Source organism: Physella acuta, unplaced genomic scaffold (assembly GCF_028476545.2).
Source record: "Physella acuta isolate Inbredline_101_S28 unplaced genomic scaffold, ASM2847654v3 ptg001422l, whole genome shotgun sequence".
NCBI lineage: Eukaryota > Metazoa > Mollusca > Gastropoda > Physidae > Physella > Physella acuta.
Genome location: NW_026732937.1, coordinates 134434 through 206522, shown reverse-complemented (window position 1 = coordinate 206522; position 72089 = coordinate 134434). Strand labels below are relative to the sequence as shown.

At 34.2% G+C, this 72089-nt stretch overlaps 6 protein-coding genes across 6 annotated transcripts in view; all 6 read left to right on the top strand.

Annotated features, from left to right (window-relative positions):
* LOC131927602 (ankyrin repeat domain-containing protein 50-like) overlaps window positions 1-1286 on the top strand; it is a 2728-nt gene extending 1442 nt beyond the window's left edge. Inside the window, exon 2 of the mRNA XM_059283309.1 lies at window positions 688-1286. Coding sequence (XP_059139292.1) covers window positions 688-1286 — 599 coding nt within the window. The remainder of the gene's footprint in view (window positions 1-687) is intronic.
* A 3830-nt stretch (window positions 1287-5116) lies between these two features.
* Window positions 5117-9013, top strand: LOC131927601 (serine/threonine-protein phosphatase 6 regulatory ankyrin repeat subunit C-like). The gene has a single exon (XM_059283308.1). It carries the CDS (start codon window positions 5117-5119, stop codon window positions 9011-9013), a length of 3897 nt encoding a protein of 1298 aa, XP_059139291.1.
* Window positions 9014-15881: 6868 nt separating this feature from the next.
* LOC131927600 (serine/threonine-protein phosphatase 6 regulatory ankyrin repeat subunit C-like) lies at window positions 15882-26533 on the top strand. Its single transcript, XM_059283307.1, has 3 exons — window positions 15882-15935; window positions 20569-21726; window positions 22642-26533. Exons 1-3 carry the CDS (start codon window positions 15882-15884, stop codon window positions 26527-26529), a joined length of 5100 nt encoding a protein of 1699 aa, XP_059139290.1. The 3' UTR covers window positions 26530-26533.
* An 11610-nt stretch (window positions 26534-38143) lies between these two features.
* On the top strand, window positions 38144-44217 carry LOC131927599 (serine/threonine-protein phosphatase 6 regulatory ankyrin repeat subunit A-like). The gene is made up of 4 exons (XM_059283306.1): window positions 38144-39719; window positions 39869-40846; window positions 42444-42704; window positions 43691-44217. The coding sequence occupies exons 1-4, from the start codon at window positions 38144-38146 to the stop codon at window positions 44215-44217; spliced, it is 3342 nt and encodes a 1113-aa protein (XP_059139289.1).
* Window positions 44218-51557: 7340 nt separating this feature from the next.
* Window positions 51558-55106, top strand: LOC131927598 (serine/threonine-protein phosphatase 6 regulatory ankyrin repeat subunit C-like). The gene has a single exon (XM_059283305.1). It carries the CDS (start codon window positions 51558-51560, stop codon window positions 55104-55106), a length of 3549 nt encoding a protein of 1182 aa, XP_059139288.1.
* Window positions 55107-68321: 13215 nt separating this feature from the next.
* Window positions 68322-72089, top strand: part of LOC131927590 (serine/threonine-protein phosphatase 6 regulatory ankyrin repeat subunit A-like) — a 3899-nt gene continuing 131 nt past the window's right edge. The window contains exon 1 of the mRNA XM_059283297.1: window positions 68322-72089. This exon is cut by the window's right edge and continues 131 nt beyond it. Within this exon, the coding sequence (XP_059139280.1) occupies window positions 68463-71564 (3102 nt within the window). The 5' untranslated portion in view covers window positions 68322-68462 and the 3' untranslated portion in view covers window positions 71565-72089.

Here is a 72089-nt window from a genome sequence, read left to right as displayed (position 1 = left end):
GTGTGTGGGGGGATGGGGGGATAACCAACTCAGAGTAAACATAGCGTCAGTTTTTAGATGACTGTTCTAAACATACATATATATTACACATATATTACACAAATATATATTACAGAAATAGATTTAAATAAGTAGCAGTGGTATTATGACAATAATTTGTTTCTGTATTGTAATTTTTAAAAAATTAATCACAAGATTCAAACTGTATATATACAGTAATTATGTGTGAAGTTTTATTTATAACATTTTCTAATTCAATTATTCGTAAGCAAATACATTGTACAGGTGCCTTAAACTTAACACCCCTCTTGCCAAGTGGTAGGCCTACTACCCGTAGAGGTTTTTTAAACATTGCAATGCATCGTAATGGTTATTTTTAGAATGGCAAACTGATGCAGCTGTTAATACGTGTTGTAAACGTAGACATTACTACACTAGTACAATAATGCTTAATTGTTGCATGAAAAGAAATCTTGTGATTTACATAGATGTGCCGACCAAGAATATTTTTTTAACAAATATCATTGTTTAAAACTTTGAGTTTAAAAAGTTTCCAAAAAGGCGCCACTTTGCTGAAAATGGCCAGAGGGGGAGCGGCTGCTCCCCCTGCTCCCCCCCTGCGTACGCTACTGAGCAGCAACCATATAGTGAAGTTATTATTAGAAGCTGGAGTTTTTTTTAAATCAGTAGATGAATATGGCAGAACATCCTTGTACATCGCAGCTGCTTTGGGAAATTTGAAACGATTACGCCATTTTGGTGCAAAAGTAGATACAATAGACCATGTTGGAAATTCCACATTGTTTATTTTAGTATTTTACAAACACAAAGAGTTAACCAAATATTTGCTTGAATGTGAAGCCGATGTAAACTTGATATGTGATTCTCTATGCTCGCCTTTATTTGTTGCTGTTTTGTATAACGACACGGAGCTTGAAAAGTTGTTGATTCAACATGGCGCGGTTGTTGACAAATGCAAAGATTCAGAGCTGGTGGCTGCTCTTGGGTATGAAAATATTGAAATGGCTATAGCCGTACTAGAAATTAGAGCTAATCCTAATCTACGCGATAAGAACAATACACCGGCACTAATGATAGGTATGAAACTTGCAAGTCATATAAATGATTATATTGTTAGTGCACCTTCGAGAACCTTGTCTTATTATGATAAAATAAAAGTATGGGAAAACAAAATCAAGCATTTAACCCAGTCATTTTTGAGAAATGGAGCAAATGTTTCAGCTACTGATGATGAAGGTAACACTTGTTTAGTCTTAGCTGTTTAGATTTGCAAGCAGGGTTTTTTGTGGCTGTTTGTTGCCTACGAAGCTGATGTGAATGTCCAGAACGTAAAAGGTGAGACGCCGTTAATGATGGCGTGTCGTCGTGGTAATGTTGAGGCTGTCAGGTACCTTCTTTCTGTTGGAGCTGATGTTAATGCAAGTAACACACATGGCCAGACTGTCTGTATGATCGCCGTCCTCAACAATCGTTTTGAAATTTTACCTTCACTCAAAAGATCTAATGTTGATCTAAACAAACTAGATAAAGAAAACATCACACAGTCAAACACACGATCCATTACATCACACACCCAACAACATCACACACCTAATAACATGAACCACAAAATCATACACCCAACAACATGAACCACAACATCACACACCTAATAATATGAACCACAACATCACACACCCAACAATACTAGCCACGACATCAAACAGGACAAATGATCTGAGACACAATACCCCAGATAAAATATATACGGACAAATGGTCTCAGGTTGAATGATGTCATGAAAAAAAATATATGGACAAAAGAATACAATGGACACGTACACGTACACCTACACGTACACGAACACGAACACGTACACGTACACGTACACGTACACGCACACGCACACTACCACGCACACGTACACGTACACGTACACATACACTTACACTTACACTTACACAGACTTACACTCATATAAATATATATATATATATATATATATATATATATATATATATATATATATATATATATATATATATATTTATATATATATATATATTTATATATATATATATATAATTAAAGTATAATTCTTCTTAGCAAAAGTGTCTTTAAAATGTTTTTATAGGCCTTTATTTACACTTCCTTAATCAAGTGTGGGTTGTGCTGTGTGAAGTGTTGGTAGTTTAAATAGATTGCCATCGCCATGTTGGCACACTTGTTACGGGAATTCCAAGTTTTACTTTGTACTTCCTAGATTGGATCAGAGATGTTTGAGAGGTAAACTAAATGCCACGGTAAACTAATCGATCAAAAGCATAGCCAATTTACAAATGTGTATATAAATAAATAATGTAAGTATATGTTGAATTTTGTACATATTATTTATATTTTAAATAGAATGGCTGATCAATATGTTACTAGCTACATCAACGAAAGAAGTTCATCTGTGGACTTGTAATAATATACATTTTTACGGACGCCATCTTGCTAGCAGTAGTTGCTGTCAGTTCACGTTTTTAAACATTTATCTAAATGTTTATATATGTTACGGTCAAAGCCCGAAGTACGGCCAAACCCCGGATTGGCCGGCCAATGCGCACATTGGCCGGCTCTTTTGGCCAAAGCCCGAAGAACTTAGCACTAAGAGAGTATTTCGTACATTGGCCGGCCAATGCGCGCACTGGCCGGAACGTACTGGCCAAAGTCCGAAACGCTTAAACTTGACAGCGTTTTTTGTACATTGACCGGCCAATGCGCATTGGCCGGGATGTCCTGGCCAATGTTCTGTCTAGACTAAGTTGTGATCGCGTTTTCATTATTCTGGGTGCGGTTTCATTTTGAGTAACTTATTGTTTAGCTCTTGTTTGTATAGCATTCTATATACAAGACGACATGGATCAAAAGGGCCGTCAGACCATGAGACAGACATAGCAGATGGCTGTCAAAAGAAATTTTTTTTAAATCCATGTTAGTTTCCATATATGGGCTACAACTGTATGGGACAGCCTCCTCTATGATGACGAGGTGAGACAATCATCAAAGAACAAAATCAAAGACAGTCGGCGTCACCGACCACGTGCAACAAGACGAAACGTTCAAAAGACTTTGCGCGTTCCTTGTAAGTTGAATAATAGTGTCCAAGCGTGAGAAACCATATTTCCCCAACAAAAGGGAAATACCAAATGAAGCAGACCCATCTCCGCGCCTTGACTGGACTGCATAATAAATACCGACAGAATTGCATTCCAGATTTCTTTGCACTGCGGATTACTTGACTGTTTAACACTACGTTTGCTTGATTGTGAAGACATGTCTGCCAAAATCGGTAAGTTTTAGATGTTTGATTATTATAATACAGACAGTGATGTTTTTTTTTGTTACTTCAAATCTACCAAGAGAGGCTCTTGATAAAATAGTTACTGGGGAAGATCTTGAGAACATTGAACAAGAAATGGATGTTGCCATAAATGCAACGACATCTGCTGCCGTTCCAATAATGCGTGACAATAATGTGGCCAACAGATTATGTATAGTTTGTGAAAAACATTGTAGTGCAGCTCATTCTTGTGTATCCTGTGTCTATGATGTCCATGTTATTTGTGGAATACCCAATGAAGCAGACGAAGGGTACGGAGGGAACATTACCTGCAGATTGTGTCATACTAGCTTGCAAACTCAAGGTGCTAAGATGCTTAAAACATCAAATACAAAATTTAAAGATGCTGAAGTGGGTGACAATGTACGCATCCGTGTTCCAAATGTTGAAAGAGGTCGCGGTGATCCCCGAAGCGTGATTGCAGTTGTCATGAGCGTCGAGGGCGGTTTCTACAAATTAGGAACGGAACATGGTGTTCTAAAACAACTATATGCTAGAAGTGAGCTTTCAATTCTTCACGAAAAACTGCTCTTATTGTCGTCAGTTGGCACTGAGGAAAAATCACTACGAACCATCGCATCTTCACAATCATTGACTGGGGGGCCAAGGCTACACTCGCGCAATTGCAAAACCAAGTACGCAACAAATCGCTGCAAGTGTAAAAATAACAACCTACTATGTAATTCTAAATGCCATAAAAGTTCAACTTGTTGTAACAAATGATAATATTGATTGATTTAGACTATGACTAGTACAATAAAAAATTTGAATGCTTCTGTCATTTATTTTAATTAATAATCAATAAAGACTTAATTTTATGATCCTTACGGCATTAAAAAAAAATTTGCTGATGATCGACTAATTCGGACTTTGGCCGGTCGTCCCTAGCCAGATGATCTTCTAATTAAGACTTTGGCCGGTCCAACATGGCCAGTCCGCGGACTGGCCATGTTGGACCGGCCAAAGGCAAAAATCAAGAGCTATTTCAGACTTTGGCTGGTCCACGATGGCCAATCCGCGGATTGGCCGGCCAAAAGCCGAAATCAATCAAAGTTTCAGACTTTGACCGGTCAATGGGAGGCGATTTTGGCCAATGCGCGCATTGGCCGATTTCGGGCTTTGACCGTAACATATATATCGATATATATATATATATTTCTGTATATCATAGTTATATATATTTCTATATATCATATATATATATATATATATATATATATATATATATATATATATATATATATATATAGCTATAGCCCAGAAGTGTTTGGTGGGTTACAAACATCCACGATGGACAAATGCCTGAAAGATTGGTTGCACGTAGGTTCATCGGTTTATCACATGCACACGGGGGGGGGGGGGGGAAGACTTGTGGACGCGTGTGTACTGGGGGGGGGGGTAAGGGCGGGTTCGGTTCAATGTGGACGACCACATGTGGAATTAAACCACGAAATACTTAAGTTTGATAAAAAATATACTTAAAAATGAATAGAAAATTTGCAGTTTTCGTGGTAAATGTATCAGTAACGTAGTTGTTTACCACTCGCCTAGAAAAAAATGCGTTTTTTTTACAAGCGGGAAGGTATGGGGCAGTAACCACGGCAATTTTCGAAAATAATTCATGGTATTTCTATTGTCATTCGAATTGCTTTTTTTTTAATCAAGCTTAAATTAAATATTTTAAATATTTTTTTTATTACAGAGTTACTGCATGTATGCTTATATGCAAACATGTCTAACTGGACAAATGTAACCGCAGAAGACATTTTTATTGCTGCTAAAATGGGGAATATTGAAAGCTTGGACCCTGCTTCAATTAATTGCATAAATAGAAATGGCATGACTGCTCTTATGTTAGCTGCTAAAGACAACAATTTGCAGGCATTAAAATGGCTTCTAAAAGCGGGTGCTGACCCTAATGTACATGAGCCTATAAAATGTGTATGTTCCTGCGAAAGAGGACAAAAGAGGACAGCGCTAACCATAGCTATGTACAAACACAATAAAGAATGTGTAGAAGTACTGATCAGAGCTGGATGTTTCTTTGATTGTGATCGAGGATTGGATGCTATAAAGATGGCAAAAGATTATCAATTCATGGCTGCTATTGCCGAAGGAGAGAAAGTGATGAAACAATATCTTAATGACTCGAATCAATCGGGGACCGCATTTTATGTCGCTTTTATTAATAGACGTATTGATTTGCTCAAAGATTTAATAGACGTGGGGGTGTCTTTTAATTTCAAATCATTAACTCGTGAGGATGTAACGAATAAGGAAGCTCTGATTAACATGCTACCACTTTCAGCTCTAAATAATCCTAGGGGAAAAGTTGGAAATTTAGAGAAACTGCTTACACGGGCCGTACAATTGCAAAAGAAATCGATTGTAAAAATTATGATAAAAAAATACTCTGATCTTGATATTGTAGATTTCTCAAAAAATAAAGCTCTTCAAGTCGCTTGTAGTGGTGATAGAGTTGAGTTAATAAATGCACTGTTGGTTGGGGCTAAAATGGAAGCAGTTAGTTGCTCTCACATAGAAATCGTTCAACTGCTGGTATCATCCGGCTCGGATGTAAACTGTATTGATGAAGACGGCAGTACATTACTTATAAAAGCTTGTCAATCCAGCCAAATTAAGACTGTCACCTTTCTTTTACATAATAAAGTAAATATTGACCAAGCAGATGATTCTCAGAGTACAGCTCTTCTTTATGCCTGCAGGTCAAATAATCTGGAAATAGTAAAATTACTTGTGAATGCAGGTGCCAAAGTAGAGGACTCTAATAATAAAGGCTTGACACCTTTCTCCGAGGCATGCAATGTATCAAATATAGACATGATGAAGCTTCTTATCAATGCAGGCTCGGATATAAATTGTGTAAATACTTATCAACGAACGCCTCTCATAAACTCTATTATTGGTGAAGGATATTGCTACGAATTTCACAGAAATTCTATTGTAGAACGTAACCTTGCCACCACACAATTTTTGCTAGAACACGGAGCTGATATTTCAAAGGTGGACATAGACGGTATGACAGCCTTGATGTGGGCAGCTAAAACAAATAACGAAAAAGTCTTTGATCTTTTGCTTGACCTTAAGCCTGAGATCAACTGTGTTGATCTAACACAGAAGACAGCATTAGTTTATGCGGTGATGAACAGTAACGTACAGATGGTAGCCAAGTTGATACAAGCTGGAGCTGATGTTAACATCAATTTCAGTCATCAAGTAAACTGTTATAAAATATGTAAAAAACCAAATACGTTTTTAGAGAAAATGCAAGATATTTTAAGAAGATATTCAAATGAAAAAACTACACCACTACATTTAGCTGGAATGAACAGCAGTAATGAATTAGTGACCTTACTGTTAACTTGTGGAGCTAATATTCATGCAGTTGATGAACACGGCAGAACACCTTTACATATTGTAACCATTGCAGGTAGTTTGGTGATCATGCAATCATTATGTCAGTTTGGTGCGAATATAAATGCTTTGGACAATTACGGAAATTCCCCATTTTTTACTGCTTTGCTATTCGAAAACAAAGAAGTATCTAAATATTTGCTAGAGTGTGGAGCTGTTGTAAACGTGATATGCGAGTCTCTATGGACCCCAACAATCGTTGCTGTTTTAAGTATTGACTCAGAGCTTTTACATTTGTTGATTCAACATGGTGCGATTTTCGACATGGGCAAGTATTCCGAGCTAATGATTGCTCTTGAACATAGAAATGTTGAGATGTCGATAGCTTTATTAAAACACGGAGCTGACGCCAATGTGCGAGACACTAAAAAGACACCAGCACTCAAGATAGCCATAAAACAGGCTATTGGTGGTTATATATTCGATACGCCCGTAGAAAGATCAATATCCAATGATGGAATACAAAATTGGAGAGATAAAATAAAGCTTGTATCTGAATCATTTTTAAACAATGGCGCCAATGTTTCAGTCACTGATAATGAAGGTAACACTTGTCTACACATAGCGGCTGAGTTAGGCGACGTGAATGTCTTGGAGTTATTTGTTGCCCAAAAAGCTGACGTCAATGTTCAGAACGTAAAAGGTGAGACGCCGTTAATGATAGCGTGTAGTCGTGGTAATATTAAGGCTATCAGGTACTTTCTCACTGTTGGAGCTGATGTAACGATGGTGGATGTAAACAAGGATACAGCCTTGCACCACACGACTCTTAAAGCAAAAGAAATGTGGCGCTATCAGAATGTGATTTTAGAAATGCTACCATGCACTATAACAAATTTAATAGCAAACAATGCAAACATCCACGCCCGTAATGGACAAGGAAACACAGCCTTACATTTGGCTGTAAAGTTCGATCTCGAATATTCCATAAAGGTTTTGATAGAACATGGGGCAAATATAAACGATCAAAACAACGAAGGAAACACACCAGTTTTCCTTATGACCAACGATAAATTAATTCATTTCTTGGTTGATGCTAGAACTGACATAAACTTACAAAATAAATTAGGTGAAACAGTTTTACATCACGCCTTTAATGTGAATGCTGGTCGTGTCTTATTAGAAATGGGAGCAGATATGGAGATTTGCGCACACAATGGACGGACAGCACTCATGTATGCCACAGCTGCAGGTAAATTTTCATTGGCTCAATTTTTAGTAGAACACGGTGGTAATGTAAACGTGAAAGATAATGAACGAAAAACTGCTTTGATGCTTGCCATTGAGAATTATACTCCTAACATAATGAGATATGGATTGTATGACTCTAATATTTTAAAGAATCTTTTAGAACATGGAGCAGATGTAAATGCAATCGATGCCACAGGTCAGACCGCTTGTATGATAGCCGTAAACGAACAATCCACCGACTATGTTTTGGAAGTTTTACCCAAACTTGTAGCATATGGGGCTGATTTGAATAAGGTGGACAATAAAAACAAAACTGTTTTAATCCATATTTTATTAAAGTTTAATACGAACCAGTTGAAATGTATTTCAAAAATACTAAAACTAGGCGCAGATTTAGCTGTTGATAATGAGTACCGATATTTAGTCAAAGAAATGAGTAAAGAAATTAAAACATCCCAAAAATACGGGAGAACGACCAGTGACTTGTCACAACGATTGTTTCAGTTTTGTCTTGTAAATGGATGCATTTTATTGAAGGCATTTAACCTGTGGGGAATAGATAAAGCACTACAACTTCCTCACTTCATATCTTTTAACAGTTTAGTATTTGTCAAATACCTTTTCGCCACTGGAATGATATTCAAGTCTGACTTACAAATGTTAAAAAAATTTGAAGAAAACGTCTTGGTCAACGCCACAACGCTAAATATTCCACCTGAATTACAATCAGCAATGCACCAACCCTGGCCACTGGTCAAACTAGCTTTTATTGAAGTCTCCACCTTACTTGGGACTGGACCTATGAGAGAAGAAAAACTAAAACAGACCAAACTCCCACCAAGATTACAGCGAACGTTGATGTTTCAAGAACCAATATCAAGATTACCTGTAGAAGACTGGTCTAAAATACCTCTTTGTTTCGACCCAGTACAGTACGAGACTTTACCCTGTCCTAGGCCTTTACTCTACTACTGGCCTGTTGGTCATAGGCTCGTTATTTAAGTAGCTACATCTTTGAAAATAGACGACAAAGCTACTTCTAAAACACATAAAAATGCAATATCGATTTGTATTGGACATATCGTATTATTTTGAAATGCTTTTATTGTCACTGGAAGTGCATATACGCGGTTTTCTATCACGGTAACAACGAATATCTTCAACATTTCACGTTTATGCCTAGAACACACGGGTAAGACGTAGAAGAGTTCATCGGTTTCATAGCCCTCATCAACTACGTTATATGTATTCATAATTGTAATTATATTTACTTATATATATTCAGAAAAACTAACATTCAAGCGACAAAATATACCAGTAGTATCATGAACATGTTATATTAGTTACTATTATTTTGATTTTGATTTTAAAAATTAATTTTCGATCATCGCCATATTTTCGCTTTAGTGCCTTAGATAAACCTCTTAAAAATGCTTTACTGCAGTGCATCTCCACATTTCCCTTGGCATTCAATGTTTCTTTTTCTTCGGACACGTGTATCGTTAACCATGACACTGTAAGATATTCCAAATGTTGCTCCTGCCTTGGCTATCAAACGCCAATTTAAAATCAAATATAATGTATAAAGTTGACTGTTCTATTCATAATCTTGCTCTACAAATTGTAACATAAACAAATTTCTAACATATATAAAGATGATGCCATTGTTATTATGTTTTTATTGATATTATTATTATCTAATTAACTTATGTGTATGTATCTTTATAATTAATAATTGGTCTACTAAATGTTGTACTGTCATCATAGTTAAAAAAAAAGTAAAGTTTCCATTTCAATCCTGACGGTTTATGGGGCAAGTGAAGTAGAGTTTACTTGTTTCTGTGACCTCGGCATATGAAGAGATAGTGTGGTCAGCACTATGCCCAGCCGCCTTTTCTTTCCCTAACGTAAGGGACGGTCTACTGACTTGAACCCGGATTCGAACTCGAGACTAACGGGTTAGCAGTCCAACTCTACCGCTAGACCACTGCGTCCCATACTGTCATCATAAAAATACTTTATTTTTTAATACATTTTTAAAAATAATTTTTTTAAAATTAATATTGCCTTAATTCAATATATTTATTTTGCTGTATTAAAACCCAGGTGCACCTTGTTGACATTACTGTTAAAAGCTGTTGACAGTCAAGAAATATGAATTATAACAATTAAACTACTACAGGGTTTAATGTTCGTTTCTCGGGTGTGTTTCAATAAGAAACAAATAAACGCGGAAGTAAATTTCGGAAAATTCGGAATATTTTATTGAATATAAATAATATGCGCAGCACCAAACTAATTAAAGCCTTACAGACAGACACAGAGACACTTTGATAAATAAACACACTGACACAGGCATAAACACACATTAAAATTCATCCCCTATTTTACCCACTCTAAAAGAAGATAAAAAAAGATAAAACTTTGTGTGCATTAAAATCTAAGATAAAGGTTTATATGATACTCTATTTCTTTAGCAATTATAATTTTATTTTTAACAGTGAAGATAGTACGCTCCTACTTTTGAATTGATTATTCAACAAAAACTTGGGATCGACTTTATGCACTGTAACACAACACCTTGCAACTATGATAAGAACGCGAATTAAACATAGCGACATTAGACGATAATTTTTGTTTGCCCGACGGCTAACTCCGAGACTGGAAAACGGACTTTCAAGGTAACCGCATCATAAACCTCTTTATAAACTTCCCGGTTCTAGGCAGTTTACTTGGCCGTCACCAAAAAAAATCCTCTTTTAAAGAAAATTGTTTTTCTGCTGAACGCCTGCACATTCTCATTTGCCTTCCCTGTTTCTTTTATTTTTCTGCACGCGTACTCTTAACTATGACACTGTAAGATATTCCAGAGGTTGCTCCTGCCTAGGCTATCAAACGCCAATTTAAAATCAAATATATTGCATAAAGTTGGATGCTCTATTGATAATGTTGCTCCACAATTTGTACCATGAAAAAACAGTTCTAACATGTATATAGATAATGTCATTCTTATTATTCTTAATTCATTTTTAATTGAGATTATTATCATCTAATTAACATATGTGTATGTATCTTTATAATTAATATTTGGCATACTAAATGTAATACTGTCATCATAATCAAACTTTATTTTAATGGGCTTATTATTAAAAATAAAAAAAATATAATTAATATTGCCTTCATTTAATAGTTATTGATTTTATTTTTGATGTATCAAAAACCTGGTGTACCTTATTGATATTATTGTTATTAGCTGTCAACAGTCATGTAATAATAATTATAACAATTAAACTACTAGCACTATGCTGTCCAGGGTTAAATGTTCGTTTCACGGGTGCGTTTCAATAAGAAGCAAATGAACACGGAAGTAAATTTAAATTTCTAAAACAAAAATCGGAAAAAAAAATTAAAGACTTTTAGACTGACACAGGGACACATTGAAAAATAAACACACTGACATAGATACAAGCACACATAAAAATTCATCCCCTATTTTACTCACTCTAATAGAAGGTAAAAAAAGATTAAACTTTGTGTGCATTCAAATCTTAGATAAAGGTTTTCGTGATTTGCTCTATTACTTTAGCAATTATAATATTATTTTTAACAGCGAAACAGTTCGCTCCTACTTTTGAACTGATTATACAACAAAAACTTGGGAATGACTTTATGCATTGTAACACAACACCTTGCAAACCTGACAGGAACGCGAACTAAACATATTCTCTTCAAATCGGAATGATTTTTTTGTTAGAAGTAGCCCTTATAAATAACTATTCTAGCATCTTTTTAAAAAGATGATTAATTTAAAATTTCTGACTACTACTATTCCGCACTATTATACGTGTATTGTTGTGTTCATTTGATACTCACTAGTTTTTAGTCATGCAACCCTATTGTATTACGTGTTTTAAAGTGTTGAAGAAATTGCATAAAACGTTTTAATAACAAGCTTTTATGTAATAATGCACTAAAAAGAATTATTGCCTGTCTTACGCCAGGCTTAAATATGGCATGTTTTCTGGCCTGACTAGATTAAGGTGTCTTAAAAACATTTTTCTTTAGCCTCGGAGCTTATTTGCTTTTTGGTTGTGTTGCCCACTATGTCTCCAGTTTATGCAGTAAAACAATACTTTAGATTTGTCTCAAAAAAGAGTTATGTCTTCAGATCGTAATGTAGAGAAAACTTCAAATTTCAAAAAACTTCAAACTTCAAAAAACATAAATTCCGAGTTCAGTGATTCTGGAAAATGCATTTAAACGCTGCATCGTAGCTGAAGATTTGAAATGTTGTCTGGCCACAGTACATTTAAGATATGTTTTAAAGAATTTTTCTGAAACGCTGAGATTTTGTTTGGGTTGCATGTTATATCTCCAGATTATACAGAAAACACTTTGTGCCAAAGACTCTGTGATTATTTAGCTGTTAGTGACTCTAGCAGTAAAATTATAATTTAATGTACTTTTATTTAGCGGCTGAATTTAAATAATTACTAAATACAATAAACGATAAAACAAATATGAATATTTCATTGAAAATATTGTCAATTAAAAGGCGGAAAAATAAAATAAAAGCAGTGATTTTTGTTTTATTTAGAGTTAATTCGGATCGTCATAAGCAGTGATAAAATTGGATATAAACACTAATTTGTACAATTTAAAAAAAAAATTTAAGCAGAAATTTCATAAAAGTAACATTTCTGAGCACATTTCAAAAATTACGTACACGTACACGTACACGTACACGTACACGTACACGTACACGTACACGTACACGTACACGTACACGTACACGTACACGTACACGTACACGTACACGTACACGTACACGTACACGTACACGTACACGTACACGTACACGTACACGTACACGTACACGTACACGTACACGTACACGTACACGTACACGTACACGTACACGTACACGTACACGTACACGTACACGTACACGTACACGTACACGTACACGTACACGTACACGTACACGTACACGTACACGTACACGTACACGTACACGTACACGTACACGTACACGTACACGTACACGTACACGTACACGTAAATTATCTGTTTAAATATATATATATATATATATATATATATATATATATATATATATATATATATATATATATATATATGTTTATATATATAAATTAATATGTAGGCCTATACATATATATATTTATATGTAGGCCTATATATATATATATATATATATATATATATATATATATATATATATATATATATATATATATATATAAAGTTTTGTATAATAACAGACGTTTTCTTCTTAGCAAGAGGGTCTTCAAGATGTTTAATAGGCCTTCATGTGCACTTCCTTAAACAAGCCTTGTTTTTTCGAACATGGATTTTATTCGCCATGTTTTCATACTTGTTTTCGGACATTCCAAATTTTACTTTATACTTCCTAGAATGGATCTGTGAAGTTTGAGAGCCAGTCGAAACACCAGAGGTAAACTAATCGATCAAGAGCATAACCAATTGACAAAAGTTTTATTTAAAGAAAAAAATGTGAGTATGTTTAAATTTTGTACATATTTAAATTTTTTTATTAGTAGTGCTTATCACTATATTACTTGCTACATGAGCGAAAGCAGGTCATCTGTGTACTTTCAAAAATCTACTATGTTACGGACGCCATCTTACTAGCATTACTTCCTTGTTCACCTTGTTAAACCTGTTTCTAAATGTTCATATATATATATATATATATATATATATATATATATATATATATATATATATATATATATATATATATATATATACAAGCACTTAAATAAGCTGTGTTTGTGCTAAAGTGGATAGAATTCGCTCAGTTGGCATACCTGTTCTGGGAATTCCAGAAATGACTTAAAACTTCCTTGTATGCATTTACGATGTTGGAAAGGCAACCTAAACGCCCATCGTAAACCAAAAGTTCTAAGACTAAACAATTTCCAAATACTGTATTAAAGTAAGTATTGGGTGAATTTTAACGTAATTTATTTTAAATAGTAGGGCTATTCAATATGTTTCTAGATACTCGAAAAAAAAGCATATCATTTGTTTACGTGGCAAAATCAATAATGCGACGGACGCCATCTTGGTAGCAGCTCCTACCATCATTCTTATCAGTTGACCCATTTAACAAATATCTGTATATCTTCCTCCATTATATATATATATATATATATATATATATATATATATATATATAGCGCAGAGGTGTTTAGTGGGTTAGAAACACTCACAATAGACAAATGTCTGACGTATTGCTTGCACTTAACACTCTGAATTCAGGATGTAGTTTCTATGTTTCTATGTTATACCACGCCAAAAAAAGGCACTATTAAAATATTAAATACTTTAATTTTTTATTAGGTAAGCTTTATCGTGGCTAGATCAAGGAGTTGTGAATCCCCGCCCCCCCCCCCTCCCTATCGACCACCAAAAATGAGTAAAATAAACAAATACATTCTTTATAAAAAACAAGATTTGTAAATGCACTTGAAATAAGACAAACTTGCTTTCTTTAATAAAATAAACCGGGAGTGATCTCCCCTAAACTTTTTCGAATATTTTAGTATAACACTACGTGGGATGGTAACTCGGAATATAGACATGATTTTTGTTTACTTACACTTTGAAAAATAGAATAAAATCTAGTAGAAAAAACAATTGCGCACCCAGCGAACACCAAAACAAAATGTGCACAATAGTGCGCAATATTATTAGTTCTTTACAAATTTACATGGCATGCGCTTTTTGAGAAATCGGAAATAGGCTAAATTAGTACTTCCGGTCAACGGAAATGACTCAAAATTTTATAGAAGGTAGAGAATTAGATTTTTTACTTACATGTGAAAAGTCTTTTTTCTATCTGAAATAGTACTCAAGTTATAGGCTTTTGAAAAATTCAAAATAAAAAAAAAAGTACCACTTCCGTTTATTGGAAATCGCTCAAAAGTTGATACTGATCTACGATTTTGATATAATACTTATATATGAAATTTCATCAACCTAGCTGTAACGGTACTCAAGTTATCGTGTTTACACACTGACACACACAAAGACACACAGACATACGGACAAAATTGCAAAATTATGTTTTTCCGTATCAGTGAGGTGTAAAACGTCGAGATTTGTAAAAATCGCGATTTTTTTTTGCACCATTAAAATACTATCTCTATACTTCGTATATACGAGAAGGTAAAAAGGTAGCTTATTTAAACTATAAATTATTTTAATGTCAAAACGATTGATTAAAGAGAGCATGTTTTTTTGTTAAATTTTGTTAATTTTTACATTTGAAGGCTTTTTATTATAAAATAGTTTATATTTATTTTATTTTATTTTCCACTTGAAATAAAAAAAAGAAAACAAACGCAATTCTTTGAATATTTAAGAACGAATAAGTATTTAAAATACTTTAACATATTTAATACGATAGATTTGCATGACTTAAAACAATTATGCACTAAACACAAAAAAAATTAAACAAGAAATAATCTAATAACAAGCTTTTATGTAACAGTGCAAGAAAAACGAGAAAATGAATAAATTAAGTCAAATTTGACGTGCCAACTTTAAAATAAATCTGTCAGTTAGAAGTGCCCAAAATTCCGTTAGAGCGTTTTAACAGACAGAGCAAACAAGTTAAATGAAAGAATTGTGATATGCATATAATAGAGCTATAAATTGTAAGCCTAAAATTTATAGGAAAATTACTTATATAATACTTAACTAATTAAGTGTCTAAACAAATTTGATTTCAGATTGCATAATCTTGACCTTACGTTCCAAGTTTCAAATAAATTGATCTGTTAGAAGTGGTAGAAATTTCACTTGGCATTTTCAAACCATGACGAATCATGAAAGAAAAAGAAAGCATCAAGAAATGTATGACGAGTATGAGGTAAAAGCAATTTTAACTTTAATTGCCACGATTTAATTAGACTAACGTGCAAATGTTTTCTTTAAGACACTCTTAAATCTAGACCTAAACTTTTTTTGTATGTAGCTGAATTATAGTTAATGTGAAACAGCAAAATATTTTAATCTTTTTTTTAAAAAGAAAACAAAACTTATTCCATTATATATTTTTGCTTGAACATGCAATAACAAGTGATGTTCTTCCAATTTATGTATTACACTAGCTCGATATGTAGTTTTATAATTATTATTGTAGTGAACAAGAGTTTAAAATACAAGGAGGGCTGGATGGACATGGTTAGTTGTGATTAAATGAAAGTAAATAATAATATTAATAATAATAACCTAGTTTTAAAAACTCCTAAGAAAGAAAATAAAAACAAAGATGACAACACAGGTTACATTTTAAAATCTATCTATATATACAAAAAGAAATGAATGTGTGTGTGTGTCTGTGTCTGTGTGGCTTCTATGCATTACTATACCTCTTATCATATCGCCGAGAAACTTTAGGAAGTTGTTGAGAATATTCTTGGGGAGGTTTCTGCGAAAAAAAAATTTCAATTTCGCAGGGGTGGCGCCCCGGCAGGGCGCGATTTGTTTTTTCTCTATATGTGGTATATAAAAATAAAAGTCTATTTTGGTTTGACAGCGTTCACCCGATAGCCATGAGACGTTAGGGAGTTGATTAGAACACTCTAAGGAAGTGTTGTGTAAAAAAATCATTTTTAATTTCGCAAGGGTGGCGCAACGTGAGGGTGCGATTTTTCTCTATGTACGGTATATAAAAATAAAAGTCGATTTTGGTTTGACATCGTTCGTCTAATAGGCATGAAACTTTAAAGAGTTCATTAGAAGGGTTCTGTAAAAAATCAGTTTTAATTTCGCAAAGGCGGCGCCACGAGAGGGTGCGAATTTTCTTTTTATACAGTATATAAAATAATAAAAGTAAATTACAGTGACACCGTTCACACGATCGCCAATAAACTTTGAGAAGATGTTGAAGATGCTCCTGGGGACGTTTCTGCGCAAAAAAACATTTTCAAATTTCCAGGGGTGGCGTCACGGGAGGGTTTGATTTTTCTCTATATACGGTATATAAAAAATAAAAGTCAGATGCGGTTCGACACCTTTCATCAGTGTGTCATGAAACTTTGGGGAGTTGATAAGAATACTCACAAGAAGAATTCTGTGAACAAAATAATGAAAATATGATATGATTGGCGCCTACAAGGGTGTGATTTTCGTCAATAAACAATTTGGCGCCAGAGTTCCAGAGATAGCACGTGTCATCCGCTAATTGTGCGCCCTGCATAGCGGGTAAGGAGTAATACTATACTCAGCGTAAAAACGTCAAGAGGCGCAACCTGCAGACTGCACGACCCGAAGCGCCCCGGACTCCCCTGCGAACACTATGGCGCCTACGTTTATTAAAAAAGGCTATACAATAAAGAAACGATGGGCAACAATAATCATTGACTATATCGAACCAGGCGCGTCACTCGGCGCCCCTGCAGGGCTCAATTTGGCGCCCTGTGCTTTTCCGTGAGCGCAATGGCACCTACGTTTGTTCTAAACAGTGCGATAGATAATGGATAAGATGGGCCGTTACAGTCGCTCACTAAATTGAATAAGGCTTGTCAGCCGGCGTCCTGGTAGGGTGCGATCTGGCTGCAAACAAAAATTTCAGTTTCGGACCGCAGATGCTCACGCGGGCTGCTGAGGGCCCTGTAATTCTTTTTAATAATCAGGAAAATTAACCAAGGTTAGATTATTAACACTGGGTTGTTTCCTATTGTCCGTAAAATATCCAAAGAATTCCAAAACCTACAGTTCTCAAAATAATGTAAATATTTAAGTAAAAAATTAAGTTTGGAAGGGAAAATCATATAAAATAAAAAGTCACACTTCTAAAAATAACTTTGTAACGCGAGTAAATCCGCTGTACAGTTTCGTCACTTTGCGAATGATGCAATTAGCATCTATTTTTAGACGATCCAATCAGAAATTGAGATCGAGCTTTTAATAATATACCATTAGTAAGCTAAAAAATTGCATCAGTCACATTGATGTTTATAACACTTCAAAAAAAAATATACATGTTAAAAAACCCTTTTGATTTGTGTAACTTTAGCGAATGACGCAATCTGCATCATTGTTTCTGGAGACTATGTGGCGCTCTGGGTTATCCTGTTAGCACACTGGCACTTTGTTATTTTTAAAGAGTCATTTTAAAGAGTCAACAGCCTTACGCTGCGCCTCTGCGGAAGTGTTATTGAGGGCTTCCCAAAATAGAAAGTTCACACATTTTCACGTTTGTATTAGTTGAAATAAGGATACAAGAAATATAAAAATATACATTTTGAAAATGAACAACGCGGTTTTAAAAGTTTGTAATGAGTTGAAAAATAAACGTATACACTCGTTTAATAATTATGATTGGTACATTGATTATAAAAAATGCGTGTTATCAAATTAATCAATATTGGCATTTGCAAATAATATTACTGACCATTAACTGTCTGCTCATCGTCTGAATATCAATTGTCTTATCGTCATCTGCCTGACCATCATCTGACCATTAACTGTCTGACCATTAACTGTATGACCATTAACTGTCTGACCATTAACTGTCTGACCATTAACTGTATGACCATTAACTTTCTTACCACTAATTGTCTGTCCTTCATCTAACCATTAACTTTCTTACCACTAACTGTCTGACCTTCATCTAACCATTAACTTTCTTACTATCAGCTGTCTACCATCAGCAGTCCAACCGACGCCCACCAACTTATCATCACAAACTGACGCACCACCTCCAACTAGTATACTATTATAAACTGTCTGTGTATTAACTATACAGACACAATTCGTTTGTAGTGGGCATAATCCTTCTTCTTCGTTCTTAATTGTAATGTTGAACGGGACTAATTTTCCTTCCTAAGTAAGCTTGTAAGTAATAATTGTTAATTTATCCAGAGGCGTAGCGACCCTTCCAGGCGCCCGGGGACAAACTTTCATTTTAGCGCCCCCTCTGGAGCAAATGTTCAATTTACACCCCCCTTAAACTTTCGATTTGCACCCTCCCCCCATCTCAAACTATTTATAATGCAAAAATGCAGCTAAAATGACATTTAAATTTGTTTTTACAACCCATTTTGGGCCCCCCTAAGGTCGGCGCCCGGGGACATATGTACTCCAGTGCCCCCCCCCCCCATCGCTACGCCTCTGAATTAACAGACCAACAAAATCGAAATAACTATATACTGGTTTACGCATAAATGCAATAATTTGTGTTAAAAAATTAAAGAATCCTTTTTAGATCTAACAATCCATTGGGCAGATTAAGCGAAGTTCATATTGTTTCTTTACTTCTGCATATAAATGGATAGTGTGTTCAGCACTATGCCCAGCCGCCTTTACTGTTCCTAACGTGAGTAATGTACCCATCAATGTTGGGTGGACTCAGGGACGTTCCACTAACTTGAACCCGGATTCGAACTCAAAACTAATAGCACAATAGTGTGAAGACAATGGTCAGTGCTATAAAGCATAGCATTAGGACCCTGGTGCGAAGAATATAGTGAATCTTACATGATCTTTATTAAGACATTCATGAGTTTTCTAATATCGGAACAGAAGAAGAGATTAATTTCCTGGTTGACGAACGGCTCTAGCTGCTAGAAAGTTAATAATATTGTGGCTATTATAAAAAAATTGTTCTATCTTATTCTAGAAGATTCTGTCGATCTTATTTAGTCTTGTTCTTAAGTGTGATTACGTCATAAGTGCTAGCCAGCTCACTCGTCTTTTATGAGTCTTTTTGTTTGTGTGTATAACGCATGCGCGTGGCCTAGTGGTAGAGATCACAACTGCTGTCCCAAATGTCTTGAGTTCGAATTCGTGTTCAAGTCATTAGAATTTCCCTCAGTCCACCAAGCTATGATGGGTACCTAACTATTGTTAGGTAAAACAAAAGCGGCTGTACATAGTGCTGACCACACAATTCATTCTTATGCCGGTGTCTCTAAAACAAATTAACTCTACTTAATCTGTCGCATGTGTCTTAGAACGGGAAAGATGATAATGATAACACACAAACTCGGATAAATACCTGATTTTTGTACGTTCTTATAACAGGTCAACTCACTATTTTGCTCATTAGATGAACCAAAAACTTTTCCGCAGTAGGTTCTCGAGTAGCAACCACCTAGCCATGACGAGTTGTTCTCGATGCAGAAGGGCATTTTTAAAAAAATAATCCACACTTTATGTGAGAGTTTTTTCAAATGCAAAAAGGAAAACCTAGCAGAAATAGCAACAATTTTTGTGGTAGCTTGGTCCTCCAAATAATCTGAGTTACACGTTTGTCCAGGATGCAATAATATGTATTGCTGTATAATTCAAAGAATCTACAGTGCATTGTTGCTATTTTATTGTATACGTTTTCACGAAAAAAAAAAACAATAAATTTTGCAAAATATATACTATTCTAACATCTTGAGACTTGTTTAGAATCAGGAAAACAATACGTGGTTTACTGTTATCAAAACTGATTTTTTTTTTCTGTCAAACTTTAACTAATTATTTAAAATATTTTTATTTTATTTTAGCTGTACAGCACTGAAGAAGAGTTTCGTAGCTTTCCACGTTTAGACTTAACTGCAAACATGTCTAACGGCAAGAATGTAACTCCATCAAACATTTTTACTGCTGCTAAATTGGGCAATATTGAAGGCTTGGACACTGCCTCAATTAATTGCAAAACTAGTAGTGGCTTGACTGCGCTTATGGTAGCTGCTGAAGACAAGAATTTGCTGGCATATTCCTTTTATAGAAAACCTGATCTTCGTGTCACAGCACTAACCATTGCTGTGGAAATTCGCGACATAGAATGTGTAGAAGAGCTGATCAGGGCTGGATGTTTCTTTAATTGTGATCGACGATTGGAGGCTTTAGAGATGGCAAAGAATGAACGCTTTAGGGCAGCTGTTGCCGAAGGCGAGAAAGCTATGCAGAAATATCTTAAAGATGACTCGGACCAAAGTGGGACCGCATTTTATGTGGCTTTTATTAATGAACGTATTGATTTGCTATATGAATTAATAGACGCGGGGGTTTCCATCAATTTAAAATCATTAACGGGTGAAAATTTATCGGAAAAGTTAGCTCTGATTAACAATCTTCTTATTTCACCACAAGGGAAGCGTAGTGGAATGGTAAGACATTTAGAGTCACTACTTACACAAGCCGTACAAGTGAAAGATATATCGATTATCAGAATTCTAATTGAAAAATACTCTGATTTTAATATTGTGCATTTCTCCAAAAATAAAGCTCTTCAAATCGCTTGTAGTGGTGATAGAGTTGAGCTAATAAATGTGTTGTTGGTTGGAGCTAAAATGGAAGCAGTTAGTTGCTGTCACATAGAAATCGTTAAACTGCTTGTATCATCCGGCGCGGATGTTAACTTGGTTGACGAAGACGGCAGTAGTTTACTTATAAAAGCTGTTCTGTCAAAACAAATGAAGATTGTCAACTTTCTTATAGAAAAGAAAGTAAATATCGACCAAGCAGATGATTCTCGGAGTACAGCTCTTCATTATGCCTGCAGGTCAAATAATCTGGAAATAGTAAAATTAATTGTGAACGCTGGAGCTAAAGTTGAGGGCTATAATAATGAAAGTTATACACCTTTCTCTGAGGCATGTAAGATATCGCAAATTGACATGATGGAGCTTCTTATCAAGGCAGGCTCGGATATAAATTGTGTAGATAAATATCAAAGAACGCCTCTCATAAACTCTATTAAAGATCACAGCATAATTCTCATTTAGTCTTGTTCTTAAGTGTGATTACGTCATAAGTGCTAGCCAGCTCACTCGTCTTTTATGAGTCTTTTTGTTTGTGTGTATAACGCATGCGCGTGGCCTAGTGGTAGAGATCTCGACTGCTGTCCCAAATGTCTCGAGTTCGAATTCGTGTTCAAGTCATTAGAATTTCCCTCAGTCCACCAAGCCATGATGGGTACCTAACTATTGTTAGGGAAAACAAAAGCGGCTGTACATAGTGCTGACCACACAATTCATTCTTATGCCGGTGTCTCTAAAACAAATTAACTCTACTTAATCTGTCGCATGTGTCTTAGAACGGGAAAGATGATAATGATAACACACAAACTCGGATAAATACCTGATTTTTGTACGTTCTTATAACAGGTCAACTCACTATTTTGCTCATTAGATGAACCAAAAACTTTTCCGCAGTAGGTTCTCGAGTAGCAACCACCTAGCCATGACGAGTTGTTCTCGATGCAGAAGGGCATTTTTAAAAAAATAATCCACACTTTATGTGAGAGTTTTTTCAAATGCAAAATGGAGAACCTAGCAGAAATAGCAACAATTTTTGGGGTGGTTTGGTACTCCAAATAGTGCGAGTTACACGTTTGTGTAGGATGCAATAATATGTATTGCTGTATTGTTCAAAGAATGTTCAGTGCATTGTTGCTATTTTATTGGATACGTTTTCACGAAAAAATACAATAAAATTTGCAAAATATATACTAATCTAACATCGTGAGACTTTTTTAAAATCAGGAAAACTTTACGTGGTTTACTGTTATCAAAACTGATTTATTTTTCTGTCAAACTTTAACTAATTATTTAAAATATTTTTTTTTATTTTAGCTGTACAGCACTGAAGAAGAGTTTCGTAGCTTTCCACATTTAGACTTGACTGCAAACACGTCTAACGGCAAGAATGTAACTCCATCAAACATTTTTACTGCTTCTAAATTGGGGAATATTGAAGGCTGGGACACTGCCTCAATTAATTGCACAAATAGTAGTCGCCTTACTGCGGTTGCTGGCCCTAATTTACATAGATCTCGAGGACGCATACATTCCTTTTATAGAAAACCTGATCTTCGTGTCACAGCACTAACCATTGCAATGGAATTTCGCGACATAGAAAGTGTAAAAAAGCTGATCAGGGCTGGATGTTTCTTTAATTGTGATCGAGGATTGGAGGCTTTAGAGATGGCAAAGAATGAACGCTTTATGGCTGCTGTTGCCGAAGGCGAGAAAGCTATGCAGAAATATCTTAAAGATGCCCGGAGCCAATGGGGAACCGCATTTTATGTGGCTTTTATCAATAAACGCATTGATTTGCTATATGAATTAATAGACGCGGGGGTTTCCATCAATTTAAAATCATTAACGGGTGAAAATTTATCGGAAAAGTTAGCTCTGATTCACAATCTTCTTATTTCACCACAAGGGAAGCGTAGTGGAATGGTAAGACATTTAGAGTCACTACTTACACAAGCCGTACAAGTGAAAGATATATCGATTATTAGAATTCTAATTGAAAAATACTGTGATTTTAATATTGTACATTTCTCCAAAAATAAAGCTCTTCAAGTTGCTTGTAGTGGTGATAGAGTTGAGCTAATAAATGTGTTGTTGGTTGGGGCTAAAATGGAAGCAGTTAGTTGCTCTTACGTAGAAATCGTTGAACTGCTTGTATCATCCGGCGCGGATGTTAACTTGGTTGACGAAGACGGCAGTAGTTTACTTATAAAAGCTGTTCAGTCAAAACAAATGGAAATTGTCAACTTTCTTATAGAAAAGAAAGTAAATATCGACCAAGCAGATGATTCGCAGAGTACAGCTCTTCATTATGCCTGCAGGTCAAATAATCTGGAAATAGTAAAATTACTTGTGAATGCAGGAGCTAAAGTTGAGGGCTATAATAATGAAAGTTCGACTCCTTTCTCTGAGGCATGTAAGATATCCAATATAGACATGATGAAGCTTCTTATCAATGCAGGCTCGGATATAAATTGTGTAGATAAATATCAAAGAACGCCTCTCATAAACTCTATTAAAGATCACAGCATAATTCTCATGCACTCTATTATAGAACGTAATCTTGCCTTCACACAATTTTTGTTAGAACATGGAGCTGATATTTCAAATGTTGACAAAGACGGAATGACAGCCTTGATGTGGGCAGCTAAAACAAACAACGAACAAGTCTTTGATCTTTTGATTGACCTTAAGCCTGAAGTCAATTGTGTTGACCTAAAACAGATGACAGCATTAGCTCATGCGGTGATGAGCCGTAACGTACAGATGGTAGCCAAGTTGATACAAGCTGGAGCTGATGTTAATATCGCCTCTAACTGTCGAGTAGATTTTCTTAAACAATATGAAATAGGTAACAATAAGAATTTAAGCAAATTGCGAAAAATAGTGAAAAGCTGTTCAAGTAGTAAAAACACACCACTTCATTTAGTTGGGGCTATCAAATACGATGGCTTTGATATAATGAAGTTACTGTTAAAATCAGGGGCTAATATTCATGCAGTTGATGAACATGGTAGAACACCTCTACATATTGTAGCTGTTGCGGGGCATTATTATATCGCGGAAGATTTGTATCGACTAGGTGCGAAAATCAATGCTTTGGATAATTACGGAATGTCCCCGTTGTTTATGTCTTTGGTATATGGAAACGAAGAAGTATTTAGTTATTTGCTAAGTTATGGAGCTGATGTAAACTTGATATCTGAGCCTTTAGGCTCGCCTTTATTTGCTGCTGTTTTGAGTAATGACAAACAGCTTATACAACGGTTGATTCATTACGGAGCGATTTTAGATGTGAACATAGATTCAGAGATAATGATTGCTCAGATCCCTCAGAGGACAATAATTTTATTAGAAAATGGAGCAGAAACTAAAAAGGTACCAGCACTAACGACAGGCATAAAACTTGCTCATCGTGAAGAGGGTTATGAATACGCCACACCCATGGGAACCAAAATGAGCTACAGTTTAGAAATTATTTTGAAAAATAATTTAAAGCGTGTAGCTGAATCATTTTTAAACGATGGCGCCAATGTTTCGGCCGCGGACGATGAAGGCAACACTTATCTACACTTAGCGTCTGCGTTTTGTAGCGCGAGTATCTTGGAGCTGTTTGTAGACCACAAACCTGACGTCAATGTCCAGAACGCAAAAGGTGAGACGCCGTTAATGATGGCGTGTCGTCGTGGTAATATTAATGTTGTCAGGTACCTTATTTCACTTGGAGCCGATGTGACGTTGGTGGATGTAAACAAGGATACAGCCTTGCACCACACGACTCTTAAAGCAAAAGAAATGTGTCGTTATAATAACGTGATTTTAGAAATGCTGTCATGTACTATTACACATTTAATAGAAAACAATGCAAATATCCACGCCCGTAATGGACAAGGTAACACAGCCCTACATTTGGCTGCGAAATTCGATCTCGAACATTTGATTAGTGTTTTGATAAAACATGGAGCAAATGTAAATGATCAAAACAACGAAGGAAACACACCACTTTTCCTTATGACCAACGATAAATTAATTCATTTCTTGGTTGATGATAGAACTGACATAAACTTACAAAATAAATTAGGAGAAACAGCTTTACACAACGCCTTTAATGTGGATGTAGCACGAGCATTATTAGAAATAGGAGCAGATATGAACATTCGTACACACAATGGACGGACAGCGCTATTGTGTGCCACATTTACGGGTAAATTCCCACTGGCTCAATTTTTAGTAGAACACGGTGTTAATGTAAACGTACAAGATAATGAAGGAAAAAATGCTTTGATACTTGCCATTGAGTATGATGTCCACAACAGAAAGAGTTATGGATTGTATAGCACTGATTTTTTAAATATACTTTTAGAACATGGAGCAGATGTGAATGCAAGGGATGCCACAGGCCAGACCGCTTGTATGATAGCCGTAAAGAAAAATAGCACGGGCGTTTTTTTGCAAGTTTTACCCAAACTTGTAGCATATGGGGCTGATTTGAATAAGGTGGACAGTAAAAACAGAACTGTTTTAATTCATATTTTATTAAAGTTTAATACAAACAAACTGTACTATATTTCACAAATACTAAAACTAGGCGCAGATATGGCAGTTGATAATGAGTACCAATATTTAGTCAAAGAAATGAGTAAAGAAATTGAAACACACAAAGAATACGGGAGAACAACCAGTGACTTGTCACAACGAATGTTTCAGTTTTATCTTGTAAATGGATGCATTTTATTGAAGGCATTTAACCTCTGGGGAATAGATAAAGCCCTACGACTTCCTCACTTTATGTCTTTTAACAGTTTAGTATTTGTCAAATATCTTTTTGCCAACGGAATGATATTCAAGTCTGATCTACAAATGATGCGAAAATTTGAAGAAAACGTCTCGGTCAACGCCACAAAGCAAAATATTCCACCCGAATTCCAATCAGCAATCCAACAACCCTGGCCACTGGTCAAACTAGCTTTTATTGAAGTCTCCACCTTACTTGGGACTGGGCCTATGAGAGAAGAAAAACTAAAACAGACCAAACTCCCACCAAGATTACAGCGAACGTTGATGTTTCAAGAACCAATATCAAGATTACCTGTAGAAGACTGGTCTAAAATACCTCTTTGTTTTGACACAGTTCAGTACGAGACTTTACCCTGTCCTAGACCTTTACTCTACTACTGGCCTGTTGGGCATAGGCTGGTTATTTAAGTAGCTACATCTTTGAAAATAAACGACAAAGCTACTTCTAAAACACATAAAATGCAATATCGATTTGTATTGGACATATCGTATTATTTCGAAATGCTTTTATTGGCACTGGAAGTGCATATACGCGGTTTTCTATCACGGTAACAACGAATATCTTCAACATTTCCCGTTCATGCCTAGAACACACGGGTAAGACGTAGAAGAGTTCATCGGTTTCATAGCCCTCAGCAACTACGAATATATGTCTTCATAATTGTCATTATATTTACTTATATATATTCAGACAACTAACATTCAAGCGACAAAATATACCAGTAGTATCATGAACATGTTATGTTAGTTACTATTATTTTGATTTTGATTTTAAAAATTAATTTTCGATCATCGCCATATTTTCGCTTTAGTGCCTTAGATAAACCTCTTAAAAATGCTTTACTGCAGTGCATCTCCACATTTCCCTTGGCCTTCACTGTTTCCTTTTCTTCCGAGAAGTGTATCGTTAACCATGACACTGTAAGATACTCCAAATGTTGCTCCTGCCTTGGCTATCAAACGCCAATTTAAAATCAAATATAATGTATAAAGTTGACTGTTCTATTCATAATCTTGCTCTACAAATTGTATCATAAACAAATTTCTAAAATATACAAAGATGATGCCATTGTTATTATGTTTAATTCCTTTTTATTGATATTATTATTATCTAATTAACATATGTGTATGTATCTTTATAATTAATAATTGGTCTACTAAATGTTGTACTGTTATCATAGTAAAAAAAAGTAAAGTTTCCCTTTCAAACCTGACGGTTTATGGGGCAAGTGAAGTAGAGTTTACTTGTTTCTGTGACCTCGGCATATGAAGAGATAGTGTGGTCAGCACTACGCCCAGCCGCCTTTTCTTTCCCTAACGTGAGTTAGGTACCCATCAGAGTTGGGTGGACGCAGGGACGGTCTACTGAGTTGAACCCGGATTCAAACTAGAGACTAACGGGTTAGCAGTCCAGCTCTACCGCTAGACCACTCCGTCCCATACTGTCATCATAACAATACTTTATTTTTTAATACATTTTTAAAAATAAAAAAATGTAATTAATATTGCCTTAATTCAATATATTTATTTTGCTGTATTAAAAAGCCTGGTGTACCTTGTTGACATTATTGTTATAAGCTGTTGACAGTCAAGTAATATTAATTGTAACAGTTAAGCTATTAGCACAGTGCTGTCCATGGTTTAATGTTCGTTTCTCGGGTGTATTTCAATAAGAAACAAATGAACACGGAAGTAAATTTAAATTTCAAAAAAAAATAATTTCGGAATATTTTATTGAATATAATCAATATGCGAAGCACCAAACTAATTAAAGCCTTACAGACAGACACAGAGACACTTTGATAAATAAAGACACTGAAATAGACACAAACACACATTAAAATTCATCCCCTATTTTACCCACTCTAAAAGAAGGTAAAAAAAAAAAAGATTAAACTTTGTGTGCATTAAAATCTTAGATAAAGGTTTATATGATTGCTCTATTACTTAAGCAATTATAATTTTATTTTTAACAGTGAGATAGTTCGCACCTACTTTTAAATTGATTTTACAACAAAGACTTGTGATTGACTTCATGCACTGTAACACTACACCTTGCAACTATGTCAAGAACGCGAACTAAACGTAGCGACGTTAAACGATAATCATTATTTACTCGACGGTTGAACCCAAGACTGGAAAATGGACTTTCGGGGTAACCGCTTCATAAAGCTCTTTATAAACTTCCCGGTTCTAGGCAGTTTACTTGGCAATCTCCAAAAAAAAAAATCCTCTTTTAAAGAAAATGGGTTTTCTGCTGAACGCCTCCACAGAGGCGTAGCGACCCTTCCCGGCGCCCGGGGACAAACATTCAATTTGGCGCCTTCAAATTTTCAAGTTGCACCCGCCCCCCCCCCCCTCAACTTTTTGATTTGCACTCCCCTCAACATTTCGATTTACACCCCCCCCCCCCGCCTCAAACTTTCGATTTGCACCCCCTCCAAACTGCAAAAATGCAGCTAAATTGACATTTTAATTTGTTTTTACAACCCATTTTGGCGCCCCATAAGGTCGGCTCCCGGGGACACATGTCCCCCCTGCCCACCCCATCGCTACGCCTCTGCGCCTCCACATTCTCATTTGCCTTCCCTGTTTATTTTATTTTTCTACAGGCGTACTGTTAACTATGACACTGTAAGATATTCCAGAGGTTGCTCCTGCCTAGGCTATCAAATGCCAATTTATAATCAAATATAACGCATAAAGTGGGTTGTTCTTTTGATAATGATGCTCCACAATTTGTACCATGAAAAAACAATTCTAGCATGTATATAGATAATGTCATTCTTATTATTCTTAATTCATTTTTAATTGAGATTATTATCATCTAATTAACATATGTGTATGTATCTTTATAATTAATATTTGGTCAACTAAATGTTATACTGTCATCATAATCAAACTTTATTTTAATGGGCTTATTATTAAAAAAAAAAATATAATTAATATTGCTTTCATTTAATAGTTATTGATTTTATTTTTGATGTTTCAAAAACCTGGTGTACCTTATTGATATTATTGTTATTAACTGTTGATGGTCAAGTAATATTAATTATACCAATTAAACTACTAGCTGTATGCTGTCCAGGGTTTCTCGAGTGCCTTTCAATAAGAAACAAATGAAGACAAAAGTAAATTTAAATTTCTCAAAAAAAAAATTGGAAAAAAAAATTAAAGACTTACAGACAGTTTCAGGGACACATTGATAAATAAATACACTGACATAGACACAAACACACATTAAAACTCATCCCCTATTTTACCCACTCTAAAAGAGGGTAAAAAAAGATTAAGCTTTGTGTGCATTAAAATCTTAGATAAAGGTTTTTGTGATTGCTTTATTATTATTTCAACGTAACTACGAGTATAATCGTTTCCTGTTCATGCCTAAGACCCATGGGGCAGACGAAGTAGAGTTCATCTGCTTCATAGACCTTTGCATATGATTGGATAATGTAGTTAGCACTATGCCAGGCAACTACGAATATATGTATTCATACTTTTCACTGCATTTACTTATATAAACAAACATAACCAACATTAAAGTGACAAAATATACTTGTATTATAATGAAAACTATTTTACTATTATTTTTATTTTTATTTTAAAAATTATTTCTCGATCATCGTCATATTTTCCCTTTTATGCCTTAGACAAAGAGATCGCTTCATAAACCTCTTTATAAACTTACCGGTTCTAGGCACTTTAGTTAGCAGTCCACCAAGATAATCCACATTTCCCTTGGCCTTCCCTGTTTCCTTTTCTTCCTGCAGTTCTACGGTCAACAACGACACTGTAAGATATTCCAAATGTTGCTCCTGCCTTAACTATCAAACGCCAATTTAAAATCAAATATCATGCATAAAGTTGACTGTTCTATTCATTATGTTGCTCTACCATTTGTACCGTGAAAAAATAATTTCCAACATGTATATAGATAATGCCATTATTATTCTTTTTTCATTTTTATATATATTATTATTATTATTATTGAATTAACATAATGTGTACGTATCTTTATAATTAATATTTGTTATAATAAATGTTATACAGTAATAATAATTAAACTTTATTTTAATGGGCTGATTATTATAAATAAAAATAAAAAAATATTTTTAATATTGCCTCAATGAGAATTTATTATTGATTTTATTTTTACTGTATCAGAAACCTAGTTTTCCTTGCAGAGGCGTAGCAACCACTCCCGGCGACCGTGGACAAACTTTCCATTGCCCCCCTCCCTCTGATTTTTATATGTATAATTCAAAACTGCAGCTAAAATGAGCTTTAATTTTTTTTCAAAATTATTTTGGCGCCTTTATGGTACCTTGTTGATATTATTGTTATTATCTGTTGTCATTCAAATTATAATAATTATAACATTTAAGCTACAAGCACAGTAATATCCAGGGTTTGATGTTCGTTTTACAGGTTGTTAGTATAAGAAACAAATTAACACGGAAGTAAATTTAAATTTCTAAAAAAAATTCTGAATATCGTATTGAAAATAATAAATGTGCGCATCACCAAAGTAATTAAAGCCTTACAGACGGACACAGAGACACATTGATAGGTAAAACACACTGAAATAGACACAAACACACATAAAAATCCATCCCCTATTTTACCCTCTCTATGAGAAGGTAAACAAAAATTAAACTTTGTGTGCTTAAAATCTCGGATAAAAGTTTTTATCATATGCACTGTTACTTTAGCAATTATAAATATTATTTTTAACAGGAAAACAATTCGCTCCTACTTTTAAATTTATTCTACAACAAAGACTTGGGATAGACTTTATACACTGTAACACAACACCTTGCAACTATGACAAAGCGCGAATTAAACATAGCGACGTTAGACGATAATCGTTGTTTGCCCGACGGCTGACTCCGAGACTGGAAACGGACTTTCAGGGTAACCACCTCTAATGTATAACAGTATGAATGTTTAGGAAGAGATAAACCAATCCATAAACAAACAAAATACAACAAAGTGTAGATAACACCCCCACACTACCTAGCTTCACACCTTAGCGCACACCACCTCACACAGCACATCGTGAACGACTCCCGGCCGTAAACCCCATAAAGTCTACACGTCTAACCATGCTGCAAATGCCACTAAAAAAAACTGAACCACAAAAGCACACGCCCCACGTCGCAGAAAAAAAAAAAGTAATAAACGACACATTAAAATCTACAGCAAAACCCACACCTCACACAGCACAACTCACACGACACACACACTATTCACACGTACAACACTCAATCACTTATCCCACACGCTTCCCAACACACCATAGTCTGCTCACAACACACGGAATAGACAAAACCCCAACCCACCCGCCCCAAACCCCAAAATACACCGCTCTACACCCAACCTTCACAACACATAAAAAGCACTCTGCGCTAAATCCAACACCATGGTCACAAACTGGTTAACTGAGCTTTACAGAGGTAATTATTTATTCTTTTAAAAAAGATGCCAGAATAGTTATTTATCAGGGCTACTTCTAACATACAAACCGTGAGCGATCTCCCCTAAACTTTCTCGAATATTCTTACATAACAAAACAGGGGATGGGAACTCCCTGAAGCTGCAGATTAAGCTTATCTTGATGTTCGATCACATAAGCTAAGTAGGTCTATGATACTCTCTCTAACCACTCTATGTCGTTTTAAGTATACCAAAAAGTCTTGTTTCCTTTACACTTCCAAGAACAATTTGATTTTAGATTTCAATTCAAAAACACAATTAACAACATTTCGTTTGACAGCCAGCGTACTGTAATGTAGAAGAGCAGAACCTCGTGATCTATATTAATGTTTTTGCTCATTTCTTTGAAGGCTCCAGATATATATGTACGTACACGTACACGTACACGTACACGTACACGTACACGTACACGTACACGTACACGTACACGTACACGTACACGTACACGTACACGTACACGTACACGTACACGTACACGTACACGTACACGTACACGTACACGTACACGTACACGTACACGTACACGTACACGTACACGTACACGTACACGTACACGTACACGTACACGTACACGTACACGTACACGTACACGTACACGTACACGTACACGTACACGTACACGTACACGTACACGTACACGTACACGTACACGTACACGTACACGTACACGTACACGTACACGTACACGTACACGTACACGTACACGTACACGTAAATAATTATTTAAATATATGTAAATAATTATTTATTTATATATATATATATATATATATATATATATATATATATATATATATATATATATATATATATATATATATATATATATACACATGCACGTTTACATGTACACGTACATAAATGTAAAAAATATATAGATGTATTATATATATATACCTATATATACCGATATATAAATTATATATATATATCTATATTTCGTCCCCTCAGTATTATCTTGTTCTAACTACAAATTTTGATTTTTTCGAAAAACTCGACCCTATGATGTAGAAAATCACTATGTTCAATCTCCACTTATCTACGTGACTCTAAGTCATCTACTTCTACCAAACTTTTCAATTTGACATTGTTCTAACTACAAGTTGATTCATTTGGCCAGTATAATCTTGTTCTATGTCAATTTTATAATATGATTTTGTTCTAACAGTATATAATTATTGTATAAATTTTCCTTGGAGACGCTAGAATTATAATGTTCTATGTCCGATTCTGCCAATGAAATTAGCTGTTTAAGTCATGTGACTTGTGCGTCGTTGATCAAAATGGCGGCGTGTGGACATCTGTTAGTCGATTTTGGTTGTCATGCAAATAAACTGACTGAAATACCAGATCCTGAAACGTAAGTATATTTATCTTTTATATGTTGTCTTAACTGTGTTATTTTACACATATTTAGTTCAAAGTTTGTTTGTTAAAATATTTTAATTAATAATAGGTCTAATATTGTTAATGTATGCCGTAGTATACACCTATATTAATTGTATTGTTTTGCAGTATAGTATCTGTAGGGTTTATTTGTATTTATATTATCAAAATCATAATGAGAAAGTGTTCCAATATATGGATGATGAAAACAATGTCTTTGTTACAGATCAAAATGTGAAGTAATTAATTTGTTAGTCTTAATACTATGAATATGTTTATTCTTGGTTTTCAGTTTGGTATAAGTGTAGCAGAGGGGGGGGGGGAATAAGTCCTTCTGTTTTTGCACTTTGTACTGATGTAGTCTATCTTTATTTCTATCCGCAGAGAAGTGCGAAAGAGAACAATGAAAACAACAAAGACCTGGTAATGATATGGGTATTGGCGCTGCCTGTATTCAAGTTGCGCAGCATCGTTATGAGAAAAGAAACAGTGTTTATGTATATTCTCAATATTCAATTACAAGATTGGTTGTTTTTGCATTAGGAACTGTGTATATTGTGTAAAATTAATACATTATTTTTAAAGCTAATTTCTGAGTTTTGCATTTATTGTATTAATAATTTAATTCCAGTTGTATCACAATGCTCGGGGCTTGGTGTGATCCGCACGTGACGCCATTTAGAGGGCGACACCAATGTGAAAAACACTAAAATTTGCAGTCAATATAATTCTTTATCCAGTTAATCTTAAAATAAAATTATAGGGTAGAGGGGTGACGCAAAACCAAAAATGTAAAATTGTAAGAAGGTGGAGGGTTGACACCCTCAGTTACCACACCGAGTGTCACCCTAACTAGACTCGCCACTGACTAAATCAAATTATGTTAATGTATGCATATAACCCAAAGTTACAGAATAAACTTTACATTTTAATGCACAAACACACTTATAAAGAACTGTAAAAACATTACATGTCATGTAATGTACTCTAATATATACATTTTGCCATGGAAGTGATAAAAAGTGAAAATTAATGACCAAGGACAGTCAGATTTACAAAAAGAAGATATTACTCTTTCAAAAGTTTATTATTACTCATAAAAAAGTGCATTACACTATTGAAACTGGCTGTAAAAAACGAAATTTTACTTAGAACATTATACAATTTTCTTACCCTGATCTAGTTGATAGTATTTTGTTCTATCTCAAAAGTGAAAAATAATTATTTTGGGCTTCTATTGCTACATAAAGTCATAAAAATAGCATCAATGCTCATTGTTTAATGCCCTTTAACATTTTATCAAAAAATAAATGAGTTTAAAATATATGTAATAGGGAAATCAGACCCCATGAAACTTCAAATGCGTTTTTCTCAAAACTACATTTTGGGAGATAGAACAAGATAATACTAGGGGGACGATATATATATATATATATATATATATATATATATATATATATATATATATATATATATATATATATATTTACATATATATATATATATATATGTATAATAATATTCGTTTTATTCTTAGCAAGAGTATCTTTAAGATGTTTTAAGAGGCCTACATGTGCACTTCCTTAAAAAGCCTTGTTGTTACGAACTCGGACTGAATTCGCCATGTTTGCATGCTTGTTACGGAAATTCCAAATTTTACTTTATACTTCCTAGAATGGATCTGTGAAGTTTGAGAGGCAGTCTAAACGCCATAGCTAAACTAAACGATCAAGTGCATAACCAATTGACAAACGTTTATTTCAAGAAAAAAATGTAAGTATTTTTAAATTTTGTTCATATTTTTTTTTAAATTAAATAGAAGAGCTTATCACTATGTTACTTGCTACATGAGCGAAAGCAGTTCATCTGTGTACTTTGAAAAATATATAATGTGACGGACGCCAACTTGCTAGCATTACTTGCTGTCAGTTCACCTTGTTAAACATGTATTTAAATGTTCATAAATGTTCATATATATAATATATTTATTTTTAATAGCAGTATCTCTTTGATATTTAAATTGGCATACACGTGTGCTTGAACAAAATAATGCACACACTTACTTAAATAGGCATTGTTTGTCTGAAAATGGAATGCGTTTGCCATGTTGGCATAATTGTTATGGAAATTCCAAATTCCAAGTTTTACTTTATACTTCCTAGAATGGGACTATGATGTTAAACATGTAGCCTAAATGTCTGTGGTAAACCAATCGACCAAGAGCCATAACCAACTTACAAAAGTGTATTAAAAGACATAAGGTAAGTTTATGTTGAATTGTGTGTGTATTTTTAAAATTTTAAATAGTAGAGCTTATCAATATGTTACTTGCTACTTGAACGGAAGCAGTTCATCTGTGTACTTCTAAAAATATATAATGTGACGGACGCCATCTTGCTAGCAGTACTTGCTGTCAGGTCATCTTGTTAAAGATGTGTCTGAATGCTTACTTGTATATATATATATATATATATATATATATATATATATATATATATATAGCTATAGCTCAGATGTGTTTAGTGGGTTAGAAACACCCACAATAGAAATTGACAAAATGTCTGACGCATTGCTTGCACTGATCACTCTGAATTGAAGATGTAAGAAAGCACTATTAAATTATTAAATAGGCTAATTTAATTTTTTTATTACGTTAGCTTTGACGTGGCTAGGGTAAGGGGTTATGAATCCCCCCCCCCTCCCCCTCCACATGGACCCTTAAAAAGGAGTAAAATAAACAAAAAACAAGATATTTAAATGCACTTGAAATAAGACAAACTTGCTTTCTTTAATAGTAAAAAATTGAAGCGTATTTAATCTATAAATTATTTTGAAGTCAAAACGTTTAATTAAAGAAAGCATGTTTTTTTGTTAAATTTAGTTAATTTGTAACATTTGAATGCTTCTTATTATAAAATAGTTTATAATTATTTTATTTTCCACTTGCAATAAAAAGAATAAAATAAATGCAATTCTTTAATTATTTAAGAATGAATAAGTATTTAAAGTACTTTAACATATTTAATACTATAGATTTGCATGACTTAAAATAATTATGCACTAAAGTCAAAAAGAAATTACCTAAGAAATCATCTAATAACAAGCTTTGATATAACAGTGCAACAAAAAGGAGAAAATTAATAAATTAAGTCAAATTTGACGTGCCAACTTTAAAATCAATCTGTCAGTTAGAAGTGCTCGAAATTACGCTAGAGCGTTTCAACAGAGCAAGCAAGTTAAATAAAATCTTGTGATATGCATATAATAGAGCTATAAATTGTAGGCCTAAAATTTATACGAACATATTACTTACATCATATTTAACTAATTAAGCGTCTAAACATATTTGATTTCAGATTGCATGCTGCATAATCTTGACCTACGTTCCAAGTTTCAAATAAATTGATCGGTTAGAAGTGGTTGAAATTTCACTTGGCATTTTTGAACAATGACGAATCATGAAAGAAACAGTAAGCTTCAAGAAACGTATGACGAGTATGAGGTAAAAGCAATTTTAACTTTAATTGCCACGATTTAATTAGACTAACGTGCAAATGTTTTCTCTACGACACTCTTAAATCTAGACCTAAACTATTTTTGGATGTAGCCCAATTATAGTTATTATGAAATAGCTAAATAATTTAATCTATCTTTAAAACAAAACAAGACTTATTACAATGTATATTTTTGCTTGTACATGCAATAACAAGTAATGTTCTTCCAATTTATGTATTACACTAGCTCGATATGTAATTTTATTATTATTATTGTAATGAACAAGAGTTTAAAATACAAGGAAAGCAAGACTGACAAGGTTAGTTATGATTAAATGAAAGTAAAATATAATAAAAGTAATAACCTACTTTTAAAAACTCATAGGAATAAAAAAAAAGTAAAAAAAAATGACAAGTCAAGTCAAATTCTAAAATTATATATAAAATTCAACGTCACGCTGTTAAAAAATAGAAAGTTCACACATTTTTATGTTTGTATTAATAAAAAATTGGGATATAGGAAATATAAAAAATTACATTTTGAAAATGAACGATGTGGTTTGAAACGTTTGTAATGAGTTGAAAAATAAAGGTATACACTTTTTTAATAATTATGATTGGTAACTGAATTATAATTAATGCGTGTTATCAAACTAATTATAATAAATATTGACATCAACAAGAATATTTCTGACCATTAACTGTCTGACTATCATCTAACCATTAACTATCTCTGTATCAACTGTCTGGCCATGAGCTGTCGGACCATCACCTTACCATTAGCTGTCTTACAATTAACTATCTGACCATCGGTTCCCAGAAAGAAGCGCAACGGAAAAAAAGCGCAAACAGAAATTTGCGCACACAGAAAAATGCAAAATGTTAGGGGAAAAAACGGCGGTGCGTAATGCCAGCAACACCATTATTATGCCGAGGTATCTGAAACATGAAACTATTTCATCTGTCCCATGTGTTTTGGCCACGAACGGGAAAAGATGATGATGATAACACACAAACTCGGATAAGTGCGTGGTTGTTGTACGTTCATCGAACAGGTTAACTCGCTCTTTGGCACATTAGATGAACCAGGGAGCTATTCGGCTGCAGGTTCTTGAATAGCAATCACCTATGATGGGTTGTTCTCGGTGCGGAGGGCTATTTTGTTTTCAAAAATATTCCAGACTTTGTGTGCATCTTTATTAAAAATACAAAGAAAAGAACCTAGCGCAGAAAAGCAAGTCCATATCATGTAATAATGTAATATATATATATATATATATATATATATATATATATATATATATATATATATATATATAGATATAGATATATATTTCAAAGACTCTTTAAGAAAGTGTTGCTGTACTATTGGATTAATGTATAAGGTAACATACAATACATTTCCAAAATATATTCAATAAAAACAATCCTACCATAGTCATGTCCGTGTTTACCACATAAAAAACTTGAGATAAGAGTAGTATAAAATCAGGAAAAAATTACGTGGTGAAATGTTATCAAAACTGATGATTTTTTTTCTGTAAAACTTTAACGAAACTATTTAATTGTTTCTTTTTGCATTTCAGGGTTACATCACAGAAAATAAGTTTTTTATTTTTTCAAATTTTCACAAACATACAAACATGTCTTACGGGACAACTGTAACTGCAGAAGACATTTTTACAGCTGCTAAATTGGGAAATATTGAAAACTTGGACACTGCTTCAATTAATTGCACAAATTGGATTGGCCAGACAGCGCTAATGTTAGCTGCTGAAGCCGAGAATTTGTTAGCATTAACAAGGCTACTAAAAGCGGGTGCTGACCCTAATGTACATAAACGTTTACGTTTTGACTGTCCCTGGACAGGAGTTCCTATCATCCGTGTCACAGCACTAACATTAGCTATGAAAAATTTCGACATAGAATGTGTAAAAGAACTGATAAGGGCTGGAAGTTTCTTTGATTGTTATCGAGGATTGGATGCTTTAGAGATGGCAAAGGATTATCAATTCATGGCTGCTATTGCTGAAGGAGAGAAAGTAATGAAACAATATCTTAAAGATGACTCTGACCAACCAGGGACCGCCTTTTATGTGGCTTTTATTAATAGACGTATTGATTTGCTCCAAGATTTAATAGACGGGGGAGTTCCTTTCAATTTAAAATCATTAGCTTGTGTAGCTGCAACGCAAAAGGAAGCTCTGATTAACATGCTACCTCTTTCACCTCAAAACAATCCTAGGGGAATAGTTGAAAATTTAGAGGCACTTCTTACACAAGCAGTACAATTGCAGGAGATATCGATTGTAAAAATTCTAATTAAAAAATACTCTGATCTTGATATTGTGAATTTCTTAAAAAATAAAGCTCTTCAGGTCGCTTGTAGTAACGATAGCGTTGAGTTAATAAACGCACTGTTGGTTGGGGCTAAAATGCAAGAGTTTAGTTGTTCTTACATAGAAATAGTTCAACTGCTTGTATCATCCGGTGCGGAAGTAAACTTGGTTGATAAAGACGGCAGTACATTACTTATAAAAGCTGTTCAATCAAAACAAATGGAGATCGTCAACTTTCTTTTAGAAAAGAAAGTAAATATCGACCAAGTAGACGATTCTCAGAGTACAGCTCTTCATTATGCCTGCATGTCAAATAGTCTAGAAATAGTAAAATTACTTGTGAACGCTGTAGCTAAAGTTGAGGTCTATAATAAGGAAAGTTTGACACCTTTCTCCATAGCATGTAAGATATCCAATATAGACATGATGAAGCTTCTTATCAATGCAGGCTCGGATATAAATTGTGTAGATACTTATGAACGAACGCCTCTCATAAACTCTATTAGGGAAGAAAATCAACAAGATTCTTTGAATAACTTAATAGGGTGTTTTCATTACAGTGCACCTACAGTGCCTACTACGGAAAGTCACTTCGATCTCACACAATTTTTGCAAGAACATGAAGCTTATTATTCAAATGTGGACAAAGACGAAATGACAGCCTTGACGTGGGCAGCTAAAACATATAACGAACAAGTCTTTGATCTTTTGATTGAGCTTAAACCTGAAGTTAATTGTGTTGACCTACAACAGATGACAGCATTAGCTTATGCGGTGATGAGCCGTAACGTTCAGATGGTAGCCAAGTTGATACAAGCTGGAGCTGATGTTAACATCGCCACTAATTGTCAAGTAGATATTCATAAAGATTCTTTTATAGGTAAATATAATCTTTTTAAATCGAGCAAAATGCGAAAATTAGAAAAAAAAAGTTCAAGTAGTAAAAACACACCACTGCATTTAGCTGGGAGATCGAGTAACAGCAGCAATGAAATAGTGAATTTGCTGTTAAACTCTGGAGCTAATGTTCATGCAGTAATGAACACGGCAGAACACCTTTACATATCGCAGCTGCTAAGAGTTATTTGGAGATTTTGCAATCTTTGTGCCGATTTGGTGCAAATATAAATGCTGTGGACAATTGCGGAAGTTCACCGTTGTTTCGTGCCTTGATGTTTAAAAACAAAGATGCATCTAAATATTTGCTAGAGTGTGGAGCTGACGTAAACTTGACATGTGATTCTCTATGCTCGCCTTTATTTGTTGCTGTTTTATATAACGACACGGAGCTTGTAAAGTTGTTGATACAACATGGCGCGATTTTAGATATGGACGAGTATTCCAAGCTAATGGTTGCACTTGAACATAGAAACGTTGATGTGACAATTGCTTTATTAGAAAATGGAGCAGATGCTAATACTAGAGACATTAAAAAGACACCTGCACTAACGATAGCCATAAAACAGTATATTGGTCGTTACAAATTTGCTACACCCGTTCTGAAAGCAACATATGAGTATCAACCTTTAGGGACAACAAAAACCGATGATCAACCCGTAGGAACAACAACAACCGATGACAAAAAAAATTTGTGGAGAAATGAAATAAAGCTTGTAGCTGAATCATTTTTAAACAATGGCGCCAATATTTCAGCCACTGACGATGAAGGTAACACTTGTCTACACATAGCGGCTGAGGTTTGTTGCGTAGATGTCTTGGAGCTGTTTGTAGCCCACAAAGCTGACGTCAATGTACAGAACGCAAAAGGTGAGACGCCGTTAATGATGGCGTGTCGTCATTGTGGTGATGTTGAGGCGGTCAGTTATCTTCTCTCTGTTGGAGCTAATGTAATGTTGTCGGATGAAAACAATGATACAGCCTTGCACCACACGATCTTCAAAGGATATGCAATGCGGGGCTTAAGGAACGTGATTTCAGACACGCTTCCATGTATTATTACACTTTTAATTGAAAACAATGCAAACATCCACGCCCGTAATGGACAAGGTAATACAGCCTTACATTTGGCTGTAAAGTTCGATTTCGATTATGCTTTTAATGCTTTAATAAAACATGGCGCTAACGTTAACGATCAAAACAACGAAGGAAAAACACCTCTTTTCTTTATGAAAAGCAATAAATTAATTGATAGCAAAGGCAGGAGCAACATTTATTTTTCTACAGGTGTACTGTTATGACACTGTAAGATATTCCAGAGGTTGCTCCTGCCTAGGCTATCAAACGCCAATTTAAAATCAAATATAACGCATAAAGTGGGTTGTTCTATTGATAATGTTGCTCCACATTTTGTACCATGAAAAAACAATTCTAACATGTATATAGATAATGTCATTCTTATTATTCTTAATTCATTTTTAATTGATTTTATTATCATCTAATTAACATGTGTATGTATCTTTATAATTAATATTTGGTATACTAAATGTTATAGTGTCATCATAATCAAACTTTATTTTAATGGGCTTATTATTAAAAATAAAAAAATATAATTAATATTGCCTTCATTTAATAGTTATTGATTTTATTTTTGATGTATCAAAAACCTGATGTACCTTATTGATATTATTGTTATTAGCTGTTAACGGTCAAATGATATTAATTATAACAATTAAACTACTTACACAGTGCTGTCCAGGGTTAAATGTTCGTTTCTCGAGTGCGTTTCAATAAGAAACGAATGAAGACGGTAGTAAATTTAAAATTGCTCTATTATAATTCAAAGTAACTACGAATATAATCATTTCCTGTTCATGCCTAAGACCCATGGTGCAGACGAAGTAGAGTTTATCTGCTTCATAGACCTTGGAATATGAATGGATAGTGTAGTTAACACTATGACAAGCAACTACAAATATATGTATTCATACTTTTCACTGCATTTACTTATATAAACAAACATAACCAACATTGAAGTGACAAAATATACTTGTATTATAATGAAAACTTTATTACTATTATTTTCATTTTTATTTTAAAAATGATTTCTCGATCATCGCCATATTTTCCCTTTTGTGCATTAGACAAAGAGACCGCCTCATAAAGCTCTTTATAAACTTACCGGTTCTAGGCAGTTTGCTTGGCAGTTCCCCAAAATAATCCACTTTTAAAGAAAATTGTTTTTCTTCAGTGCTCCTCCACATTTACCTTGGACATTCCTGTTTCATTTTCTTCCTGCAGGCGTACTGTTAACCGTGACATTGTAAGATATTCCAGAGGTTCCTCCTGCCTAGGCTATCAAACGCCAATTTAAAATCAAATATAATGCATAAAGTTTACTGTTTATATTCATAATGTTGCTCTACAAATTTTACCATAAAAAAAATTCTCACATGTATATAAATTATGCTATTTTTATTATTCTTAATTAATTTTTTATTGATATTATTATCAATTTAACATATGTGTATGTATCTTTATAATAATTATTTAGTAAGCTAAATGTTGTACTGTCTTCAGAATTACACTTTATAGAAATTATTTGAAGATGCAGGCTCAGATATAAATTGTGTAGATACCCATTACCGAACACCGTTTATAAATTCTATTAGGGAAGTAAACTTTGAAACAACACAATTTTTGTTAGAACATGGAGCTGATATTTCAAAGGTGAACAAAGACGGAATGACAGCCTTGATGTGGGCAGCTAAAACAAATAACGGGAATGTCCTTAAGCTTCTACTTGACCTTAAGCCTGAGGTCAACTGTGTTGACCTCCAACAGACAACAGCCTTTGCTCATGCAGTGATGAGCCGTAACGTACAGATGTTAGCCAATTTGATACAAGCTGGAGCTGATGTTAACATCGCATCTAACTGCCAAGTAGAATGCAATGCAATTTGTATCTGTAAAGTTTTTAAACGTTTAAAAGAAATACTAGAAAATTTAAAAAATAAAACTTCTAAAAGTAAAAGTACACCAATATATTTAGCTACATCAACATGTCGAAGAAATAGCAGCAACCATATAGTGAAGTTATTATTAGAAGCTGGAGTTTTTACTTTCTCGTATATACGTAGTATAGAGAAAGTATTGTAATCGTGCAAAAAAAAAAATCGAGATTTTTACAAATCTCGACGTTTTACACCTCACTGATACGGAAAAACATAATTTTGCAATCTTGTCCGTATGTCTGTGTGTGTGTGTGTCTGTGTGTGTGTCTGTCCGTGTGTAAACACGATAACTTGAGTACCGTTACAGCTAGGTTGATGAAATTTCATATATAAGTATTTTATCAAAATCGTAGATCCGTATCAACTTTTGAGCGATTTCCGATAACCGGAAGTGGTACTTTTCCTACTTTGAATTTTTTAAAAGCCTATAACTTGAGTACTATTTCAGATAGATAAATGAAATTTCACATGTAAGTAAAAGATCTAATTCTCTACCTTCTGTTAAATTTTGACTAATTTCCGTTGACTGGAAGTAGTAATTTACGCTACTTCCGATTTCTCAAAAAACTAATGTAAATTTTAAAAGTACTAATAATATTGCGCACTATTATGCGCTTTTTTTATTTGCGTTCACTTGGTGTGCAATTAATTTGTCTACGAGATTTTATTCTATTTTTAAAACTTTAAGTATTTAAAATGGATTAAAAATCATGTCTATAGCCCGAGTTTCCATCCCCTGTTATTTTATATAAGAATATTCGAGAAAGTTTAGGGGAGATCACTCCCGGTTAATTTTTTAAATTAGTAGATGAATATGGCAGAACATCCTTGTACATCGCAGCTGCTTTGGGAAATTTGGAGATCGTGAAACGATTACGCCGTTTTGGTGCAAAAGTAGATACAATAGACCATGTTGGAAATTCCACATTGTTTATTTTAGTATTTTACAAACATAAAGAGTTAACCAAATATTTGCTTGAATGTGGAGCTGATGTAAACTTGATATGTGATTCTCTATGCTCGCCTTTATTTGTTGCTGTTTTGTATAACGACACGGAGCTTGTAAAGTTGTTGATTCAGCATGGCGCTGTTGTTGACAAAGGCAAAGACTCGGAGCTAATGGTTGCTCTTGGGTATGGAAATATTGAAATGGCTATTGCTATACTAGAAATTGGAGCTAATCCGAATCTACGCGATAAAAACAATACACCGGCACTAATGATATGTATGAAACTTGCAAGTCATATAAATGATTATATTGTTAGTACACCTTCGAGAACCTTGTCTTATTATGATAAAATAAAAGTATGGGAAAACAAAATCAAGCATTTAACCCAGTCATTTTTGAGAAATGGAGCAAATGTTTCAGCTACTGATGATGAAGGCAACACTTGCTTACACTTAGCTGTTGAGATTTGCAAGCAGGGTTTTTTTGTGGCTGTTTGTAGCCCACAAAGCGGATGTTAATGTCCAGAACGTAAAAGGTGAGACGCCGTTAATGATGGCGTGTCGTGGTGGTAATGTTGAGGCTGTCAGGTACCTTCTCTCTGTTGGGGCTGATGTTAATGCAAGTAACACACATGGCCAGACTGCCTGTATGATCGCCGTCCTCAACGATCGTTTTGAAATTTTACCTTCACTCAAAAGATCTAATGTTGATCTAAACAAACTAGATAAAGAAAACAAATCTGTTGTTCTTCATGTTTTATTAAAAAACAAACTAGATAAAGAAAACAAATCTGTTGTTCTTCATGTTTTATTAAAAAAAAAAAAAAAAGAACATTATATTTCGGAACTATTAGAACTAGGAACATACACGGTTGTTGATTACTAGTACATACATTTAGTCAAATCTATGAAAACAAAATACGAAAAAAGAGAATATGAAATACGATTTCATAATCCTGACTGTTTCCAATGAATGTTTCAGTTTTTTTCTCTTACATGGTTGCTTTTTAAATCAGGCAATCAAAAGATGTCAAAAATCTCATTTTTATTATTCAATTTTCGAAAACAATTTAGAATTTGTTAGATACATATTCGCCATCGGTATGTTAGTCAAGTTTGACTTACATTTGCTTCGTAGGAATAAAGAAAATCTCCCTTTCTATTTTAGAAATTCTTCGTCAACATTTAAAGCAGAATTAATATCGGCAGTAAAGGAACCCTGGCCGCTGGTCAAACTAGCTTTTATTGAAGTCTCCACCTTACTTGGGTTTGGACTTATGAGAGAAGAAAAACTAAAACAGACCAAACTCCCACCAAGATTACAGCGAACGTTGATGTTTCAAGAACCAATATCAAGATTACCCGTAGAAGACTGGTCTAAAATACCTCTTTGTTTTGACCCAGTACAGTACGAGACTTTACCCTGTCCTAGACCTTTACTCTACTACTGGCCTGTTGGTCACAAACTGGTTAACGAAGTGTTATAAATAGATAATTCTAAAAAACAAGATGCTAAGACAATTATTTGTTAGAGCTACTTCTAGCACAAAATAAATTAAGATTTGGAAGGACTAAACTAAATGCTTTTGAAATCATCTTTAAATGAGCTCTCAGTCAATTTAATCATTTTTCTATCACTTAAGCCATATAGGGCCTATATTTATAAGTATTAATGGAGGTGCCTAGGCGAACACAGATATAACCAACGTTCAAAAGATACAACAAACATGTTAGTTATTATTATTTGTAGTATTATTATAAAAATGTCTTCCTGTTAAGTAATCATTATTTCCATTGTCATTATTATACTTAAACCTTCTTAGTCTAAATGTTTAATAGAATATGTTTATTTATATTTATAATTATTATTTTGAACAGTTAGTGTTTAAACTATCATTATGACTAATTTTGTTATCATTGATCAAAAATTAGATTAATATTTAGTTACAAAATTCTATATTTAATAAATTATTTTTGCTGTAACGTATTATACAACGTAGTAAATTATGTTCAAATTTAACACCCAACATCTTGAACAACTACATCACACACACAACAACATGCATTGCAACATCACACAGTCAAACACACGAACCATTACATCACACACCCATCAACATCACACACCTAATAACATGAACCACAACACAACACACCCAACAACACCAACCTAACAACATGAACCACAACATCACACACCTAATAATATGAACCACAACATCACACACCTAACAACACCAACCTAACAACATGAACCACAATATCACACACCTAATAATATGAACCACAACATCACACACCCAACAACAACCACCTAACAACATGAACCACAACATCACAACCTAATAATATAAACCACAACATCACACACCCGACAACACTAGCAACGACATCAAACTGGACAAATAATCTGAGACACAATACCCCAGACAAAATATCTGCGGATAAATGATCTCAGGTCGAATGATGTCATGGAAAAAAAATATATGGACAAACAAATACAATGGACACGTACACGTACACGTACACGTACACGTACACGTACACGTACACGTACACGTACACGTACACGTACACGTACACGTACACGTACACGTACACGTACACGTACACGTACACGTACACGTACACGTACACGTACACGTACACGTACACGTACACGTACACGTACACGTACACGTACACGTACACGTACACGTATACGTACACGTACACGTACACGTAAATGTACACGTACACACACACACACACGCATATATATATATATATATATATATATATATATATATATATATATATATATATATGTTATTTTTTTCTTAACCAATTTTTGTTCTTAACAAAAGTTAATTTAAGTTTTTTAAAAACATGAATTCGTGTTGATAACAAGCACTTAAATAAACCGTGTTTGAGCTTAAGTGGATGGTTTTTAGTTAAATAGACACACCTGTTTCGGGAATTCCAGGAATTACTTTATACTTCCTAGAATTCAGTTATTATGTTGGACATGTAGCCTAAACGCCAATCTTAAGTTAACAGCTTTAGAGCATAAACAATGTACAACAAACTAAATTAAAAGAAATAATGTAAGTATTTGTTGATTATTGAATATAATTTAAATAGTAGGGCTACTCAATATGTCACTAGCTTCACAAATGAAAGTATGTTATTTGTGTACGTGGCAAAATCGAATATGTGACGGGCGCCATCTTGCTAAAATTTACTACTGTCATTGTTATCTGTTAACCCTTTCAAAAAAATATCTGTAAGCTTATATATAAAAATATATTAATATATGTATATATATATATATATATATATATATATATATACGTACATATATATATATATATATATATATATATATATATATATATATATATATATATATATATATATATATATATATATATACTATATATAGTAAGATTTAGATAACAATATATATATATATATATATATATATATATATATATATATATATATATATATATATATATATATATATATATCTGTAATGATTTCCGCATTCTCACCATTGACTTACCTTATAATGTCACTTGTGTATGTTAAACCACCCAGAAATAAAGAACTTGTAATTACCTTTTTAATTACCTTAGGTAAAAAAAATAAGAATTGTTTTTGCGTAGCTGGTGGAGAGATGTGTAAACCCCTTCCCACCTCCCCCACCAATTGGATCCTCAAAATAAATAACGAATTCTTCATAATAACAGCTTTTGAATGCACTTGAAATGAGAAAATGTGACTAACTTGCTTTCTTTAAATAAAAACAATTGTTTGGTTTTTGATATCTTACATATTTTAGCGACTAAATGTCTTATTAAATTAACCATTGTTGTCTTTTATTTTCCTCTTTTATTACATTTAAATGTTTTTATTTTTTTATATTTTTCACTTTTTAGTCATTTGTTCTAAATGAACTTGACACTGCAATGCTTTTCTTCAAATGTCTAATAATACTCTAATATTTAAGTGACTATAAAGAAAAGCGTTCGTCACAATATTAACTATTGGATACCTTAACTAATAGGAACCAACGTTTTTCTTTATAGTTTTTTAAATAGTAGTGTTTTATAATATTTTAAAGAAAATATTTTATTTTCTCCTTTTAAGGGCATTATTATATAAAAAAAGCTTCTTATTAAAACGTTTTTATGCATTTGTTTTCATTATTTATATTTTTTAATGCCATAGAGGTGCGCACCAAAAAACATGGTATTATAGTAAACGAGAAAAATGGCCCGTTGAGGAAAGATACAACGGGCGCTAGGTTGATAGTGCTGTCTATTTTCTCTAAACTAAAACCAAAACCAAAATCACCAACTTAATTAAATTTAACCGGAAACGAAAAATGACATTGAAAACGGATTTTTATCCAGAATCGGTACTTTAATTTATGCAAAATATAGTCATAGGCATATCCCTAAACCATACACCTAACCTCATTCAAGACAAAAGTCGCTCCGCCCCCCCCACACACACACCCCAAAACATGTCTACCGTCCCATTCACGAAATATAATTATATACTTTTTCCAGTGTCCGCCCCCGCCCCCGAAAATTTTCAAGTACCCCCACCCCTCTCCGGGGAGGAAAACGTCTGAAAGAAACACTGGTCGCATTTGTAGTTCATACAAACTAAAGGAAGAACCAGGGCGGGGCTTCGCCCCTACCGGAAGAGATGCATGAAAAAACTGCACGCTAAACACTTTTTAGATTAGAAAAAGTTCCCCCCTCCGGGGAGGAAAAAGTCTGAAAGAAACACTGGTGTTGGGCTTAGTCACTACCCGAAGAATTGCATGAAAGAAACTCTTTTGGGGGGAGGGATTAGACGTTCTACCAGGGTGGGGGGGGGGGGGGGGGATTAAATGTGCTTCGCCCCTACCCGAAGAAATTCATGAAATAAACTCTTCAAGCAAACCACTTTTTAGATTAGACAAAATTGGCTTTTTAATTCAATGTTTACTCGAGAATCAATGACGTCATATTAGTGTGTGCACTCTCCGTCTTTAGACTAATTTCTATAATATGCTCCAATATGCTCGTTTTCGTTTAACTATGCATGTTTTTAATTTGCTTGTGTTTTCTCTTGTCAGACAGATAGATAGATAGATAGACAGACAGCGAAACTTAGTAAATAGTAGGACCCCTACCTACTACAATTATCTTTCTGACCATTATCTTTCTGACCATTATCTGTCTAAACCCTTATCTTTCTGATCATTTTCTGTTTGACCATTATCTGTTTGACCATTATCTGTCTGACCATTATCTGTCTGACCATTATCTTTCTGACCATTATCTGTTTGACCATTATCTGTCTGACCATTATCTGTCTGAACTTTATCTTTCTCACCATTATCTGTCTGACCATTATCTGTCTGACCATTATCTGTCTGAACTTTATCTTTCTCACCATTATCTGTTTGACTAGTATCTGTCTGACCAACAAATGTCTGACCATAGCGGTCTATTATCTTTCTGAGCATTATCTGTTTGACCATTATCTGTCTGACCATTATCTGTCTAAACCCTTACCTTTCTGACCATTTTCTGTTTGACCATTATCTGTTTGACCATTATCTGTCTGACCATTATCTTTCTGACCATTATCTGTTTTACTATTATCTGTTTGACCATCAACTATCTGACCATTAACTGTCTGACCATTATCTGTCTGACCATTAACTGTCTGACCATTATCTGTCTGACCATTAACTGTCTGACCATTATCTGTCTGACCATTAACTGTCTGACCATTATCTGTTTCACTATTATCTGTCTGACCATCAACTGTCTGACCACCACCAACCAGCTTATTCTCACCAACTGACTTACCATTATAAACTCTCTAACAACCAACTAGATAAGCACCGATCATTTGTAGCAAGCCTAATCCATCTTCTTTTGCTGAACTTGTTATACGTGTTGACATTATGTAGCTGCTTTTAGCTATTGCATTTCTATTTCACGTCAACAGCAGTAGCACAATAGTGGTAAGACGATTGTCAGTAAGATAAAGCATAGCATTTGGACCCTGGTGCGAAGAGTATACAATATTGTATTAACTATAAGGCATTTATGAGTTCTGTAATATTAGAACAGAATAAAACATTACTTTCCTGCTTATAGAAAGGCTCTAGACGCGCTGTCAGTAAAAATATAGTTGATATCTTTCTCTAGAAGATTCTGTCGATCTTCTTTTTTTGTGTTCTTACGTGTGTCGACGTCAAAAGTACTAGCTAGCTCGTACGACTTTTGGGAATCAATCTGCGTGAAAGGATAAAGCATAGTGGGACGACGTGGCCTAGTGACAGAGAGCTAGACTGCTATTCCTATATTCTCGATTTGAATCCGGGTTTACGTCAATAAAGTGTAACCGAGTCCATCCAGTTCTGATGGGTATCTTACTCACGTCAGGGAAGATAAAAGCGGCTGGGCGTTGTGCTGACCACATTATCTCTTCATATGCCGAGGTCTCTGAAGCCGATGAACTCTACTTCCTCTGTCCCCATGTGTCTTGGGCACGAACGGGAAAAGATGATGATGATAACTCACAAAATTTGATTAATGCTTGGTTTTTGTACGTGAATCGAACAGATCAACTCATTCTTGTGCTCTTTGGATGAATGCTGTGAACACACAGACACACCTTTCGGGTGATCAGATGCGTAGCGCAACATATAAGACAAACTACTACAAACGGGTTACAAAACAAGACTGAATAAAACAAAAGCTCGTTGAAACTTAAAGAATTTAATAGTATCTACACTATCTACACCTAACAAAGTCTATTCTAAACACAAAATACACAAGCTCGTAAAACTATAATACAGTATAAAACTAACCTGTACTAACCTTGGAGATCTGGACAAAACTGAAGCCATCACACACGTTTTCACACACTTTATATACCCTTTCATAAACTGGTACAAAACAGACTATCATAACTCACAGCACGAGAACTGAACAAGGACGAACGGGATAGGGTACCAAGTAACAACAACATTCACCCCCATTTATCTCATTCACTCGTTTACTACAATGAACCATAAGACTATTATGTAGGAAGTTTTTGAAAAGCAGGCACATTGTTGTTAGGAGTTCTCGATGCAGACTCGTTGTTTTATTTTGAAAATACTACAGACGTTATGTACATCTTCATTCTAATGTAAAAAGTAGAAGCTAATAAGAAATACCAATAATTTATGTGGCGACTTGGTGCTCTGGATACTATATAGAGTCTGATAACATGTTTATATACGATATTCTACTATGCAATGCCATATATTGAAAGACTCATTAAGAAAGTGTTGCTATTCTATTGGATAGATTTACACTGTAAAATACAACACATTTAGAAAATATTTTTAATAAAAACTATCCAACCTAAGTCATGTCCGTGTTTACAACATAAAAAAAAACTTTAGATAAGAGTAATTTAAAAAGCATTAACACTTTCCGTGGTTCTTTGTTATCCGCACTATTTTTTTCTGTCACACTTTAATCAAACAATTTAAATATTTTCTCCACTTCAGAGTTACAGCACAGGTTCTTAGCTTGTCAACTTTATACTGAACTGCAAACATGTCTAACTGGTCAAATGGAACTGCGCAAGAAATTTACAGGGCTGCTAAATTGGGGAACATCGAAGGCCTGGACACAGCCTCAAGTGGCCGAGCTGCGCTTTTGTTAGCTGCTGAAGACAAGAATTTGCTGGCATTAAAAAGGCTACTTAAAGCTGGTGTTGACTCTAATGTACATGAACTTATAACACGTGTGTATGTCTGTCCATGTGATAGACGACCTCTCAGTCGTGTCACAGCACTAACCATAGCCATGAGAAATCGCGACATAGAATGTGTAAAAGAGCTGATCAGGGCTGGATGTTTCTTTAATTGTGATCGAGGATTGGAGGCTTTAGAGATGGCAAAGAATGAACGCTTTATGGCTGCTGTTGCCGAAGGCGAGAAAGCTATGCAGAAATATCTTAAACATGACTCGGACCAACATGGGACCTCATTTTGTGTGGCTTTTATTAATGAACGTATTGATTTACTCAATGAATTAATAAACGCGGGGGTTTCCATCAATTTAAAATATTTAAATTGTGATAATTTATCGAGAAAGGAAGCTCTCATTTACATGCTCCCTATTTCACCTCAAAACAATCCTAGTGGAGCAGTTGGAAATTTAGAGACAATGCTTTCTCACACTGTACAGTTGCAAGAAACATCAATTGTGAAAATTCTAATTGAAAAATACTCTGATCTTGATATTGTAAATTTCTCCAAAAATAAAGCTCTTCAAGTCGCTTGTAGTGGTGATAGAGTTGAGCTAATAAATGCACTGTTGGTTGGGGCTAAAATGGAAGCGGTTAGTTGCTCTCACATAGAAATCGTTAAACTGCTTGTATCCTCTGGCGCGGATGTTAACTGTATTGATGAAGACGGTAGTACATTATTTATAAAAGCTGTTCAATCAAAACAAATGGAGATTGTCAAATTTTTTTTAGAAAAGAAAGTAAATATTGATCAAGCAGATGATTCTCAGAGTACAGCTCTTCATTATGCCTGCAGGTCAAATAGTCTGGAAATAGTAAAATTACTTGTGAACGCTGGAGCTAAAGTTGAGGTTTTTAATAATGAAAGTTCGACACCTTTCTCCATAGCATGTAAGATATCCAATATGGACATGATGAAGCTTCTTATCAATGCAGGCTCGGATATAAATTGTGTAGACACTTATCAACGAACGCCTCTCATAAACTCTATTAGGGGAGAAAATCAACAAAAACCTCTGTATAACTTAATAGGGTGTTTCCATTACAGTGCACCTTATATAAATTCTACTACGGAAAGTCACTTTGACACCACACAATTTTTGCTAGAACATGGAGCTGATATTTCAAATGTTGACATAGACGGAATGACAGCCTTGATGTGGGCAGCTAAAACAAATAACGAACAAGTCTTTGATCTTTTGCTTGACCTTAAGCCTGTGGTCAACTGTGTTGACCTAAAACAGACGACAACATTAGCTTTTGCGGTCTTGAGCAGTAACGTACATATGGTAGCCAAGTTGATACAAGCTGGAGCTGATGTTAATATCGCCTCTAATCGTCAAGTCAAAACCCATGCATTTTGTATGAATCCGATTTTAAGCAAAATGCAAAACATTGTAGAAAAATGTTCAAGTGGTAAAAACACACCGCTACATTTATCTGGGAATTCGAGATACGACAGCAACAAAATAGTGAACTTACTGCTAAAATCTGGAGCTAATATTCAAGCATTGGATAAACATGGTAGAACACCTTTACATATCACAGCTACTGCGGGTAATTTGGTGATCTTGCAATCTTTGTGTCAGTTTGGTGCAAATATAAATGCTGTTGACAATTACGGAAATTCACCATTATTTACTGCTTTGCTATTCGAACACAAAGAAGTATCTAAATATTTAATAGAATGTGGAGCTGATGTAAATGTGATATGCGAGTCTCTATGCACTCCAATAATTGCCGCTGTTTTAAGTAGTGACTCAGAGCTTATACATTTATTGATCCAACATGGCGCAATTTTAGATATCAATAAATATTCCAAGCTAATGGTTGCACTTGAACATGGAAACGTTGATGTAACAATTGCTTTATTAGAAAATGGAGCTGCTACTAATATCCTAGATACTAAAAAGACACCACCACTAACGATAGCCATAAAACAGGCTATTGGTGCTTATATATCCAAGGGAAGACTAATATACTTGGATCAACTAACAAATGGGAGAAAAGAAATAAAACATGTAGCTGAATTATTTTTAAACAATGGCGCCAATATTTCAGCTACTGATGATGAAGGTAACTCTTGTCAACACGAAGCGGCTAAGTTTTGTAGCGCGAATATCTTTGAGTTGTTTGTAGCCCACAAAGCTGATGTGAATGTCCAGAACGCAAAAGGTGAGACGCCGTTAATGATAGCTTGTAGTGTTGGCAATGTCGAGGTGGTCAAGTACCTTCTCACTGTTGGAGCTGATGTGACGTTGGTGGATGAAAACAAGGATACAGCCTTGCATCATACGACTCTTAATGGGAACAAAATGTGGCGTACTACGGACATTATTTCAGAATTTCCTCCAGAAATTCCTCCAAATCTAAACTTAAAAAACAACCAAGAAAACACACCACTTTTCCTTTTGACCAACGATAATATGATTAATTACTTGATTGATGCTGGAACTGACATAAACTTACAAAATAAATTAGGAGAAACAGCTTTACACAACGCCTGTAATGTGAATGTTGCACGTGTATTATTAGAAATGGGAGCAGATATGAACATTCGTACAGACAATGGACAGACAGCACTAATGTATGCCACAGCAGCTGGTCAATACTCATTGGCTCAATTTTTTGTAGAACAAGGTGGTTATGTAAACATGCAAGATAATTGTGGAAAAAATGCATTGATGCTTGCCATTGATAATTATGCCCACAACACAATGCTTACTAGGAAATGTATCATTAATTTTGTAACGATTCTTTTAGAACATGGGGCAGATGTTAATGCAAGTGATGCCACAGGCCAGACCGCTTGTATGATAGCGGCAAAAAAAGATTACACCGAATACATTTTGGAAGTTTTACCCAAATTCGCAGCATATGGGGCTGATTTGAATCAGGTGGACAGTGAAAACAAATCTGTTCTCGTTCATATTTTATTAAACTTTTATAGAAACAAATTGAATTGTATTTTAGATATACTACAACTAGGCGCAGATATGGCAGTTGATAATGAGTACCGGTATTTAGTCAAAGAAATGAGTAACGAAATTGAGACGCACAAAGAATACGGGAGAACGACCAGTGACTTGTCACAAAGATTGTTTCAGTTTTGTCTTGTGAATGGATGCATTTTGTTAAAGGCATTTAACCTCTGGGGAATAGATAAAGCCCTACAACTTCCTCACTTTATGTCTTTTAACAGTTTAGTATTTGTCAAATATCTTTTCGCCACCGGAATGATATTCAAGTGTGATCTACAAAGGTTTCGGAAGTTTAAAGAAGACAACTCGGTCAATGCCACAACGCTGAATATTCCACCTGAATTACAATCAGCAATCCAAGAACCCTGGCCACTGGTCAAACTAGCTTTTATTGAAGTCTCCACCTTACTTGGGACTGGGCCTATGAGAGAAGAAAAACTAAAACAGACCAAACTCCCACCAAAATTACAGAGAACGTTGATGTTTCAAGAACCAATATCAAGATTACCTGTAGAAGACTGGTCTAAAATACCTCTTTGTTTTGACCCAGTACAGTACGAGACTTTACCCTGTCCTAGACCTTTACTCTACTACTGGCCTATTGGTCATAGGCTCGTTGTTTAAATAACTAAATCTTTGAAAATAGACGACAAAGTTACTTTTAAAACACATAAAAAAAGCAATTTCGATTTTTTATTGGACATATTGTATAATATTGAAAAGATTTTAATGTAAATGGCAGTACATATAATCGATTTTTTTATCACCGTAACAATAAATATCATCATCATTTCTCGATCGTGTCTAGAACACATGGGTAAGTCGAAGAAGAGTTTTTCACCTTCATAGACGTCGGCATATGAGTGGATAGCGTTGTCAGCACTATGCCAAGCAACTACGAATATATATTTTCATACTTGTCATTGTATTTACTTATATATATATATATATATATATATATATATATATATATATATATTTATATTATATATATATATATAATATATATATATATATTTATATATATATATACAAGTAATTATTTTTTTCCCAAACACCAAAATAAAGTATTAAAAAGTAAATTCTTTTCAACTAATGCAATGGTTTTATAAAGGGAAGTAATTGTGTTTTGCCTAATTTATCAAAGGGAAGTAAGCGCTATAGGACTAAATAAAGACATAATTAGAGATTTTGTAAAAGATGATATATATTTAAAACTTGTGTTTAATGAACATGCCGACAATTATTACTATCAGTTTGAAAAATGAAAATTATTTCCCAACACTTTCAACAGTAATTTTTTAACTCATAAATTTAGACTGTGAGCACGGTAGATAGTCTAACACTTAAATCCATAGAAGTATGTCAACGACAAACATGTATTTTTACATACAGAGAGAGAGAGAGAGAGAGAGATAGAGAGAGAGAGGAGAGAGAGAGAGAGAGAGAGAGAGAGAGAGAGGGGAGAGAGAGGGAGAGAGAGAGAGAGAGGGAGAGAGAGGGAGAGGGAGAGAGAGGGAGAGAGAGGGAGAGAGAGGGAGAGAGAGGGGGAGAGGAGAGAGAGAGGGAGAGAGAGAGGGAGAGGAGAGAGAGAGAGAGAGAGAGAGGAGAGAGAGAGAGATAGATATGTATAGATTGACATAACCGACATTGAAGTGAAAAAAATATTCTTGTATGATCATTAAAATTGTATTAGTTACTATTATTTTTGATTATTATCAGACATAACTAACATTTAAGCGACAAAATATACCCAAGTATCAAGAACATTTTGTATTAGTTAATATTATTTTGATTTTTAATTTTAAAATTTATTTCTCGATCATCGACAGATTTTCGCTTTGGTGCCTTAGACAAAGAGACCGCTTCATAAATGTATTTATAAACTTCCCGGTTCTGGGCAGTTTGCTTGGCAGTCCCCCAAAATAATCGTCTTTAAAAGAAAATTGTTTTTCTGCATTGCACCTCCACATTTCCCTTGGCCTTCACTGTTTCCTTTTCTTCCGACAAGTGTATCGTTAACCATGACACTTTAAGATATTCCAAATGTTGCTCCTGCCTTGGCTATCAAACGCCAATTTAAAATCAAATATAATGTATAAAGTTGACTGTTCTATTCATAATCTTGCTCTACAAATTGTACCATAAAAAATTTTCTAACATATACAAAGATGATGCCATTGTTATTATGTTTAATTCCTTTTTATTGATATTATTATTATCTAATCAACATATGTGTATGTATCTGTATAATTAATAATTGGTCTACTAAATGTTGTACTGTCATCATAATAAAAAAAAAGTAAAGTTTCCCTTTCAATCCTGACGGTTTATGGGGCCAGTGAAGTAGAGTTTACTTGTTTCTGTGACCTCGGCATATGAAGAGATAGTGTGGTCAGCACTACGCCCAGCCGCCTTTTCTTTCCCTAACGTGAGTTAGGTACCCATCAGAGTTGGGTGGACGCAGGGACGGTCTACTGAGTTGAACCTGGATTCAAACTCGAGACTATCGGGTTAGCAGTCCAGCTCTACTGCTAGACAACTCCGTCCCATACTGTCATCATAATAATACTTTATTTTTAAATAAATTTTTAAAAATAAAAAAAATGTTATTAATATTGCCTTAATTCAATATATTTATTTTGCTGTATTCTGATGTACCTTGGCGACATTATTGTTATAAGCTGTTGAAAGTCAAGTAATATTAATTGTAACATTTAAGCTACTAGCACAGTGCTGTCCATGGTTAAATGTTCGTTTCTCGGGTGTGTTTCAATAAGAAACAAACGAACACGGAAGTAAATTTAAATTTCAAAAAAAAAATAATTTCGGAATATTTTATTGAATATAATCAATATGCGGAGCACCAAACTAATTAAAGCCTTACAGACAGACACAGAGACACTTTGATAAATAAACAGACACAGACATAAACACACATTAAAATTTATACCCTATTTTACCCACTCTAAAAGAAGGTAAAAAAAAAGATTAAACTTTGTGTGCATTAAAATCTTAGATAAAGGTTTATATGATTGCTCTATTACTTGAGCAATTATAATTTTATTTTTAACAGTGAAATAGTTCGCACCTACTTTTAATTAATTATACAACAAAAACTTGGGATTGACTTTATAAACTGTAACAGTACACCTTGAAACTATGTCAAGAACGCGAACTAAACATAGCGACATTAGACGATAACCATTATTTACTCGACGGCTCATCCCAAGACTGGAAAACGGGCTTTCAAGGTAACCGCTTCATAAAGCTCTTTATAAACTTCCCGGTTCTAGGCAGTTTACTTGTCAGTCTCTAAAAAAATCCTCTTTTAAAGAGAATTGTTTTTCTGCTGAACGCCTCCACATTCTCATTTGCATTCCCTGTTTCTTTTATTTTTCTACAGGCGTACTGTTAACTATGACACTGTAAGATATTCCAGAGGTTGCTCCTGCCTAGGCTATCATACGCCAATTTAAAATCAAATATAACGCATAAAGTGGGTTGTTCTATTGATTATGTTGCTCCACAATTTGTATTATGAAAAAACAATTCTAACATGTATATAGAAAATGTCATTCTTATTATTCTTAATTCATTTTTAATTGATATTATTACCATCTAATTAACATATGTGTATGTATCTTTATAATTAATATTTGGCATACTAAATGTAATACTGTCATCATAATCAAACTTTATTTTAATGGGCTTATTATTAAAAATAAAAAAAATATATAATTAATATTGCCTTCATTTAATAGTTATTGATTTTATTTTTGATGTATCAAAAACCTGGTGTACCTTATTGATATTATTGTTATTAGCTGTTAACAGTCAAGTAATAATAATTATAACAATTAAACTACTAGCACTATGCTGTCCAGGGTTAAATGTTCGTTTTCACGGGTGCGTTTCAATAAGAAACAAATGAACACGGAAGTAAATTTAAATTTCTAAAAACAAAATCGGAAAAAAAAATTAAAGACTTTTAGACAGACACACGGACACATTGAAAAATAAACACACTGACATAGACACAAGCACACATAATGATTCATCCCCTATTTTACCCACTCTAATAGAAGGTAAAAAAAAGATTAAACTTAGCGCATTAAAATCTTAGATAAAGGTTTTTATGATTTGCTCTATTACTTTAGCAATTATAATATTATTTTAAACCTCGAAACAGTTCGCTCCTACTTTTAAATTGATTATACAACAAAGACTTGGGAATGACTTAATGCATTATAATACAACACCTTGCAACTATGACAAGAACGCGAACTAAACATATTCTCTTTAAATCGGAATTGATTTTTTTGGTTAGAAGTAGCCCTTATAAATATCTATTCTATCATCTTTTTAAAAAGATGATTAATTTAAAATTTCTGACTACTACTATTCCGCACTATTATACGTGTTTTATCGTGTTCATTTGATACTCAATAGTTTTTAGTCATGCAACCCTATTTTGTCAATGTTTTGAAGTGTTGAAGAAATTGCATAAAACTTTTTAATAACAAGCTTTTATGTAATAATGCACTAAAAAGAATTATTGCCTGTCTTACGCCAGGCTTAAATATGAAATGTTTTCTGGCCTGACTACATTACGGTTTCTTAAAAACATTTTTCTTTAGCCTCGGAGCTTATTTGCTTTTTGGTTGTGTTGCCCACTATGTCTAGAGTTTATGCAGTAAACCAATACTTTAGATTTGTCTCAAAAAAGAGTTATGTCTTCAGATCGTACAGAAAACTTCAAATTTCAAAAAACTTCAAACTTCAAAAAACATAAATTTCGAATTCAGTGATTCTGTAAAATGCATTTAAATGCTGCACCGTAGGTGAAGTTTGAAATGTTTTGTAGCCACAGTACATTTAAGATATGTTTTAAAGACTTTTTCTGAAACGCTGAGATTTTGTTTGGGTTGCACGTTATATCTCCAGATTATACAGAAAACAATTTGTGCCAAAGACTCTGTGATTATTTAGCTGTTAGTGACTCTAGCAGTAAAATTATAATTTAATGTACTTTTATTTACCGGCTGAATTTAAATAATTACTAAAAACAATAAACAATAAAACAAATATGAATATTTCATTGAAAATATTGTCAATTAAAAGGCGGAAAAATAAAATAAAAGCAGTGATTTTTGTTTTATTTAGAGTTAATTCGGATCGTCATAAGCAGTGATAAAATTGGATATAAACACTAATTTGTACAATTTAAAAAAAAAATTAAGCAGAAATTTCATAAAAGTAACATTTCTGAGCACATTTCAAAAATTACGTACACGTACACGTACACGTACACGTACACGTACACGTACACGTACACGTACACGTACACGTACACGTACACGTACACGTACACGTACACGTACACGTACACGTACACGTACACGTACACGTACACGTACACGTACACGTACACGTACACGTACACGTACACGTACACGTACACGTACACGTACACGTACACGTACACGTACACGTACACGTACACGTACACGTACACGTACACGTACACGTACACGTACACGTACACGTACACGTACACGTACACGTACACGTACACGTACACGTACACGTACACGTACACGTACACGTACACGTACACGTACACGTAAATTATATGTTTAAATATATATATATATATATATATATATATATATATATATATATATATATATATATATATATATATATATATATATATATGTTTATATATATAAATTAATATGTAGGCCTATATATATATATATTTATATGTAGGCCTATATATATATATATATATATATATATATATATATATATATATATATATATATATATATAAAGTTTTGTATAATAATTGACGTTTTCTTCTTAGCAAGAGGGTCTTCAAGATGTTTAATAGGCCTTCATGTGCACTTCCTTAAACAAGCCTTGTTTTTTCGAACATGGATTTTATTCGCCATGGTTTCATATTTGTTTTCGGACATTCCAAATTTTACTTTATACTTCCTAGAATGGATCTGTGAAGTTTGAGAGCCAGTCGAAACACCAGAGGTAAACTAATCGATTAAGAGCATAACCAATTGACAAAAGTTTTATTTAAAGAAAAAAATGTGAGTATGTTTAAATTTTGTACATATTTAAAAATTTTTATTAGTAGTGCTTATCACTATATTACTTGCTACATGAGCGAAAGCAGGTCATCCGTGTACTTTCAAAAATCTACTATGTTACGGACGCCATCTTACTAGCATTACTTCCTTGTTCACCTTGTTAAACCTGTTTCTAAATGTTCATATATATATATATATATATATATATATATATATATATATATATATATATATATATATATATATATATATATATATATATATATATATATATATATATATATATATATATATATATATATATATATAAATATATATATATAAATATATATATAAATATATATATATATATATATATATATATATATATATATATATATATACAAGCACTTAAATAAGCTGTGTTTGTGCTAAAGTGGATAGAATTCGCTCAGTTGGCATACCTGTTCTGGGAATTCCAGAAATGACTTAAAACTTCCTTGTATGCATTTACGATGTTGGAAAGGCAACCTAAACGCCCATCGTAAACTAAAAGTTCTAAGACTAAACAATTTCCAAATACTGTATTAAAGTAAGTATTGGGTGAATTTTAACGTAATTTATTTTAAATAGTAGGGCTATTCAATATGTTTCTAAATACTCGAAAAAAAAGCATATCATTTGTTTACGTGGCAAAATCAATAATGCGACGGACGCCATCTTGGTAGCAGCTCCTACCATCATTCTTATCAGTTGACCCATTTAACAAATATCTGTATATCTTCCTCCATTATATATATATATATATATATATATATATATATATATATATATATATATATACATATATATATATATATATATATATATATATATATATATATATATATATATATATATATATATATATATATATATATATATATATATATATATATATATAGCGCAGAGGTGTTTAGTGGGTTAGAAACACTCACAATAGACAAATGTCTGACGTATTGCTTGCACTTAACACTCTGAATTTAGGATGTAGTTTCTATGTTTCTATGTTATACCACGCCAAAAAAAGGCACTATTAAAATATTAAATACTTTAATTTTTTATTAGGTAAGCTTTATCGTGGCTAGATCAAGGAGTTGTGAATCCCCGCCCCCCCCCCTCCCTATCGACCCCCAAAAATGAGTAAAATAAACAAATACATTCTTTATAAAAAACAAGATTTTTAAATCCACTTGAAATAAGACAAACTTGCTTTCTTTAATAAAATAAACCGGGAGTGATCTCCCCTAAACTTTTTCGAATATTCTAGTATAACACTACGTGGGATGGTAACTCGGAATATAGACATGATTTTTTTGTTTACTTACACTTTGAAAAATAGAATAAAATCTAGTAGAAAAAACAATTGCGCACCCAGCGAACACCAAAACAAAATGTGCACAATAGTGCGCAATATTATTAGTTCTTTACAAATTTACATGGCATGCGCTTTTTGAGAAATCGGAAATAGGCTAAATTAGTACTTCCGGTCAACGGAAATTACTCAAACTTTTATAGAAGGTAGAGAATTAGATTTTTTACTTACATGTGAAAAGTCTTTTTTCTATCTGAAATAGTACTCAAGTTATAGGCTTTTGAAAAATTCAAAATAAAAAAAAAGTACCACTTCCGTTTATTGGAAATCGCTCAAAAGTTGATACTGATCTACGATTTTGATATAATACTTATATATGAAATTTCATCAACCTAGCTGTAACGGTACTCAAGTTATCGTGTTTACACACTGACACACACAAAGACACACAGACATACGGACAAAATTGCAAAATAATGTTTTTCCGTATCAGTGAGGTGTAAAACGTCGAAATTTGTAAAAATCGCGATTTTTTTTTTGCACCATTACAATACTATCTCTATACTTCGTATATACGAGAAAGTAAAAAGGTAGCTTATTTAAACTATAAATTATTTTAATGTCAAAACGATTGATTAAAGAGAGCATGTTTTTTTGTTAAATTTTGTTAATTTTTACATTTGAATGCTTTTTATTATAAAATAGTTTATATTTATTTTATTTTATTTTCCACTTGAAATAAAAAAAAGAAAACAAACGCAATTCTTTGAATATTTAAGAACGAATAAGTATTTAAAGTACTTTAACATATTTAATACGAATGATTTGCATGACTTAAAACAATTATGCACTAAACACAAAAAAAATTAAATAAGAAATAATCTAATAACAAGCTTTTATGTAACAGTGCAAGAAAAAGGAGAAAATAAATAAATTTAGTCAAATTTGACGTGCCAACTTTAAAATAAATCTGTCAGTTAGAAGTGCCCAAAATTCCGCTAGAGCGTTTTAACAGACAGAGCAAACAAGTTAAATGAAAGAATTGTGATATGCATATAATAGAGCTATAAATTGTAAGCCTAAAATTTATAGGAAAATTACTTACATAATACTTAACTAATTAAATGTCTAAACAAATTTGATTTCAGATTGCATAATCTTGACCTTACGTTCCAAGTTTCAAATAAATTGGTCGGTTAGAAGTGGTAGAAATTTCACTTGGCATTTTCAAACCATGACGAATCATGAAAGAAAAAGAAAGCATCAAGAAATGTATGACGAGTATGAGGTAAAAGCAATTTTAACTTTAATTGCCACGATTTAATTAGACTAACGTGCAAATGTTTTCTTTAAGACACTCTTAAATCTAGACCTAAACTTTTTTTGTATGTAGCTGAATTATAGTTAATGTGAAACAGCAAAATATTTTAATCTTTTTTTTAAAAAGAAAACAAAACTTATTCCATTATATATTTTTGCTTGAACATGCAATAACAAGTGATGTTCTTCCAATTTATGTATTACACTAGCTCGATATGTAGTTTTATAATTATTATTGTAGTGAACAAGAGTTTAAAATACAAGGAGGGCTGGGTGGACATGGTTAGTTGTGATTAAATGAAAGTAAAAAATAATATTAATAATAATAACCTAGTTTTAAAAACTCCTAAGAAAGAAAATAAAAACAAAGATGACAACACAGGTTACATTTTAAAATCTATCTATATATACAAAAAGAAATGAATGTGTGTGTGTGTCTGTGTCTGTGTGGCTTCTATGCATTACTATACCTCTTATCATATCGCCGAGAAACTTTAGGAAGTTGTTGAGAATATTCTTGGGGAGGTTTCTGCGAAAAAAAAATTTCAATTTCGCAGGGGTGGCGCCCCGGCAGGGCGTGATTTGTTTTTTCTCTATATGTGGTATATAAAAATAAAAGTCGATTTTGGTTTGACAGCGTTCACCCGATAGCCATGAGACGTTAGGGAGTTGATTAGAACACTCTAAGGAAGTGTTGTGTAAAAAAAATCATTTTTAATTTCGCAAGGGTGGCGCTACGTGAGGGTGCGATTTTTCTCTATGTACGGTATATAAAAATAAAAGTCGATTTTGGTTTGACATCGTTCGTCTAATAGGCATAAAACTTTAAAGAGTTCATTAGAAGGGTTCTGTAAAAAATCAGTTTTAATTTCGCAAAGGCGGCGCCACGAGAGGGTGCGAATTTTCTTTTTATACAGTATATAAAATAATAAAAGTAAATTACAGTGACACCGTTTACACGATCGCCAAAAAACTTTGAGAAGATGTTGAAGATGCTCCTGGGGACGTTTCTGCGCAAAAAAACATTTTCAAATTTCCAGGGGTGGCGTCACGGGAGGGTTTGATTTTTCTCTATATACGGTATATAAAAAATAAAAGTCAGATGCGGTTCGACACCTTTCATCAGTGTGTCATGAAACTTTGGGGAATTGATAAGAATACTCCCAAGAAGAATTCTGTGAACAAAATAATGAAAATATGATATGAGTGGCGCCTACAAGGAAGTGATTTTCGTCAACACACAATTTGGCGCCAGAGTTCCAGAGCAGCTACCTTAGCACGTGGCATCCGCTAATCGTGCGCCCTGCATAGCGGGTAAGGAGTAATACTATACTCAGCGTTAAAACTTCAAGAAGCGCAACCGTCTGCGCCCCGCAGATTGCACGACCCGAAGCGCCCCGGGCTCCCCTGCGAACACTATGGCGCTTACGTTTATTAAAAAAGGCTATACAATAAAGACACGATGGGCAACAATAATCATCGACTATATCGAACCAGGCGCGTCACTCGGCGCCCCTGCAGGGCTCAATTTGGCGCCCTGTGCTTTTCCGTGAGCGCAATGGCACCTACGTTTGTTCTAAACAGTGCGGTAGACAATGGATAAGATGGGCCGTTACAGTCGCTCACTAAATTGAATCAGGCCATAGGGTGCTATCTGGCTGCAAACAAAAATTGTCAGTTTCGGACCCAGATGCTCACGCGGGCTGCTGAGGGCCCTGTAATACGTTTTCTTTTTAATAATCAGGAAAATTAACCAAGGTTAGATTATTAAAACTGGGTTGTTTACTAATGTCCGTAAAATATCCAAAGAATTCCAAAGCCTACAGTTATCAACATAATGTAAATAGTTACGTAAAAAGTTACGTTTAGAAGGGAAACTTAAATAAAAAATAAAAGTCACACTTCTAAAAATAACTTTGTAACGCGAGTAAATCCGCTGTACAGTTTCGTCAATTTGCGAATGATTCAATTAGCATCTATTTTTAGACGATCCAATCAGAAATTGAGATCGAAATTCTAATAATATATAATTAGTAAGCTAAAAAATTGCTTCAGTCACATTGATGTTTATAAGACTTCAAAAAAATATACATGTTAAAAACCCTTTTGATTTGCGTAACTTTAGCGAATGACGCAATCTGCATCATTGTTTCTGGAGTCTATGTGGCGATCTGGGTTATCCTGTTAGCACATTGGCACTTTGTTATTTTTAAAGAGCCAACAGCCTTACGCTGCGCCTCTGCGGAAGTGTTATTGAGGGCTTCCCAAAATAGAAAGTTCACACATTTTCACGTTTGTGTTAGATAAAATAAGGATACAAGAAATATAAAATTCTACATTTTTAAAATGAACAATGTGGTTTGAAAAGTTTGTAATGAGTTGAAAAATAAACGTATACACTCGTTTAATAATTATGATTGGTACATTGATTATAAAAAAATCCGTGTTATCAAACTAATCAATATTGGCATTTGCAAAGAATAATTCTGACCATTAACTGCTCATCGTCTGAATATCAATTGTCTTATCGTCATCTGCCTGACCATCATCTGACCATTAACTGTCTGACCATCAGCTGTCTGACCATTAAATGTCATCAGCTGTCTGACCATTAACTGTCTTACCATCATCTGACCATCAATTGTCTGACAATCATCTGTCTTACTATCAGCTGTCTACCATCAGCAGTCACAAACTGACGCACCACCTCCAACTAGTTTACTATTATTAACTGTCTGTCCATTAACTATACAGACACAATTCGTTTGTAGTAGGCATAATCCTTCTTGTTAGTTCTTAATTGTAATGTTGAACGGAGCTTATTTTCCTGCCAATAACATTTAGTAATACATGTCAACACGTTGTGCGAACTATCTGCTTGGGGTTTCGAACTCTGGACTTTTTAACAGACATGAGTTTTATCAGCACGATCACTCAGGCCCTAAGCCTAGTTAAAATTTAAAACCTATTTCCAAAAGAGTTTTTTGCATATTTATATACAGAGTATACTTGTAAGCAATAATTGCTAATTTATCTGATCTACGCGATTAACAGACCAACTAAACCGAACTATATGCTGGTTTACTCATAAATGCCATAACTAGTGTTAAAATGTAAAGATTCCTCATTAGACCTAATGCTCCATTGAGCAGACGAAGTGCAGTTCGTATGTTTCTTTACCTCTGCATATAAAGGGATAATGTGGTCAGCACTATGCTAGCCGCCTTTATTTTCCCTAACGTGAGTTAGGTACCCATCAGAGTTGGGTGGACTCAGGGATGGTCTACTGACTTGAACCTGGATATGAATTCGAAACTAATAGCACAATAGTGTGAAGACAATTGTCAGTGGGAAAAAACATAGCATTAGGACCCTGATGCGAAGAATATTGTGAATCTTACATTATCTTTATTAAGACATTTATGAGTTCTCTAATATCGGAACAGAAGAAGAGATTAATTTCCTGGTTGACGAATGACTCTAGCTGCTAGAAAGTTAATATTGTGACTATAATAAAACAAGTTAATAAAAAGTCTAGTGACAATTTAAGCGCAATTTCCTTATGAAAAAATGATTAGGCCTAGCGAAACAAAACCTTGAAATTGTAACTCCCTATCACTCTCATATAAATTTTAAATTAAACCACACGAGCAGAGCTACTCCCCGCCCCCTCGCGAGATCTGCGCAAGTCTGGCCAATGGCAGCGTGTGTAGACGTTACCTCTCACTAGCGACTGCCTCAGCCGGTGTGCTATATTTGTATATTCTTAGTAATCTCAGCCAATACAAATTAGAAAAAATAATTTTTTGTGACCGAACGAAAGGATATTTTTGAAAACTTTCTTAGGCAATATTGTTCTAAATTATGGCAGGAATCGATTGGTAAATGTTTCAAATCCCTAAGTAGTCTGGTTGCCTAGATATGGGCCAAAAACTGCATTTTTCCGAGGTTTTTTTGGCTTTTCCGGGAAATCCAGGAAGGAATTCCGGGAATTTTTTTGGCCCACAATCATCCTCGGAACTTGCTTAACATATTTGCTTTGGAAATAGTCCTCGATATTGCTTCGTTGAGGAGGAGATACGTCTTAAAGCTGCGGACATCCATTCCCAGAAATGTCGAGTTAATAATCGCAATTCTCCAGAATGGAAATTGCGCTAAAAAAGTGTTATATCTTCTTCTAGAAGATTATGTTGATCTTATTTAGTCTTGTTCTTAAGTGTGATTACGTCATAAGTGCTAGCCAGCTCACACGTCTTTTATGAGTCTTTTTGTTTGTGTGTATAACGCATGCGCGTGGCCTAGTGGTAGAGATCTCGACTGCTGTCCCAAATGTCTCGAGTTCGAATTTGGGTTCAAGTCATTAGAATTTCCCTCAGTCCACCAAACTATGATGGGTACCTAACTATTGTTAGGGAAAACAAAAGCGGCTGTACATAGTGCTGACCACACAATTCATTCTTATGCCGGTGTCTCTGAAACAAATTAACTCTGCTTAATCTGTCGCATTGTCTTAGAACCGGAAAAATGATAATGATAACGCACAAACTCGGATAAAATCTTTATTTTTTTACGTTAATGGAACACACTATTTTGCTCATTAGATGAACCAAAAACTTTTCCGCAGTAGGTTCTCGAGTAGCAACCACCTAGATATGACGAGTTGTTTTCGATGCAGACGGGCATTCTTAAAAAAATAATCCACACTTTGTGTGAGAGTTTTTTTCAACTGCAAAAAGGAAAACCTAGCAGAAGTAACAACAATTTTTGTGGTAGCTTGGTACTCCAAATAGTCTGAGTTACACGTTTGTACAGGATGCAATAATATGTATTGCTGTATAATTCAAAGAATCTACAGTGCATTGTTGCTATTTTATTGTATACGTTTTCAAGAAAAAATACAATGAATTTTGCAAAATATATACTATTCTAACATCTTAAGACTTGTTTAAAATCAGGAAAACATCTAAGTGGATTACTGTTATCAAAACTGATTTATTTTTTTCAAACTTTAAACATTTAAAATATTTTTTTTTATTTTAGCTGTACAGCACTGCAGAAGAGTTTCGTAGCTTTCCGGATTTAGACTTTCTTGCAAACATATCTAACGGAAAATATGTAACTCCATCAGACATTTTTACAGCTGCTAAATTGGGGAATATTGAAGGTCTGGACACTGACTCAATTTATTGCAAAACTAGTAGTCGCCTTACTGCGCTAATGTTAGCTGCTGAAGACAAGAATTTGCTAGCATTAACAAGACTACTAAAAGCGGGTGCTGACCCCAATGAAGTTAGACTTCGAGTACGTGTACGAGATATACAAACTCCCATTCGTGTCACAGCACTAACCATAGCAATAAAGAATAATGACACGAAATGTGTAGAAGAACTGATCAGGGCTGGATGTTTCTTTGATTGTGATCGAGGATTGGAGGCTTTAGAGATGGCAAAGAATGAACGCTTTATGGCTGCTGTTGCCGAAGGCGAGAAAGCTATGCAGAAATATCTTAAACACAACTTAGACCAACGTGGGACCGCTTTTTATGTGGCTTTTACTAATGAACGTATTGATTTGCTCCAAGATTTAATAGACGCGGGGGTTTCTTTCAATTTAAAATCATTAACTTTTGAGGATGAAGCGAAAAAGGAAGCTCTGATTACCATGCTAACACTTTCAGCTCTAAACAATCTCAGGGGAAAAGTTGGAAATTTGGAGACACTGCTGACACAGGCCGTACAATTGCAAGATATATCGATTGTAAAAATTCTAATTGAAAAATACTCTGATCTTGATATTGTAAATTTCTGTAAAAATAAAACTCTTCAAGTCGCTTGCAGTGGCGAAAGTGTTGAGCTAATAAACGCACTGTTGATTGGGGCTAAAATGGAAGCGGTTAGTTGCTCTCACATAGAAATAGTTGAACTGCTTGTATCATCCGGCGCGGATGTTAACTGTATTGATGAAGACGGCAGTACATTACTTATAAAAGCTGTTCAGTCAAAACAAATGGAGATCGTCAACTTTCTTATAGAAAAGAAAGTAAATATCGACCAAGCAGATGATTCTCAGAGTACAGCTCTTCATTATGCCTGCAGGTCAAATAATCTGGAAATAGTAAAATTACTTGTGAACGCTGGAGCTAAATTTGAGGGCTATAATAATGAAAGTTATACACTTTTCTCTGATGCTTGTAAGGTATCAAATATAGACATGATGAAGCTTCTTATCTATGCAGGCTCGAATATAAATTGTGTAGATAAATATCAAAGAACGCCTCTCATAAACTCTATTAAAGATCACAGCATAATTCTCAAGAACTCTATTATAGAACGTAACTTTGCCACCACACAATTTTTGTTAGAACATGGAGCTGATATATCAATGGTGGACATAGACGGAATGACAGCCTTGATGTGGGCAGCTAAAACAAATAACGAACAAGTCTTTGATCTTTTGCTTGACCTTAAGCCCGAGGTCAACTGTGTTGACCTAAAACAGATGACAGCATTAGCTTATGCGGTGATGAACAGTAACGTACAGATGGTAGCCAAGTTAATACAAGCTGGAGCTGATGTTAACATCACTTTCAGTCATAGGGTAAAATGTTATAATATATGTATGTGTGGAACTGAAGAAAACGTGATATGCGAGTCTCTATGCACTCCAACAATCGTCGCTGTTTTAAGTAGTGACTCAGAGCTTTTACATTTGTTGATTCAACATGGCGCGATTTTAGATATGGGCAAGTATTTTGAGCTAATGATTGCTCTTGAACATAGAAATGTTGAGATGTCAATAGCTTTATTAAAATATGGAGCTGACGCCAATATGCGTGATACTAAAAAGACACCAACACTCACGATAGCCATAAAACAGGCTATTGGTGGTTATATATTCCATACACCCTTAGTAAGCTCAAAATCACATTATGGAATACAAAATTGGAGAGATAAAATAAAGCTTGTAGCTGAATCATTTTTAAACAATGGCGCCAATGTTTCAACCACCGATAATGAAGGTAACACATGTCTACACGCAGCGGCTGAGTTGGGCGACGTGGATGTCTTGGAGTTGTTTGTAGCCCACAAAGCTGACGTCAATGTCCAGAACGCAAAAGGTGAGACGCCGTTTATGATGGCGTGTCGTCATTGTGGTAACGTTGAGGCTGTCAGGTACCTTCTCACTGTTGGAGCTGATGTAATGTTAGTTGACGAAAACAAGAATACAACCTTGCACCACACGATGCTCAAAGGAGATGAATTATTGTGTCGTTACGAGAAAGTGATTTTAGAATTGCTTCCAATTACTATTAAACATTTAATAGAAAACAATGCAAACATCCACGCAAGTAATGGACAAAGTAACACAAACCTACATTTGGCTGCGAAATTCGATCTCGACGCTTCGATAAGTGCTTTGATAAAACATGGAGTAAATGTAAATTATCAAAACAACGAAGGAAACACACCACTTTTCCTTATGAAGAAACATAAGTTAATTAATTACTTGATTGATTTTGGAAGTGACATAAATTTACAAAATAAATTAGGAGAAACACTTTTACACCATGCCTTTAGTGTTGATGTTGCACGTGTATTATTAGAAATGGGAGCAGATAAGGAAATTCGCACAAATAAGGGGCAGTCAGCTCTGATGTATGCCGCAGAAGCAAGTAAATATTCATTGGCTCAATTATTAGTTGAACATGGTGCTAGTGTAAACGTGCAAGATAATAAAGGAAAAAATGCTTTGATGATTGCCATTGAGAATTATGCCATCAAAAGAATGAGTGATAGAAAAAAAAACACTGAATTTTTAAATATACTTTTAGAACATGGAGCAGATGTGAATGCAAGTGATGCCACAGGGCAGACCGCTTGTATGATAGCCGCAAACAAAGATTGCACTGATTATTGTTTTGAAGTTTTACCCAAACTCTTAGCATATGGGGCTGATATCAATAAGGTGGACAGTAAAAACAGAACTGCCCTCGTTCATATTTTATTAAAGATTGATACAAACAAGTTGTACTGTATTTCAAATATACTAAAACTAGGCGCAGATTTAGTAGTTGATAATGAGTACCGGTATTTAGTCAAAAAAATTAGTAAAAAAATTGAAAAACATAAAGAATACGGGAGAACAACCAGTGAAGTGTCTCGACGATTGTTTCAGTTTTGTCTTGTGAATGGATGCATCAGTAGCGTACGCAGGGGGGGAGCAGGGGGAGCGGCCGCTCCCCCTCGGGCCATTTTCAGCAAAGTGGCGTCTTTTTGGAAACTTTTTAAACTTAAAGTTTTAAACATTGATATTTGTTAAAAAATTATTTTTAGTCGGCACATCTCTGTAAATCACAAGATACATTTTCATGCAGCAGTTAAGCATAGTAGTAATAGACTAGTAGAGTCTACGTTCACAACACGTATTAGCAGCTGCATCAGTTTCTCAATCTAAAAATAACCATTACGATGCATTGCAATGTTTAAAAAACCTCTACGGGTAGTAGCACTTGGCAAGATTAGTGTTAAGTTTAAGGCAAATGTATAATGTATTTGTTTACGAATAATTGAATTAGAAAATGTTACACATAAAACTTCACACATAATTACTTTATATATACAGTTTAAATCGTGTAATTAATTTTTTGAAATTACAATACAGACATAAATACAACTGACGTGGCACCTCTATTTAAATTTACTTATGGGCGAACTGCGTAGCGGTGGGTAAATTATGACAAGGTCAACAACGTCATCACGATGAAGTAGTAGTATTATGACAGTTTGGGCGATAGTGATTACGATTACAAATTTATATGAAACAATATCAACTTTATATTAATTA

Excerpts from the sequence above, each read along its gene's own strand:
- LOC131927601 (XM_059283308.1), top strand. The coding sequence starts at position 5,117 with ATGTCTAACTGGACAAATGTAACCGCAGAAGACATTTTTATTGCTGCT.
- LOC131927598 (XM_059283305.1), top strand. The coding sequence starts at position 51,558 with ATGAGAAATCGCGACATAGAATGTGTAAAAGAGCTGATCAGGGCTGGA.
- LOC131927600 (XM_059283307.1), top strand. The coding sequence starts at position 15,882 with ATGACGAATCATGAAAGAAAAAGAAAGCATCAAGAAATGTATGACGAG. Across the intron at positions 15,936-20,568 it reads AAATGTATGACGAGTATGAG|CTGTACAGCACTGAAGAAGA; the intron begins GTAAAAGCAATT and ends ATTTTATTTTAG. Across the intron at positions 21,727-22,641 it reads CAGGCTCGGATATAAATTGT|CTGTACAGCACTGAAGAAGA; the intron begins GTAGATAAATAT and ends TTTTTATTTTAG.
- LOC131927599 (XM_059283306.1), top strand. The coding sequence starts at position 38,144 with ATGTCTTACGGGACAACTGTAACTGCAGAAGACATTTTTACAGCTGCT. Across the intron at positions 39,720-39,868 it reads TCATAAAGATTCTTTTATAG|CATGCAGTAATGAACACGGC; the intron begins GTAAATATAATC and ends GGAGCTAATGTT. Across the intron at positions 40,847-42,443 it reads CCACGCCCGTAATGGACAAG|AACATGGAGCTGATATTTCA; the intron begins GTAATACAGCCT and ends AATTTTTGTTAG.